The following is a 72089-nucleotide window of genomic DNA, read 5'->3' as shown; positions in this document are numbered from 1 at the left end:
CATACAAAAATTTTCCAATATCTCGCCTTAACACCCTCAAAAGTGGCTCCCAAAGTGTGTTATGGACCAAAATTTGAAACTTAAGGAAAATAGTCAAAATAAAGTCCTAGACCATGGACAAGCTTTAAAACGCCCAAAATTTCTTCAAACAAAAGTTATTACTCAAAAATTTGAATATAAGTCCTATTATATATATAAAGACTCCTTAAGCCTGCACACCTTGTTTTCTTTCCCGATTTGAACAAACACAAGGTTGCACTACATACACTTCCTCATGTAAATTACCATTCAAAACCGTAGACTAAAATTATGTCCCAACCTCAGGGAGGTCACTTGATAATTATGCGACTATCATGTGAGTGCATCAGAAGGGATTACTAAATTTTATTTTTTCTCACATTTTCACATACAGAAGGGAAATTGGGAAAAAAATACAAATTGAATAGGAAAAAGGTGTATTTTATTTGTCAATATTCACAGATAAGGAGTTTTAAAAAAAGTAATTGAACACACACGATATACACAATATATATATAGAGTGACACCCCCCCCCCCCCCCCCCTCTCGGTCCCAAATATTATGCGCTCTTAATATACCATCAAGCTTATGTTTAACTTGAAAAAGCACTTAGTATAATTAGCCTTTCTCCCAAGAGGCAAGTCACACAAAGACCATTCACCATTGTTCACAATACCATCATACTCAAACTGCATTGCATCCAACCAACTTTCTCGGTTTGTATTGTACACAACCAATTTTCTCAACTTGATATCTCGTTAAATGAAAAAGGTTCTTCCTCATCATACATGCTAGACGGAGCCAAAGAATAGCATTTTGATGCATAAGATGCATGATGAGTACATGAACAAGTATAACACGACAAAGGTGCTCCCGATTTACTATCTCGCAAGGTTTGCACCAATGTCTATCCTATTCATTTTCAAATCTATCTTAATCAATTGCATCTTGTAAATTTACATCAAAGTGGTTGATCTATAATATCACTTAAAGCTGCATAGGCTACAAATGTGCCTTATTAGGACTTCTATTTGTACTCCCATCATCAAACATAGGATCAATGTACTGTTGGTTGCTTGGTTGATGTATGCAGGGAGGCCAAATGTTTATCCTACATTTTGCTACTTGAGTGGCACTTTACATCTTGGATTGTTTTATCCCAAGGTGATCATTGCCGCCACATTTACATGACTTTGTAGACTTGGATTGGGATGGTAGCTATAACACATGAGTGTTAACTATTGGTTTATGATTCATGCTCAACAACTCGTACATATCTTGGTTGAGCAAGATGTAGCCATTAGTGTGGCCACCTCTTGTTGTTAGTCTGAATATACTGTAGCTTTCATAGCTACTATTGAGTGTGATTGACACGCACAAGTTTTGATTGTCTTGGGTGTCAGACAATAGTATGCCACCATGATCCTCACACTAACAATCAAAGTGCTTTGGCAATTGCAAAAACCCAATGATCCATGCTTGCACAAAGTACATCAAAGGTGCATTATGATTATGCTACATAGGACAACCCTGTTGATCTTTTCACAAACCTTTGGGCCTACTCCCCCATTGTAAATTGGTCCAATAGGGTATGAAACTTCCCTATACATGAGTGCCAGCTCATGTTCATTGCATCATTGCCAAGGGGACATTTATTAACATATTATGGTAGTAATGTGTGTGAACACACTAAGGATTGCTCGGACATTTTTTTCCCTCTTTAGAAGGTTTTTCCCCTTGGCTTGTATATATGTCGATCACCCTAGGGTAAGTTTTCCTTATCTTTGTATTAGCACTCAAAAATACTACTTCTTGTGTTGTGTGCTCTTAAGCTTCTCCTTCATCTTGTCCCATCTTTGTGTGCATTCCTACACCCATATTTCAATAGTGATTAGGAGTATATTCTTGAAAAATTGTTTTATGCGTAGTAACCAAAATGCGTGTAATCTAAAGAAGTATTTTGTAAAGTTCTTTTTCTCTTATACCCTGTTGCACTTTTTTCTCATGGTTCACCTTAAACAAGCCATAAGTGGTCATGGGATAAAACTAAATTGTTGCATAAAGTTATTGTCTATGCACCCAAGAACGTACGATTGTTAAAATCTCAAAATGATCTACCTTTTCATGTTTGTATTGCATGTACAAGTTGGCCTATGTTGTTTTCAACATAATCATAGGAGTCAAGAAAGCAAGCCCTTCAAAGAGATATGCTACTTAGAGAGCATGGGTGGCCATTAGCAGGGGAGAGAGTCAAAGAGCATTATTCTTGGGTAGAACATGTGCATGCTAAAGAGATAGGCACATATAACTTAGGTTAATCTGGCACTACAAGGTTTCTAAAAGCTCCAGCTAGTCAATGGGTTGGTTGAAGTTTGCAAAAGTCCAAGCAATTATCTTTTTCCTACAAAGGTCGGTCATCTTAGAGTGATAATGAAGAAAATTCTAAAAGATAGCCATTTTTTTGGAATTAATGCAATGTAATTGTGTTCATAATGTAGAGTATGTGTGAACTGTGTGCCAATTGATGCCATACATATCTTATAATTGGCATATCATATGTTATCTTTGACCAATGAAGACCATGAATGTTTGTGTATGTGTGTGTGTGTGTGTGTGTAGTTGTTTTAACATAAGTAATAAGACATAATTGAACTTTTACATTCAAAAGACAGTTGGCTCCAGAGAAAGGGAAATGATAAGTACAAAAACAACTTAGTCTTAGAATTATCTTTGTACAATGTTTATATGAATGAAGCCTCATTCGAGTATACATATATCCGAAGTACTTCCTTTGCAATAGGTGTATGTGTAACCATGTGCGGACAACTACTTAAGACCAAAGAAACCTTCCAAGATAAGATAGAGTCCTTACCTGCATCCATCCAAACAAGACAATAGATATGTTAGCCTTGGATGTGTTTTACAAGTATCAATGGACCATACCATTTGTTATCCATGTCCATCTTACAACTTTTTTTAACTTTCAAGCTTAGTCCAAAGTATTTATATTTAAAAGGTGTTTTATTATCCCAAAGTTTATTTTTTGGCATGAATACTATTCTGATTAGAAGGCCATAACCCCTTCTAATCCAAGTGACTCATCCCCCCATCATTTTATCAGTCTTTTTGTTCCTTTACCAGATCAATGAAGCTCCATATCCACTTGCTCTCTTTTAAAATAAAAAAAAAATAAGCCATAAAGTAAAGAAGCCTAAAAATATATATATATATTTCGTAGTTCAAGAGTATCAAATTAGCTTTTGTTTGTTTTTTAGGACAGATATAGTTTTCACCCATTAGGGTTTATGGAATCCAACCTTCCCAAGTTTGTATGTCACTTACCTTAATTATACATCTTTGAGCAAACCAAGTGGCAGAGAATCATCACTATAGACATGGTATCAAGCCAGAATGAATGCAAAATAATGGAGTAAAAAGAAATGGATGCCTTTATGGGCTTTTTACCAACTATATCCAATCAAGTGAATGCAAAAAATGTATAGTCTCACCTCATCAAAAAACAACCAGTAACAAACACGTCTAGCAACAGTATGCAGTCGTGCCATCCCCCAAAAAGATCCCCAAATAACTATAAGAAAAAAAAACAGTATGCAACTGGGCAAAAAACCCCAAATTTTCATTTAGCCAGTAATTCACGCGGCCATTGTTTTGTCAAGTTTATAGAACACGATTGAATAGTATGCACCTGCAGTTTGTCATATGATCATCCATAGATTTAACAGAGTATTGTACTGACAAGCCAGGCGGCAACAATTCCTTATAATGTTTCTCAAAACTCTGTAAACAAACCAATGAACAGTTAGCGCAGAGCAACCAAAAAACCAGTAGCAGGATCATAGCCTTGCCCCAAGAGTGTTTAAATCACTCAACCAATACCACCTAATGTCAAGCATAGCCAACACACATAGTAGGCCTTACCAGGCTAAGCGAGGAGGAACAACATTCCTTAGTAGTGTCACTTATTGTCAAGCAAAGTCAACCACACAGTGGTCCTTACCAACCGTCCGCCAATTTGTCATGTATTGCCAAGTATAGCCAACCCAAACATTGGGCCTTACCAAGCTTTAAGCGATAGTGATTACCATAGCTTTTACATTATCGCAAGCTAAAAAAGAAAGAAATGAAACCCTTAATATCAAGCTTAGTGGCCAACCTGTGTCAATTGAGTTTCAAGCTCCATGTTGGTGCAGCAGAGATGAAATACACAGTCCTCACACTTTACGCAAGTAGAGCACACACAAGGATAAGTGAGGGGCAGAATGCGCCCTCACCTCTTTAAATAGAAGAAGGAAGGCCACCATCACTCATCGCGTGTAGCCTGCAGAGAGTACTGAGTAGAGCGAGATCCTCCTGGGGACCCGAGAATGAGTAGCTGCCTGTGATGTGGTCCGGCATAGCATAGCCACTATAGCACTTCATGGCAGGGTTAGTGAGGCCAGTAAGTAAATTTTAACCACAATTTTTTGCCAGCTAAGGGTTTTGCAACCATCATAACTTTATAAGGGTTCTATCCCACAGTGGATACCCATTCATTGTAACTAGGAAAAGTGTAGGACTATATAAAGCCAGAATGTCAACATTTTATGGTTTAGTATAGCTTTTTTATACGCTGAAAACCTGAAGGCAAGTAACAAACTGTGTGTGTGTGTGTGTGTGTGTGTGTGTGTGTGTGTGTGTGTGTGTGTGTGTGTGAGAGAGAGAGAGAGAGAGAGAGAGAAAGAGAGGCCACCTTTTTAGTTTTAGTAGCATTTTAGGGCAACTAGTACGATAGCATCACCTTCCACAGCGACAGCGGCACCGCCTCCAGCAGTGCTATGTGAATTCTTATGCTCAGTACTGACATTCAATGACAATTAAATCCCAGAGGCCAAAAAGAAGATGTTCTCTCTCTCTCTCTCTCTCTCTCTCTCTCTCTCTCTCTCTCTCTCTCTCTCTCTCTCTCTCTCTCTCTCTCTCTCTCTCTCTCTCTCTCTGTGTGTGTGTGTGTGTGTGTGTGTGTGTGTGTGTGTGTGTGTGTGTGTGTGTGTGTGTGTGTGTGCGCGCGCGCATGGGGCTCATAGGCATCTGTGGCAGTTCAAAGCCTTGCACACAAAAAGCTGAAAAAAACAAAGTTGTCCATCCATCTCTCTCTCTCTCTCTCTCTCTCTATATATATATATATATAGAAGGAAAAAAGTTGCTTTGATAGGATTTGTATAGAGGTAGAAGTAAGGTAGACCTTCCTCGAGGGCGTTGCACTGGGAAGGGGAGAGGAGAGAGAAAGTGCATGCCCGCATCTCAAGGGTGCTGCAAATCCGAGAGAGAGAGAGAGAGAGAGATCCATGATGGCCAGAAGTGCAAGTGGAAATAGGGGGGGAAAGGCCATGGCTGCATTTCAAGCCACGTGGAGGACTAAATTTGTCTTTCTAATATCTATACTATGAATAATAGGGGGAGGAATTTCGGTCCCCCTTCCCTACCACACATCAAGAGCTCCTTCATCTGGTGCCTTTGGGCAGTGCTCACTGTGTGAACAGTCACACAGTGAGACAGCAGGGGGGAGAAAGAGAGAGAAACGCATCCATGAGCGACTTAGTTGCCTTGAGGGCCCAGCCTCAACATTATCACCGACACTCACTCTTGATTCTGAGAGAAGGAGAGATGCCTAGGATCCAACGATTCAGGCCTCTCGACTTTTGTGCAGCTCTAGAGAAGTGAGAGAGCATGCCTACGTCAAGTCTCATTGTGGAGAGAGAGAGAGAGAGAGAGAGAGAGAGATGTTCACGGTCTAGGACTTTGGGCTGTAATATCCTTGAGCAATATTTAACCAAAAATTAGAAGGGCCATTTGAAGGAGTTTTCAAACTCGTCCTTTTTCATGAAAGGTTGGTTATATCTTTCCCAGCTGTCTCTGAAGGGTAAATGTGCTTCCAAGAAGACTAAAAAGATGAGGGGGTGTTGATAGATGCAAAACTAGGAAGCCTCTCCGTAGGAAATCACCTAAATGTGCTTCCAAGAAGACTTAAAAAAAATGAGGGGGTGTTGATAGATGCAAAACTAGGAAGCCTCTCCATAGGAAATCACCTATGCTTAAGCCACGAAGGCATGCAAAATTACACACGATGTTGACCTTGGCAAAAAAAAAAATTCAGACAAGATCCTTGGTTAGGGATTGTTGACATATGCAAAAAGAGGGTGTCTCTCCATATGAAATCACCTATGCAATGACCATGAAGCCATGCGCGGTTACATTGGACATCGACATGGGCGCAAAAATCATGATCAGACTCTTAGTAAGTGTTGTTCACAGTGCAAAAGAGGGTATCTCTCCATATGAAGGCATGCATCATTACACACAACACCAACTTGGACAGAAAAATTTACGATGAGATCCTTAGTGAAGGGTTGTTGATAGTTCTTGGTAATGCAAAAAGAGGGCATCTCTCCATGTGAAATCCCCTATGCATGGGCCGTGAAAGCATACGGCATTATGCAAGACATCCGCCTGGGCAAAGATGAGATCATTGGTCAGGGGCTATTGATAGATGTGAAAAGAGGGCATCTCTCCATATGAAATCACCTATGCAACATTATGCATGATGTTGATCGGGCTGAAAAAAATCTCACGATGAGATCTCAAGTGAGGCGATGTTGATAGTGCTTGGCAATGCAAAAAAGAAGACACCTATGGATGGGTCGTGAAAGCGCACGCATGGAGCCCTTAGGGGGAGAGATCAACATTGGAGCCTCACCCCCCACCACCAATGTTCTCAAAATTCATTTTCCCAACCATACACAATTTGTTTTTAGAATATTTTTGGAAAAAATCTATACTATTATAAAAGAGGGAGGGATTACGGGCCCCCCTCCCTACCACCTGTCGACTTGTCCTCTCCGATAGTGTGCCTTGCAACTTGGCGACACAATAGACACAATGCGTAGAGAGAGGGGGCATCGGAGGATAAAATAGCCCACCATTGGATGCGACGTGGTGCGTGTGTGTGTGTGTGTGTGTGTGTGTGTGTGTGTGTGTGTGAGAGAGAGAGAGAGAGAGAGAGAGAGAGAGAGAGAGCGAGAGAGAGAGAGAGAGAGAGAGAAGCTTAGAGACTGCAGGCTAGAAGCTGGACAAGACTAGGTATAGTCAGTGCATGTGTGGGTGCACTATAGAGAGAGGCCCTCACCTCATCACTATCTGTGACTCATCAACTTACCTGCTTTTACCCAAAACTTTCACGTGTAGTGTGGTACACTTTATAGAATGAGTGACCTAATTGTGATATATGGGTTTAATGTCGGTGCCTTAGGTTGCAGGCTACACATGTCATAAGATGAGCTCTGGAGCAACGAGCTACTTGCACTCTTAAGTCTTGAGCCTTGAGCTTTGAAAGAAGTTGAAGCACTACTGGAGAGAGGACAGGAAAGCAGCAGGACATTTGGTAGAAGCTTGCAAGTCTCCAAAGTGAAAAGGTTGTCCATGTACACATCTTGTAAAAGATCAAGCACAGCTGTGCTCTTAGATTTCTATTATCTATCTATACTATAATAAAAGGGGAAAGGATACCCCCCCCCCCTTGCCCGCCTGGACACAGGTCATTAAATCCTTGCTCATGCAAGTGACCATGCAGCAACGTGCGAACGAGAGAGACTTTTTGGCCGGTGAGGCTCAGGCCCTGAGTGCGTAACCAGACATTAGGAAAAGTTTGGACTCAAAAATGGGCCTTGTAAGAATTGTTGATGTGGCATAGCTTTCAAAAAGTGGGGATCGGTAAATTTTTTGCAAATAAGATCCAAACTTTTCGGAGGTTGGATATTTAGAATCTACTCTTCAAATGCTATCTATTGATATATAGCATGCATGTATCGGACATTGCCTTCATGTAGATTTAGAAGAAGGTGATTTTAGATTATCGTAACGGTAACAAACCTGGCTGATTGAAAAAAAATTGCATAACTTTCATAGAAATCATCCAAACTTTTCGGACCTCGGCTCTTTAGAATCCATTTTTTAACAACTTTCCAATGATAGGTCATATCATGGGGTTCTAAGCAATATTTAGAGGGGTCTACCGGGTTGCTTTCTTTTGTACAACTTTGATGATGTGGCACTCTTAAAAGGCCCAAAAATGAGTTCAAAATTTTCCTAATGGAGAGAGAGAGAGAGAGAGAGAGAGAGCGAACAGCGAACCTCCGGATGCAAACGCAAAGAGAGAGAATGAGAGAGAGTCAATGGTGGCTATCCAAGCTTATGCCAGTTGTGTACGAACGCCAAGAGCCAGGGAGAGAAAACTTAAGAGAAGAACACGCACACACACACACACACAGAGATGTACAGGCCGAGACAATCGTGCAGCCTTAGGCCTCAGCAGTGTTCGAGAAAAATGTGTCTCGGCTTAATATCGTGCCGTTTTCAATTCCAAAAATGCATGTTGAGGACAAGGGGAAAAGGAAAAATTCCACCCAAAATAGTGCAAAAATTTGAGAAAATAACCTCTTTTTAAAAAAAAATCCTCTTCGCAAATTCAAGAAAGGGAATTTTGTATGTTTGGGAAAATGGTTTTTCACAAACACTGGGCCGAGCAAGGGGAAAAGGAGAAATTCCACCCCAAAATAGAGAAAAATAGTGTAAAAATTTAAGAAAATAACCTCGTATTTTAAAATTTCCTCTTTGCAAATTCAAGAAAGGGACTTTAAGAGACCTCATTGAGGTGATTATCATCATCCTTATAAGAGGAGGAGAGCTTCGCCAGCAAGACAATGAGCAATTTGAGCAGCGCAGACACTCGACTTGTAGAGAGAGAGAGAGAGAGAGAGAGAGAGAGAGAGAGAGAGAGATGATATTAAGGTTTGGGATGAGGAGAGCAAGGGGCGGGGGTAATAGTGGAGTAGCTGCTAGGATGGCAAAAGACATTATCGTGTCATCCTCATTAGTGGAGCACCAACTCCCAATACACACGAGGAATACAATACGCATACGTGTGTGTGTGTGTGTGTGTGTGTGTGTGTGTGTGTGTGTGTGTGTGTGTGCGCACGAGAGCGAGAGAGAGAGAGAGAGAGAGAGAGAGAGAGAGAGAGAGAGAGTAGAGAGAGCCCTTGAGAGAAGAGATTCACTTTTCTTGATCTTCTTTTATGAAATTTGTCAAGACTAAGGGGTTTGAGGTAAGAGGGACCATGCCCCCGCCGAAGGTAGCGCCATTTTATTAGTAGATATAAGATGCCTTATATTTAAGAGAATAATTAAAATTTCTACTTCAGTTGATTAAATGCTCTATTTCATAAAAATATTGTTTCAATACACTTATCACTTGGTCTTATAGCCTATGTATTTGACCTCTTCAATTTTACACTCTATATTTACAAAATGCCAAGTCTACATGTGTATTGCCTCTTCAAAAGGTGATGGTGGAGTGACAAAAGCATCTATACTATTATACACATGGCGCTCTTAGGTGCATCCGACAACTGCGAGAGAGAGAGAGAGAGAGAGAGAGAGAGAGAGAGAGAGAGAGAGAGAGATTTTCCGGGGAAGGGAGGGAGGGAGAGGTGAAATGACAGGCAGCCTTCAAAATTTATTTCACCTGCGTAGTTGGTCTTCAAAATTTATTTCACGTACGCAGTTCTTCAAGCCTCCCGCATGCTAGAGAGAGAACCAACATCTGCAGCCTACATCCCATGAGAGAGAGAGAGAGAGAGAATCACATTAGGAAAATTTGGAGGTCATTTAGAGGGCCATATGAAAGAGAGAGAAAATAGAGTGCGTCCAATGAGCTTCAGGTCTACGTTACGCAGGAAAATACGTGGAAAGACTCAAGAAATAGGAAAATAGTTTAAAAACTTTCACGAATCTAGGATTGTGGCATCGTAACTTCTTTGCTTTTACCGAGCTGTTAGGTGCATGTGCGGTCCCACTACTGATATTCTCTTATGGTCATTAACGTACTGGAGGGTGGCCATTAAGCCAGCACAAGATATTGGATTATAAAACACTTTCCCTCCATTAGGATACTTTCAAAGTGAATCTCCCTCCACTAAAGCTTTTCTCTCAGAGCTATGGCTTCCACGTCTTCCCGCCCAAGAAGCTCTAGGTGTTTATGGTCTCTCATACCAACTAGCAACACCTGCACTTTGCCTAGAAGGCCAAGTAGTAGCATATCATCGATTACAATATCAACTTCAATAAGTGCAGAGAACCAATGGGTTGGACAAAGGATAAACAAAGGTTCATGGGTCCTAATGCAACCAAGAAGAGCCAAGAGGTCTAGTGCTATCAATGTTTACCGCTCAGCATGGAAGGCCAGAGTGTTGGATTTCAAGGTTGAAATCGGCAAAAGATCTGTAAAGGAAGTTCTTGTTCAGCATGTATTTACCCATCTAGACGTGATAGCAAATGGTGAAAATGTGTCAGATATACATGAACCACGTTGCAATTGTAAGTATTCTTCACATCTCAACTGCATTTGATTTGTCGTTTCACTTCTTGATACTCTCAGTTTAACTTTTGTTATATATTTTGCAACGTTTATCCCTCTTCTTATGAGCAATGGCTCCATTCTTCACATCTCAACTACATTAGATTTGTCATTTTCACTTATTGATACTCTTAGTTTAACTCTTGTTATATATTTTGCATATGTTTATCCCTCTTCTTATGAGCAATTGGAGCCTATGGAGTGCATAATAGGCCTCTTCTTTGTCGCTCATGCCCACATTGGTTCTCTACAGTATTCAGGGAGAACCAGCAAAAGCCTGGTTGATGAAGGAATATTTTTCTTTGACCACTTCTACCAACCCTGCCCAAGGAATAAGAATGGCATGTTGGTGAAAGTGCCTCTACCAACCGACTAGAACACTGTGGACTGGCTAGTTCCTGACAGAACAATGGTGGAGGCAATGCGAAGTAAGCTCTACAAGGATATACAGAGGTCTCTATGTAGCTCTATTCCCACCAAACTGGTTAGAATTGCAAACTTTTGTCCTGCTGCACTGTTCATAGAGTTGTTTCATAACTACAATATACGTGTTATGAAAACTATGTTCATGTGCAAGTCATTTCAGCAGTCATCCTGTGACAAACTTCTTGACAAAGGATGGTATGCAAAGGAAGAGATTGGCATATGGTGTGAGGTCGCGCTTGACACTCTAGTTGTCAAGTACATGACTGCAAGCCAATCACTGTTATTCTCCTTTTGGTATATGCGATCACAAATGCTCAGAGGTAAGTACATTCCTATGGACCAGGTTTCTGCAGGTTTGGAAGATAATCCTATTGTGGATGTGGAAGTGTTTGATAAAGAGCATGGCCTAATGTTGGTGGTTACAATAAGGGAGCTATGCAGTCTTCTGCAGTTGCGGCACGGCATAATTGAAGAGTCAATGGACAGGGACCTTTCAGATTTTTCCTTTTTCCTAGCTAGCCGTAAGCTGATGCGGCGTAGGGAGAAAGATATTTTGTGCAAAGAGTTGGATGATCGGGTTGAAATAGTGTCAATGTAACAGAGATTCTTGTGAACCCAAGTGTATACAAGTGACTTTCAATACATGAAGTTTTTTTGAGCTCATTTGTCAATTGTGGTCTGTGAAAAATAAGTGTTCTTCTTTAGCCATTGCCACATCTCTCTCTCTCTCTCTCTCTCTCTCTCTCTCTCTCTCTCTCTCTCTCTCTCTCAATGTAAGGCAACACAAAGACATGATAGAAGAGTCATCTTAATTCATTTGAAAGTACAAAGTCGTCCATGAACAATGGACTGAGATACAATTTCTGTAAGTATGGAATCAAAATGTCTTCAAGGTACAAATCAAAGGTATGCCCTTTAAAAGAGGGTGGTGAGATAGTTGTACCTGGTGGATTTAGGTCTCCCTTTTCAGGAGTATCATCAATCAGTAGTGTATTTTTTGCATCAAAGGGTACATCGATTTGGCTAAACGGTTTGTACAAAAGATGTAAGTTGGGTTTTTTAGGGTGGTAGTGGCTCTCGATGGTAACGCATCTTGTCTGATCATACAAAAAGGCAAAATCTGTCGTATCAGCACCGGATACAATGCAAACTATTCTAACTAGTGGCAACAAGTTTTTCCTTTGCACTAAACACCATACGGCAACTCTGAAGCGCGGAAGAAGAAACTGAATAAATTATTTTGTTCCTGGACGAACCACAACTCGACAAGTACCCATCCAAAATGTATGCAAATCCTCGTAGATGTCTGTTATACCCAGAGGCATGTGCATCACTAGCAATCCATTGATGTCGAAGATAATCAACCTCTACAAAAGTTGACAAGTACATATAAGTAGTTAGAAGCTGAACATTTTGCCATACTAGAATAGAAATTACCGGAACAACCGTATCTATAGGTAGCAAGGGTTCATACTGGGTCTCTATAGTGTTGTTGTCGTTGTTGCTATCCTCTGCTTTTGCTTCATCATCGTAGTCATCATTCTCATCTTCATCAAGGGTCTCCCCCATGGCTCTTTGTGCCTCATCAATTTGCTTGTCTTCCATGGTTTCGTCCAAGGTCTTTTCCTCACCCTCCGTTGGCCAGCTTGCCTCATCCATATCCTTTTGGGGCTCCTCCATTGGCCAGATTGCCTCGTCCATAGGCCTGCTTTCCTCATCCATGCTTGCTTGCTTTTGGGGCTCCTCCTGAGACTGGCTTGTCTCATCCAGGGTTTCCTCCATGGGCTTTTTTGGCTCCTCCACTAGCCTACTTGCCTCTTTCATTGTCTCCTCCATAAGCCCCTCTGCTTGTACACTAGCACCTTGCATATCCTCGTTTGGCCTTTCTGCATCCTCAGCCCTTTCATCTTTGACTGGTATGACCTCCTCGACCCATTGTGGTTCCACTGTGTATGATGCAGGGGCTTGTGCTGGTGGCTCGTCACGTATTGTCATATCGATTGTGCGGTCGTCCAAGCAGCTATCTTCAGCTTCTCTGGGGTTCGACATAGTGAGCAGGTGTTGTATTAGAGTTGCCTGATATCTTTGCAAATAATCATATGTGTAGTTCTCCACAGCACTTTGCAAAATTGAAAGCCACATAGTGAGAAGTCTTGTATAAAGAAAACCAAAACTGAATGAATGCATTGCCAAATGGTTACCTTAGTCATGAAAGGTTGTAATGCAAAGTAGCTTTTCAGGACATATTCTGCATGGAGAAGACATCTCCAGCCGCAAGAAGTTGCATCGGTTTTATTTGGTACATGCACATCTTCGATTGGGGCCTTGTATAGTTCGTACCTTCCACATAGCTTGCCATAAGCAAGCAATAATCTCTTTACACAACTGCATAAAGGAGTATCAGGATGTTAGCTTGAGGCTTTCAAATTTACATGGATATCCATAAGAAACACTTTCTGATGCATAACATTTACAGCCTAATTTCAGGGTGGGTTCCTTTTATTAAATTGAACGCCCACACTGCTGGCTGGTCAACATCAAGGCATATGAGACTCCAGTGATGGCTGTTCTCATAAGGAAAGATGATGATGGTTACTTCCAGCATAGCACAGTGGAGAAACCAACTTTTGAATGTGCCAAATGGAGTGTTCTTCTGTCTAATAATCACAGACATTTGTGGATCAAGAAGAAACACCTCCGTGTGGGTGTGCGGTGGAAGTTGACTTTTGATCAAACTGCAAGGAGTGTACCTGATTTAGTACACCTATCATTTGAGTTTTCAAAGTTAGCAAAATATTAAAACTTACTTAAGAAAAATGTAGATAATTGTATCTGTTATCTGAGCATCTGGATCCAGCAATATATTAGCGTCCACTGTATCCAAAGCCAGCTTTCTGACTCCATCTATAAATGGTATCTCTGCAAGCAATTCATCCTTCATTGAAAGTAGAGTATCTTTGTTGTTGGCATCTATGGATCGGGTCACATTGCATTCTCTTTGCCTATGGGACTCCACTGCTGCTTTCGTTTTCTCCTTAAGTTCTACTTCCCTTATGTCTTCTATTTGGCGAGCAACCGTCTCTGCCCTTGCCCTTGTATTAACATCACGTGTGACATCTACAACTGTGACTTGTGGCAATAGTTCAGGGGGGTAGAAAAATTTCCCTCATTTTCTTATCCCTGCAATCATTGGGTACCAGAAGTTTGTCATACCTCCACCTTACTCTTTTTAGTGTCTCACTGTCTTTGTCCATTATAGTCACCTTGTGGGCATGGGCTGCTACAATGATCATGTCACTGAAGTATTCAAGCAAGAAGTCCTCTACTGCTTCCTGTAGAGCCATCAGTGCAACCACTTTCCACCTTTTAGTGCCCCAGGTCGCTTCCTCACAAATGGACCTCACCATCCTCTGGAAGGGCAGCTTTGGTATGCACAAATCAGCACATTTCTGCACCTTCCTTATTTCTCTGAAAAGTCCCATGCAGCTTTGTAACTTCTTCATCCTTGAACCTTTAAAAAACTTACTTGGTTCTCCAGGTCTCTTCTTTGGGGTTGCAGATCTGCTACTTGCCTTAGCTGCTAACCCTGGTCCCTTGCCCCCTTTCTTGCAGTGGCCTTTGTTCTAGCCATCCCACTATATACAAATAGAAGAGTCTCTCTCTCTCTCTCTCTCTCTCTCTCTCTCTCTCTCTCTCTCTCTCTCTCTCTCTCTCTCTCTCTCTCTCTCTCTCTCTCTCTCTCTCTCTCTTTCCTTTTCACTAACGGCGCGCGGAGGCGTATTTTATCGTCATAAAATTCTTTCACGTGCGCCGTTAGTGATGAGATAAGTTTTGGTGAGAGATAGAGAGAGAGAGAGAGAGAGAGAGAGAGAGAGAGAGAGAGAGGTTTCAACTTTTGCCGATGTTCCATTATGAGTCCTTGCACAAAGTTCCTGGAACGATTAGCCCAACAAAAAAACAAGGCCATATTCAGCCCATTGAACAAAAGCACAGCCGCCATGCGACACAACCTCAAGATCCACCAAAAAAACACAGCCATAATTATTGACAACCCAGAAAACCAGTAAAAACACAACCATAATCAGCTTTACCTCATTTTGGGAAACACCAATGTTCAATGTCATGGAAGCAAATCTATCAAAGGTGTCCACAATGTGCTCATTGTTGGGTTCATCACATTGGTGACCCTCAGTCTCGACCACTGGACGATCCAGGGGTGGTTATGGAGCGAGCTCAATAGAGCGAGCTTTTTTTATTCCCCCCCACCACCTCTACCTCCCATTCCCGCCCCTTACCGCCCATGACAACCAACACCCTAGTCCACCACCGGTGGTTGGTAATGTTAGCTCACTACCACCATTTGCCACTCCTCCTCCTACCACCACCGCCCATTGCCGCAGGTTCTCCTCCCACTCTTCCTTCTAGTGGGCTACTCAAGGACCTCCTCTCTCTCTCTCTCTCTCTCTCTCTCTCTCTCTCTCTCTCTCTCTCTCTCTCTCTCTATATATATATATATATATATTATATATATATATATATATATATATATATATATATATATATATATATATATATATATATATATATCAATCTATCTCGCTCTCTATTTTCTTGATTTTGTCTCTCTTTCTCTCTCACTTGTGTATCTCTACCCCCCCCCCCCTCCCTCTCTCTCTCTCTCTCTCTCTCTCTCTCTCTCTCTCCCCCCCCCTCTTGTCCCCTCCCTCTCTCTCTCCATCTCTCCATCTCTCTCTCTCTCTCTCTCTCTCTCTCTCTCTCTCTCTCTCTCTCTCTCTCTCTCTCTCTCTCTCTCTCTCTCTCATCACACATTCACTAATGGCATATCAAAAGACAACAATGATAGAATTCACTTTGTTGAAAACTCAAAACAAATATCATTGTTTGCACAACTCAAGGTAAATGTGATAGCACAACAAATGCTACATTATTACAATAGTCTTTTTGCACTCAGTAAAGTTTCGAGCTCGTTATCAGCCAGACTAGATTGATGAATGAACATGTTGTTGTTTATGTCCATTCCAAACACTCTCAAGTAGATATAATACAAGTGTTTGCAAGCCACATAGGTCATTCCTTCCCCTGACCTCCTTTGGAAGTCTCTGCAAGTACAACTAGGATTCCTAGCTACTGTGACTCGATATTTCTCACCACGTAATTTTGAGTTTGGTGTTACTGCAATGAAGACTTCATGCTTACCGATCTTTACCATTTCCACTTGTTCGATGACCATTTCTAGTCCTAAAGCACTATCGATCCTTTTCGATGCCTCTTCAAAAACACCTGTCCTATACCTGCCCACACGTCTTTGCCCTTGCACTTCCATAGTTTCTGTTGCGATATGAAACCCCGCTAGCTGCAAAGACTTTACTTCTAGCACTCTTAAGTTTGTGCCCTGTGCCACTGGCCACTCAAGCGGAGGTCTTGGAGGCCGCATCACAATATATGGACATACATCCCACACATGTTTGACATCATCACTACATAACCATACCCATGTCTCATTGTTACACCCCTCCCAGTTGCGTTTCCCCCAAAAACTTGGTGCCATTATTCCCTCTTTGCATAAATTCACCTTTTTCTTGCACTTTCCTCCTTTGATTTTTCCTTGGCAAGTGAACTTAGGCCCTGGTTTGCACCTGCGGAATGCCCACATGGTGTCATTTATGTCAACCTTGATGGGCCTAATTGTCACCCCGTCATTCTCCTCGTCCCTTACCTGTGATGCATCTCCAAATGACAACTTTCGAGCCTTTCTTTGTCGAGCAACATTTTGAGTGACATCCTCTGGCCTGTGTGAACTATTTGCCTCCTCGCCTATAACATTGCCGAATGTCTTGCGTCGCCTTGTCATTGTAACCCGGTCTCCAAAAAACTCTGGCACCTTTGGAAGATCAGTTCCTCCAATTGCATCGTTCACAAAATGGCTACTCTGTGATGGAGTAGGTGTGTGAAATTGTCGTGAAGATACCCTGTCTCTCATCTTGCTTATGCTTGGTCCGCTTCCTATATACTTACCCTCTGTATATCCCATTCTTTTGGATTGTTGAAGAAGAGTGTTCCCAATATCCGAAACTGTTGCATCGTACAAAGAAATTTTAGGCTTGGAGGGACGACCTCGATGCAATAGTCATCTAAAGCCTACAAAAAAAGAAATTAATATATTTCATTGATATCATGAAGGGTCTAATTAAATGGACATCCTACAACCTATTCTATAATAAACTTGAAAACTTACACCAACAATTTCCTTCCTCCAATGAGGGTACCTCACATGCCACCAACTCAACCAGCACTCCATTGGGCCTAGATTCCCATCTACCACCTTTCCTGCTGCCCACCAAGCTCGAATGAACCGATATTGGGTCTCTGCATCTTCACTTCTATGCGCAGACCGCCACATTTGACACAGTCGCTTGTGCTCGTCTTGAAATGCATTGAGAACATATTTTGTGGTGTGGATTCCTAGACTTTGTGCCCAATGGAAAAGGCATGATCTCTCCCTACCTTTCATCACCATATCCGGACCTCCATTGAAAATTGTGCGCACTGCATTCCAGTTTGCTTGGGCTTCATCTGCCATAAAGCCAGAGAAATCTGGTGGGGGCACCCCATTGCGCTCTAGCACGTTGATCATTTTTTGCCAAAATAACATATGTGTTGTAGTGTCCTCTTCTTTCATCTCACTATGGCAATTGTCGTTAATTCTTGGACATTGAACATCAATATGTGTCAGTATGTCAATATGTGTTTAGTAGAATTTGTTCTAGAATAGGTTGTAGGATGTATTGAACATAAAATTAAAATAATTAAATTAAAACTTTCCTTGGATTGTAAACATGTGCTGCCATGGTTGTCCATCCTTCTACCTGTCGAACGTGATCAAAGAAAACCCACGCTCTTTTTAGATCTCCATTTCCATTCCTTCGCATTCTATTGACAAGATCTATGCCTGAGCCAGGACCTGTTGTCGACATCTTGAATACAAAACATATCAATGACTCCTCTCCACGAGCACTCGACTCCCCACGAAATTTATGCACCCAATTCTTAATTCTACGGAGAAGATCATGAAAGTTTAGAAATATATAAGACTTTAAGTTTATAAAGTATATTAAAATGCATTTCCCATACCTTTGGCTTTTAACAAGAGGAAATATTTCTTGAAGTAGAACTGACAACTCTACTTGTCCAAGCGACGTGCATTCACCTAATGAAGGTTGAAGGACACATTGGGAAATAAGATTTTTTTAAAGGAGTCTGTTCATACCACGTTAAAACTCTCTCTCTCTCTCACACACACACACACACACTTTTCTTTTTTGTTAATCTCTCTTTCTCACACACATACATACACATACTGAATGTACGATATCTTGTTGATGCAACCTTCCCTCATCTTGCAATCTTGCTGGGTTGTAGCTTCCATTAAACATGTCAAAACTCTGGAAGGATTGCACGCTCGTTGATGCTGCACATTGATGTTGCTCCAAGGTTGTGGTGGTACTATTGCAGGACATGGAGCTTTTTGAGTCCAGCTGCAATGGGTAAGAACCTACGTTCCCTAAAGGATGGTCAAAGATGGTAAAAATTGTAGGTTTTCATAAGAAGGCAGAATGTCTATCAATACAAGATGATAAAACTAGAAAATGAGTTGAGTAGGGAGGTACGGTTGGGATTTATTCCAAAATAGGAAGTATCTGTTTAGATGCTTGCAATCGCAAAGGTCATATAAGGTGCAGCTCGATGTTTACACTCCTCATGTTCCTTCCATTTTTAGGAAAAGTGCGCCGCCATGCATGAAGAGAAGTGGCATAGCACACCTCTCTCCCTCTCCTCTCCCTCTGCACGTTCTTTTGCAGCAAAGAGCAAGGATCTAGATATCTCTCTCTATATATATCTATCTCTCTCTCTATATATCTCTCACTCCTGGTCACGAGCCCATCCTATTCTCTCTCATGCGTAGGCCCATGACCATTCTCTCTCTGTCTCTTGTACATCGCATAAGAGAGAGGAAGATGGGGGAGGGGGGCTTGCAAATCTGGCGCATAATTATGTAGTTGAAAAATGTTGATGGGAGCGACAAACGTCAGAAGAAGCCGCAAGGTGTTGGCGGAGGAGGTATGGAATAGAGAGCATGGTGAGATAGGGGTATGCACAGGCGAGGGAGGGGGAGGGATGCGCAAAGCGGGGGAATCTTTCATAGTAATGATTTTTTTTAATAGTCTTCCAGTATGTACTGTATGATTATGTAGGCTTTGAAGATGAATTGCTTCATTAATTATAGACATGATTTACTTTTTGTGCGGTAATTTAACTACAAGCTAAGCTCTCAAAATCCGATATTAATTGTCAAAAGGGAATAACGGCTACGAAAATCTTGAACTTTTGGCTTTTTTTAAATAAAAAATAATGAAATTTTTTGGCCTTTTTTAAAGTAAAAAATAAATGGAGCAATAGCGATATCGCTATTGCTCGTGTTTTTAAAAGGTTTTTGTACCTACGCAGGTCATCAAGCCCAAGTAAGCTCTCTCTCTCTCTCTCTCTCTCTCTCTCTCTCTCTCTCTCTCTCTCTCTCTCTCTCTCTCTCTCTCTCTCTCTCTCTCTCTCTCTCTCTCTCTCTCTCTCTCTCTCTCTCTCTCTCTCTCTCTCTCTCTCTCTCTCGCGAACCGGCAAGTGGTCAACTAAGGTGAATGACCCCCTCTCGATTACTGTAAAAGAGTTGTAGCAACAGCGTGACAAGGAGGTCCTCCGGCAGGCCCGCAACAGCGTGACAAGAAGGTCTAAGAGCTGCAGCAACAACGTGATGAGGAGGTCCTCCACCAGGGTCTAATGTGGTCAAGGAAGGTTGTTCACACTGGTGCGAAGCTGAGCCGGTTGTGTCGAAGAAGGAAGGGGCTGATGATGAAAGCAAAGCAGACCTTCTCGTCACAGTCTTGTTCACTATCGCCTTGAGGTTGGATGGTGTTGGGATCGCCCTAATGAGCTTTTGGTCTGGTGGCTCTCTCTCTCTCTCTCTCTCTCTCTCTCTCTCTCTCTCTCTCTCTCTCTCTCTCTCTCTCTCTCTCTCTCTCTCTCTCTCTCTCTCTCTCACGTACGTACATACTAAGAGAGCTGGCATATGAGCAGAGATGGAGATAATTTATTTTGCAGTGGTTTTTTATCGGATTTTGTGTTGAACTCTTTGCAAGTGTTGAGACTGTGAGTATCTGAATATATGTTGGTCCATCGCATCAGTCTTAGCAAGGAGTGGAGTCCTTTGTGGAGTTTGAAGTATGGTTAACACAACAAAGTGCCCGTTGGTGTTACACAACCTACCTACATGTGTATATTCGGAAACGTGACAGAGGAGTCTTCTTCTTTGTGGGTGGACTATCTGGAGTGTTTGATTGTGGGGTCTTGCCTATGGGGTACCCTCTTTTTAGGGAGGCGTTTGTTCCTATTACTTGATGCATTTCCCTTCCTCATATTTTGAGTTAAGGGTTGGTGATCGTTATGGGGATGTGCATCATGTCATCATGTGCAAGATGGATCCTCGGGGAGCAGGTAACTCCACGGGCAGCGTGGTCTTGATTGCTAAGACTATAAGGGCCTTAATAGAATTACAATTAAGCATCAGTATCGGCTACCGTGGATGGATGGCCCCATAGATAGACTCACAAGTGCAAGGTATTTATCAACCAAAATTGATATGAGGTCAATACGACCACATTCTTGGGATGTCTTGAAGCTTTTGTCGTGTACTTGGTATGGGTATTACCAATTCTTTGTCCTACCTATTGGGTTTACAACCTCCACTTTCTAGAAGCAAATGATAAATGACTTGTTTAGTCCGTACGTAGGAAAGTGGATATTGGTGCTTCTAGATTGCATTCTCAGATAAGCTACCTTGTTAGAGGACCATTTTTGCAACATCTTGGTCTCTTTTGCATATTGTGGTGAGAGGTGGTGTATTGAAAGTTACTGAGTACAAGTTTTTTTTTTGCTGTTGTTTGAATTTGCAGCAAAGCATGTTCGCCTTTATTGTGTCTGTGTGTGTGTTTTATATGTGTGTCTCTCTCTTTCCCTTCCTACAGTATAAAAAGATGTGTAAAGATTGAGAGGACCATTTTATGTTGTTGCTCCAGACAAGTACGGTCCTCCCTTATTTCCTCCTCCCCCCTCTCTACCACCTCATCCCATCCTCCTACCTCTCTCCCCCCTTCCTTCTCACCATCTCCTCCCCTCTTAGCTATCCTCTCTCTATCCCTCATCCTCTCCATCTCTCTCCTCTTCCCTCCTCCTGTATCCCTCCCACCAATTTTCTTTCTTCCTCTTGTTGTCCCTCATCTATCCTACTAGTCCTCTATCTCCATCCTTGTCCTCTCCATTGGCCATCCTCCTTTTCTCTCTGCCTCTCTCCATCCCCGTCCTCTCCGTCGGCCATCCTCTCTCTCTCTCTCTCTCTCTCTCTCTCTCTCTCTCTCTCTCTCTCTCTCTCTCTCTCTCTCTCTCTCTCTCTCTCTCTCTCTCTCTCTCTCTCTCTCTCTCTCTCTCTCTCTCTCTCTCTCTCTCTCTCTCTCTCTCTCTATGTTGATGTAAGACTAAACAAAACCGACGTTACTTCGTTGAAGGTGTTGCAGTATTGGAGAAAACAAAATCTAGAGAACATTCAACCACATTCAGCTGTACAGGTCAGTCCTTTGAACAAATGCCAAAGCATTCTATTTTTTTTTAGATTCATTGTTCACATGCAATCTAGTATAGTTAATATACAGCTTACCATTCTCATAGCATTTGTGCATTGATGACAATTGATGTGAATATCAAGAAGAACATCACAACCTGAGGGAAGTACTGTGTAATAGTATTGATATTTATAGATTTCATTTCAATTTATTGCGGAAAACAGATGGCTACGAAAAAATTGTCTTTTAGCAAGAATGAGCACGTGGTGCTATTAAGCAAGGGCAAGGAAGTTGGGAAAGGAATTATGATACAGTCTCTACCCCACGAAAAGCTACATGGAAGAGAGTTGCCTAGAGGTACGTTGGGAGTAGCTGTCCAATCGGCATCAGCTCCCGGTCTCATGTTTCCACATGTTCCACCCATTGGAGATGATGTGTGCACCTTAGGTGCAGTAGTGGGTACAGTTGTGGCGTGGCCAATAAGAGAATTGGTAATGAGACGTCTTAATTTTATTCAGTCTTACATGCTCTCTTTTGCAACCAACATCGAACATTTTGTGTCGAGGCAAAAGGACAACGAACTGTATCCTCTGGAGGCAAAGGTTCAGTACCTTTCGCACCAAAAGCCACTAGCATAGCATCGAGTTCTATGCCCAAACCAAGTGTTTCAAAGCCTCCTCCAAAGACTCTTGCTGTAGAGGTAAGCCACTGGAGTTTATTGCACTATTTAATCATGAAATTAATTGTTGTTTGCCAGTAACCTAAGCTAATTATTATTTGCCTATGGCCAAGTAGTCAACGTGTGTCAAGAAAAGAAGTGCAGATCAAGCAAGTGAAGTCGTTGAAAGCAAGCGGGTCGCACGAGCACAGAAAGAAGAGGACCCTAGCTAGGAGCCCCCAAAGAAAAAGGGTAGAATTCCTTTGAAAAAGGAAGGTGCTAGCACAAAGAAAGAAGTCACCAAAGCGAAAGTAGTGCAAAAGCCAATGAAAGCCAATGCAGAGGGCACTACACAATCCGAGGTACCAGCGCCATCAAAGGACTAGGTCCCTATTGCGAAGTACTCAAGTGAAGAAGATGACGAAAGAGAGGATGCGGGGGATGAAGATCGCGGTCTTTTTACTATTACCGAGAAATCCATGCTGAAATGGGATTTGCTCGACGACACTTTGCACCGCCTTCATGTTGGTAATTTCTAAAATGGTATGCTCCTCTAACATTTCCTGTTTCAAACTACAAGATCAAAAGCTATTCAAGTACGGTTATACAGGATACTCGCAAAGTACCACTGCCACCAGTGCCATTGTGCCGCTTGTTACCAGATCCAGCGGTACGGCCAGTGCAAGATCATGTGCACAATCTAGCTTTGGAGTTCTCTAGAAATGGATATGTTCCACATCGTGCCAGGTTCATGCTTTCAATAAGGACTCCAGATCTAGATTCATTAGAAGTTAGTCATGCTATTCGAAAAACCTGGGATCCAATTTGGATGCAACTTAATGAGGATTTTGAGAAACAATTACATAAATCCGGGTGGGGGGACGTGAAAGGAAAAATGTTGTACACATGGGATGGGAATCACCGTCTTCGGGCATGGAATGCACAAATTGATACAGGTAGATTACTTTATACACTTCTGTTCTGACTCAATATCAAGATGAGAAGAATTTTGTGAAACTATGCAAGATAATTTTGCTATGTAGTTCACAAAGAGGAGCCTAAGTACCATTGATGTGTGGAAGCTTTCATGGTTAAGGTCACTAAAGAGAACGAGGGAGAAGTTCTCACTATGGTGGCACGCTTGAATCGGTAATCTTAGCTATAACATAATTAACGCATCCTAGTCGAATCGATAAGCTTAGCCATAGCATGAGTGTTGCTTTCTAGACAATTTGATAAGCTTAGCTATAGCATGGTTATCGCTTCCTAGTCTTTTAATGGTTTAATTTTTGTTGCCACAACATTAATGACAAAGGCTACGTAAAAACTTCCTTCATAGATATGCTATGTATGGTAAGAGCAATGGGCACAGCCAACATGGATACATTGCTTAAGGGTTTGGAGGACGATGTTCCAGGATGGTTGCAACGAGAATTAGATGCTGAAATGAATAAGCGTGGGGGATTTCGAAGACGCTAGTACAAGGTCCCTCTTATCGTGCTATCCCAACTTCTATATCCGGTAAGTTTCATTGTCATTTACGTTATTCTCACCATGACAATGTAGTGGATCAAACAAAGAATGAAATAATGTCACGATTCACGCAAAGTATACAAAGGCTTTGCAATCTGTGAGTAATAAGCGAAATGAGCTCTCAACGGAGGAGTTCACTACCCATTATCGTAACGCATTCTATATGGCTGACAAAAAAGCCCGAAAAAATACGCAACGGGCATTCGCAATTGCGGATCCTAACTTAGGAGAGGAGTGGTGGAGGTAAGATTAATAGGGGTTTCTTTCAAAGGGAGTTAAGTTTACATTCACGTGCTGCTTAAAAAATTTTAACATTTGTTTCTAGATTGCTTATGGACATAGATTGGAGTAGGAGATCAAAGTGGTTGACAGATGATCGAATATACAGTTTTGTATGCGCCGATCTACCAGTCGATCATCGTAGCAATGTGCTAAGGGCCTTGGTTAGCGATGATCCAACCACATTATATCCAAGCCTAAAATCAATGCTAAGTAAGGTCATTTTTCGATAAATGTTTCAAATAAAAAGAGTATAGTAAACAATAACGTAGTAGTGTAATAATGTAGACGAGCACTCCGTATTTCGCACTTGGTTACATTGAGAGACATGGTGGAATCGACTTGTGAACGAGGCTACGAGACAGTATGCATTGCTGAAGAAATCGTACCGCCTCCCTGAAACGACACCCTAGTGACAACTATAAGGGAATGGCAATCGAGGTACAGTGGCACATTGTATGAATTGGAGTGCGAGAGATTGAAAGGTGGACTCAAAGCTAATAAGCAAAAACAGAAGGAGGGTACTGAAGGAGTACGAGCGGAAGTGCGACGCGAGAGAGAGTGTGCGAGAAGAAGAGCACGACGATATGGTGAACTCGCTCTTCTGTAATGTGTAGAGCATAGTGAGTTCTTATTAGGTTTTTACAAAAGAATATGTGTACATACCTGGCAGCCCGCCCACTTACCTGGGCGACCACATTGGGCTTTATACCCCAACAACCTCCGACTTAAAGTCCAATGTGGTACTTTAAGTGTGAGAGAAGCTACTATACAAGCTAATATACAAGAGATGTAGAGAAGTGATGTACTACCCTACACCTAACTGCTTGCGAAAATGTGCAAAGCTCTCTGAGGGAAGTCCTTTTGTAAGTAGATCAGCAGAATTTTCTGTGGTGTGAACTTTGACAAGCTGAAGTTGCTTATCCTCGAGCATTTCCCTGATGAAATGATACTTCACATCCACATGCTTTGTCTTTGAGTGATAAACTGGATTGCGAGCCAATTGTATAGCACTTTGACTATCACAATATAACACAGGCATCTCTTCTTTGATTCCCAAATCTGTTACTAGTCGATTAAGCCAAATTGATTCTTTGCATGCCTCTGATGCTGCAACATATTCAGCACCTGTAGTAGACTGAGTAACACAATCTTGTAATCTAGAACGCCATGATACTGCTCCACCAGCCAATGTAAAGACATACCCTGACGTAGACCTTCGGTTGTCTAAGTCACCTGCATAATCTGAGTCTGTAAAACCCTTTACACTTAGCTCCTGACTCCCATAGCATATACGCATACTCTTTGTAGCTTTCATGTATCTCAATATTCCTTTCACTGCCTCCCAATGTTTCTTGCCTAGGTTTTACATGTATCGACTTACTACTCCCACTGCAAATGCAATGTCTGGGTGAGTAGCAATCATTGCATACATCAAACTACCCACTGCAGACGCATATGGAATCTTATCCATTTCAGCCTGTTCTTCCTCAGACACAGGAAAATCTTGTTTGCTAAGTTTCACATATGGTGGCAATGTAACACTCAGTGCCTTTCCCTTCTCCATATTGAAACGTTGCAAAACCTTGTCAATATACTCTGTTTGAGATAACCAAATCAACTTCTTTGATCTGTCTCTCTCAATGAGCATACCAAGTATATGACTTGCCTCACCCATGTCTTTCATGTCAAACGATTTTGCCATCTTTGACTTCAAAGCTGAAATTTCTTCCAAGTGCTTGCCAGCAATCAACATGTCATCCACATACAAAATAAGGATCAGCCAACTACCATCCTTAGCCTTCTTTGTATATAGACAGTGATCGAACTCACTACGTTTGTAGCCTTGAGAAAGCATAAACTTGTGGAATTTATGGTATCATGCCCTCGGTGATTGTTTTAAGCCATAAAGACTCTTTAACAACTGGCATACCCAATCTTCCTTGCCTTTCTCAACAAACCCTTCTGGCTGCTGCATCTAAATTTCCACATCTAAATCACCATGCAAGAACGTTGTCTTGACATCCATTTGGTGCAACACCAAATCTAATATGGCAACCAATGCAAGAAAGCATCTCAATGTAGTCATCTTGACCACCGGAGAGAAGACTTCATCAAAGTCAATGCCTTGTTCTTGCTTAAAGCCCTTGGCAACAAGCCTTGCTTTGTACTTTGGCTGACTATCATGAGCGGTGATCTTATACCTGTAAACCCATTTACAAGGTAGAGCCTTTTTGCCCTGTGGTAATTTAACTAGCTTCCATGTCTTGTTTTTATGCAGAGCTGTCATCTCTGACTGCATGGCCAATTGCCAATTCCCGGAGTCCTTCATTTGCACTGCTTCCTTGTAACATGAAGGCTCATTGCAATCAGTCAACATGACATAGTTCATAGATGGAACAAACCTATCAGGAGGTCGCGTGACACGTCCAGATCTACACACAATAGGTGGCTCAGGCTCAGCCACAACCTGTGGTTCCACTCTATCCTGTCCTTGCTCCTCTTGAGCCCTGACATTTTGTCTGGCACGTGCAGGTCCATCTTCTTGGAAGACAACTCTTCTAATCTCCTCAACCCTCTCTGGTTTAGAATGATATTTGGATTCATTAAAGTGAACATCATTGCTGCGGACAACCTTCCTGGATTCGGGATCCCAAAGTCTGTACCCCATCTCACTAGAATTACCATAGCCTAGAAAGATGCACTTTCTACTCTTTGGCTCAAGTTTGTTCCTAAATTCCTTTGGAACGTGAGTATATGCCTCACAGCCAAAGACTCTGAGATGCTTGTATGAGGGAATTTTGCCTGACCATACCATCTCTGGCACTGAATCCTTCTGCAAAACCTTGCTAGGAGATCTAATTACAAGATGAACAGCTTTTGATACAGCTTCAGCCCAAAACCCATTTGGCAGCTGTGCATTAGACAACATACTTCTGACCTTCTCTTGTATGGTCCTATTCATCCTCTCAACAACACCATTTTGAGGAGGATTGTAAGGAGCAGTAAGTTCACGTTTTATACCTTTTGAATCACAAAAGTCCTGAAAGGCCTTTGAAACATACTCTCCACCATTGTCAGTGCGTAAGCATTTAAGCTTCTTGCCACTCTGATTCTCCACAAGTGTCACAAACGTTTTGAAAACACTAAACGCTTCATCCTTGTGCTTGAGAAAGTAAACCCATACTTTCCTCTAGTAATCATCTATAAATGTCATAAAGTAAGAAGCTCCCCCTAGAGATAGGTTAGGCATAGGTCCACACAAATCACTATGAACAAGTGCCAACTGTGTATCTCTTCTACTGCTTCTATGCTTATGTGGCTGCTGTGTTTTCTTACCATACAGACAATGTTCATAGAATTCAAAATCATTAAATGAAAAGCCAGGCAAATAACCAGAACGAGACAAGATTTCCATTCCCTTCTTGGACATATGTCCTAACCGGATATGCCACAAAGAAACGTTCGGCTGCTCGGTTACATTGATTATATTTTTAGAGACATTTGATACATAAATCATGTAAATTCCTCCAGACTTTACTCCATGTGCCACTGTCATAGAACCCTTGGATATCTTCCACATGTTCTGTCCAAAAGTGGTGACGTAGCCAGCATCATCAAGTAAACCTGTGCTGATCAAGCTCTTTGTAATTGCGGGAACATGTCTCACATTCTTCAGCGTGAAAGAAGAGCCATTTTGAAACTTCAATTGAACATCACCAACACCTAAGATCTCACATGTCTGCCCATTGCCTAGCCGAACATGATCTTTAGTGGTCACATAAGAGGTAAACCAGTCCTTGTTTGGAGACACATGAAGTGATGCCCCTGAGTCTATAATCCAGTCACTCAGTGCATTTCCATCAGATGCTGTAAGAACAGCTGAGTCCATTGTATTCTTCAAGAAGTAGATGTCTCCTAACACTAGACTGTCATTCTCTGGAACAGTGTTTGTCACATTTATTTCTTGAATCTTCACTGAGGACTTGTTCTTCTCACCATGGTCTTCAGCTTTCTCTTTGCCTTTTTCTGCTTTCCATTCTCTGCAGTCTCTTTTCATGTGACCCTTTTTGCCACAATGGTAGCATTCTATGTCACTCTTGCCTTTAGTACTGCGGGACTTGCTACGAGACTGATTCCTCTTTCCACCTTTGTACTTTTCTTTGGTCCTTCCCCTGACAACTAAGGCTGTTCCTTTGCCTTTGTCCATTGTCTTTCTATTGGTTTCTTCAGTAAGCAGACTTCCTTCTACACCTGCTATGTTCAAACCATCTGGAGGTGCAGAATTACTCAAAGCTGTGTGAAAAGTGTCCCAACTTTTCGGCAATGTAATCAACAACTTGACACCTTGAGCTGACAACTGACTGTAGATTGTGTTGAATTCATTCAGATGATTGGACATAGGTGTCCCTTCTTTCATCTTCAAGTCAACAAGCTTCTTAAGCCAGTATACCTGTGAAGCTGCACTCTGCTTCTCATAGAGATCACTCAGCTTTAACCATGCTTGATAAGCCGACATCTCGTCTGCTACATTGAAGTAAACGCTTTCTGCCAAACTCAGCATAATGGTAGAAAGTGACAATTCATCCATTTTGCTCCATTCATCTTCGTCCATATCTTCTAGTTTTATCCCCTTGAGCTTTATAGGTTTTATCTTCTTCTTTTGTACCAACACGTGTCAAATCTACTTCTTCCACAATGGGAAATTGGTTCCATCCAGCTTCTTGATATTGTAAAGAGCAGTGTCATGTGATCCAGCCATAGCTACGCTTCACAGTGGTTTACTTTCCTGGGAAAAATTCGGCAGAGTTTCCCCTGTAAACTGACCTCTGAACCAATATCAACCTGATGAACTAGTGGATGTCGCCTATAGTCTGTGTGTAGATGCGCCCGTGTCGTATGTGACACGCCTCCAAGAACTGTGAGCCGTCCTTCGATGTGTAGACAACCACAAATCAACACTCTAGGAGTGTTGATATCCTCAGCACCTGCAGTCATAGGCCGAAAACCCCAAATTTGCAGAGTCGGATCTGCAACCGCCGAGACCACGTAGTCCAAAAGGGCCTGCGCAGACCTTTGTCGAAGCCGAACGGTGGCCGAGATGACCTCAGAATGAAATTCTGAGAACACCAAGTCCTTCGAGCTCTCCCACTGGATTTGGGGCCGTGTCTTCGCCTGTCAAATTTCACTCCAATCTGAGCTGGTGACTCTAGTCTCCTGCAGTGCTGCCCCGAGCCTCGATCTGAGCTCTGATACCAGTTGAAGGAGTACGAGCGGAAGTGCGACGTGAGAGAGAGTGTGCGAGAAGAAGAGCACGACGATATGGTGAACTCGCTCTACTGTAATGTGTAGAGCATAGTGAGTTCTTATTAGGTTTTTACAAAAGAATGTGTACATACCTGGCGGCCCGCCCACTTACCTGGGCGACCACATTGGGCTTTATACCCCAACAGGTACTAACATGGCCGCCAAACGGGATTTTATAGGTATGTAATCTTGTCCTACTTGCTTTCTAAATCTTAAAAAAATTTAGTGGATGACAATAAGTATATTTTGGCAAACATATACCAGATGGGTGCGGATCATGGATTGGACAGAAAAAGGTCCAGTTACAAAAGAGTGGCTCAATGTGAAGCACACTGCATGCATGTACACGGAAGAAAAACGTGCAGCATTGTGACCCAAAAAAGTTTATGTTGAGTGTCCTCTTTTCATTGACTTTGTGAAGGACACATTTCCCCCCAACGAGCGGGAGCAGTTCAAGGAGGCAGAGACCGGTAGATTTAAAAGACAGCAAGAAGAGGTAAAAGCATACAAAACCATAGTTAAACTATTTTCAAGTCATGTGAGGATTTAACTGCAACACGTGAAATTAATTTTACTAGGGTAAGAACCTACGTTCCCTAAAAGGAAAAGATGTTGTGACTGAGGAGACACATAACGAAGAAGAGGTGGAGGAGGATCGTGAACCAAGGCGCAGTGACGGTGAATGTCCTTTGAAGTTTGAGGATGAAGAAGACTAAAGTGATGTGCCGCCTTCTCCAATTGCTAAACCTACAAGAGCCCCACAAACTACCCAGGCAAGTTTTCGCACACCCTTGTTGTTGCTTAAATGGAAAGGTTGAACTAATAGTACTCGTGTGATTTATATGCTCTCGACAGGGGAGTAGCGTGAAGAAGGGTAAAGGTCAAGTAATGGACAGAGATACTCCAATGCCTCTAAACAAGGTAAGTACATCAAGTCCGAAAGCACGTCAAGAGGGAGACACACAATCAATGGGAGAGAACCTATTAACATCGAGAAGCCTAAAAAACCAAGCCTCATGTTCTTCCTTCGCATGACGAAGCACATGAGCAGGCACAACGACAGTGCATAGAGATTGGAATTAATATAAAGCCTGCTCATTTACACCGCTAGGCGACCACTGAAAGTGAAGGATTGCAGGATGCCATACGCTCTAATGAAATGGCAACAATTATCGGTCTACCTCGTAAGTATGGAATGATTGATTGTGGTATGTGTTGTGCAATAATCAATGTATTTATTGTAGTGGGTGGATGCAGATGATGCGAACGTCACAATAACTGAAGTTTCAACAGGATTGTCTACTGTAGCAGAGACTGGTCACCGCGGGGAGCCTGCTCTTCTTGTTGGAGGTGAGCAAGTGTGTGGCAACAAAGAGAAGATATCTTTAAGTATTTAAAATACAGTCACTTACCTGCTTGTTATATCTAGATGTCATGGTGCAATGCAACACTCCACCTCATGATGAAGCACAGAATTCAATGGCACATAGCTATGGTATGCTAACAACCTGAGGTACTCCTGGTATTATTGTCTCACCTTACTAACTGGATATTCATTTCTTTAAAATCAGATTGTGTGGTTTAGCTATTGATCCTATGGGAGCAGCTGACGAGACGGGCAAGGGAGATGTAGGTGCCCTACTCACAAAAATTGCTATAGTAGCTAGGTGAAGCTTTCGGGTGCGAGGCGGGACAACAAATGTAGGTTGCGATGCAATATTTTTTCATCTACCAACCAACACAAGCGTTGTCGGGATAACATCACCCAATATCCCCAAATGGAACCATTTCGAAATCAATCAAATCCAAAAGGTTTTTGGTATTGCCAGGGAGTATCTTGATGAGAAGGGAAATCTAGTGTTGATATGTCGTCGAGAACATGCATGGGTATTATCGAACCTAGCAAATCGAAATGGGTACTATCTTGACCATACAACTATCGTCCTGTGTGCTACTCCATTCAGCCTCCATGGTGGTGTTACGATAGGTAAAACTACTTGCTTGCTTTGGAAAATTAGTGTGTGATAGATTGTGTCCTCATTATGAGTCTTAAGTCCCACACATGCGATGCTTGGAAATCGTTGTATTCCGCAAAATTGGTGCCTACAGATTGAATCGAAAGCCTGATTCAGACATTATCTTTGATTACTACAATGCCAGTCACATTGGCAACTCAAAACGGATGGTTGTCCTTGGTGAGCTATGCAGTGAGTTTTCAAAAAGTTCACCTCCATTGTATTTGCTTATCTAAATTTCCAGACATACATTTAGAATGATGATATCTCTTCAAGGGGCATGGAGAGAAGTCCAACTTTACATGAGAAGCTAATCTCTTTCTATACAAAGGAGGGTAATGTAGTATTACAAATGTATGCTGGTTGCGGTCTTCTGGCACGTCCGGGGCTGCGGATGGGTCGACATGTACTATTGCTAGATCTACAAGAGTCAATGGAAGAATTGCAACATCTATGTAATGGTAAGTGTCTTTCTTCCTCGATTACTGTGAAAGACTGAATTATGTATCCCTCCTAATATGATGCTAAGTAAGACTCATTTGGTAATTGATCGTCGTGAAGGCACAGGCACACTTCCTTCTTGCCATGCGAAAAGGAAACTCATAGTGTTCGATGTTAACGGTGTCCTGTTGAAACGGTGGCAGTGGGAAAGTGCTCCTTCCCACGCTACAAATATTCTAAATGTAGGGCGAATGGGTGTGTCATTGCGACCAGGGATATTGCTATTGCTGAGAGTGGTGTTTGAGCTATTCGATGTAGGGCTTTGGAGCTCCCTGCAAGAGCAAAATCTGACCCCATAATCAATTTAATTAAGAGTAAATACAAAGAGGCTGGGTATGGTGAGACATTTTTCAAGTTTTGTCTGCATTCAGGACATTGTGAAGAGAGGCACTGCGAAGGCAAGCATCCAAAATTCAATTTGTTGTTTGTGAAGAACTTTAGATCTGAATTGGTAGCCTCATACATCAAGGAGCCTCTGGACACCATTCTAGTAGATGAAAATCCTGAGAAGGCAATTGAAAACCCACCACATACGCTTGTCACAGTAAGGAGTTACAATGGAGCGAGCAACGACAATGTGCTCCTCATAAATTTACTCCCGTATCTAGAAGGTCTTCATGCATATCCTAGGTTAGCAACGGATTATATCAAGAATACGCCTTTCAAACAGGGTACGCAATGTGTGTCATAGGATTCATTTAATAGGTGATTGGTTTCAAATACTGTCTTCTACGGCTTCTTAGTTAACTTTTAGTATTAATGTAGTTTTTGCTAAGAGCATTGTCCCTAACCAAAATTTGATTGTAGTTTCTACAGCGCATGGTGGGGAAGTTGAGCACACAATGGATGCAACATTTGGTCTTGGAGAAGATGCGGTCATGGCACATCCTAAAATGTGATGAGGGAACCAAGAACATTGTGTACACAGCAATGTTTAGCTGCTATATTGTAACTGAACGTCATTAAATAAATAAAAATATTTGGGTCATTTTTTAGTCTCCTCTTTTTGTCTTTGTTTTAATCTATTTGGATTTAGATATGTACATGTGATGAGGAACCAAGACAATTATGGACACAGCATTGTTTAGCTGTTAACGTCATCAAATAAATACAGTTATTTGGGTCACTTATTACTATCCACTCTCTATCTTTGTTTTAATCTATTTGGTTTTAGATATGTACATAAGAGAGAGAGTAGAGAGAGAGAGAGAGAGAGATACATGGGAGGAAAGGAGGGTAGAGAGAGAGAGAGAGAATGCAAATATTGTAGCCTAAATGATTTTAGCATGTGATAGCGTGAACATGCACCCAAGTCAGAGTAATTGTTTTCTTTTTTGGTAAATTGCATAAAAAAAACCACATGGCAATGTGAGGGGAGGGGTCGGGATTGGTGGGGTAGAGGAGAATAGAGAGGGTAGTAGCAGATGGAGAGATTGAGAGAGAGAGAGAGAGGGGGGGGGGGTGTATATGGGTTAGAAAAACATATTGCAATGTGGGGAGGCGGTATGCAAGATAGTGTGGAAAAAGAGAAGAGAGAAGGTCTGAGGAGGAGCAGAGAGAGAGAGAGAGAGAGAGAGAGAGAGAGAGAGAGAGAGTGAATAATGTAGCCTAAATGATTTTAGCATGCGATAGCGTGAACATGCACCCAAGTCAGAGTAAATGTTTTCTTTTTGGTTGAATTGATAAAACACATTTTGCAATGTGGGGGGCGGTATGCGGAATAGTGTGAAAAAGGAGAAGAGTGAAGGTCTAAGGAGGGGAGAGAGAGAGAGAGAGAGAGAGAGAGAGAGAGAGAGAGAGAGAGAGAGAGAGAGAGAGAGAGAGAGAGAGTGCAAATATTGTAGCCTAAATGATTTTAGCATGCGATAGCGTGAACATGCACCCAAGTCAGATTAATTGTTTTCTTTTTGGTTCAATTAGATATGTGGAATAGTGTGAAAAAGGAGAAGAGTGAAGGTCTGAGGAGGTCTGAGGAGGAGAGAGAGAGAGAGAGAGAGAGAGAGAGAGAGAGAGAGAGAGAGAGAGGGGGGGGGGGGGGGGGGGGGGGACAAGAGGGGGGGGGGGGAGAGAGAGAGAGAGAGAGAGAGAGAGAGAGAAAAGAGAGAGGGAGGAATGAGGTAGAAGAGATGGATGAGTAAGGAGGAAGAGGATGGCGGCTAGAGGCGGTGATGGAGGAAGAAGGTGGAGGGGAGGGAGGATGTTGGAAGAGGAGGCTGAGGAGGAGAAGCAAGTGGAGGGGAGGAGGCACATGGCTGGCAAGAGGAGGAAGGAGGAGGAAGTAGAGCTAAGGAGGCGGCAAAAAAAAAAATCTCGCTCCTAAGCTTGCTCCATTGAGCTCGCTCAAAGACCTAACTCGGAAGATCATTGGCATCATCATGGGGCGGCCTCTCTCACACACAAAAACTCTCTCTCTCTCTCTCTCTCTCTCTCTCTCTCTCTCTCTCTCTCTCTCTGCTGGCAAATTGTTCTTCTAATTATCACCAGGAGGGGTTGTTTGCATGCAGGTGGATGGAACATGTTTTGCCTTCTATTCTTAAGAAGGTTTGCTTTGTTGATGCTTTATGGTACACAATGTCTGGCCACCTTCTCGAGAAATTTCTCTCAACACAGTTTGCTAGCCTTGACTTGTCGGAAATGGTATTATGTTTTTGGCCAATAATTTGCAGGTATTGATCACATCCAAGAAAGACACCATGCATGGCCTCTAGAATAAATACCCTTACTCACAGTTGTGATCTTCTTGTTTTAGGCACCATTGGTCATTATTTGTTCTTTATGTTAATAGAGGTGCAAAGCTCCTTCGCTTGCTCGGAAAGAAGCACTATTTGTTGTATTTTGACTCCTTACATCTCACGAGTCCGTTTGAGTGCCTTGACGCTATGGACATGTCAGTATTCTTGATACCTATGTATGAACATTCCTTTCTTCTACATGACCTCAAGCAACTAACCCATTTAGTGCCATGAATGTTTTGTAGTGGCCTTCGGAGCCTTGCTCAAGTGGTAGATGATACAGCCCTTCAACGTGCCTTGGGTGATGAGTCACAGCTTGAGCTCAAGTTTGTGGATGCCCCGCAATAGCCAAATAGCATTGATTGTGGATTTTATGTCATGAAATACATCAAGTGCCTGACTAGCCAAGGCACACATCAAGTGTACTTTATGTGTATCTCTTGGAAGGTTTACAAACAATTGGGTTGTTTTGCAGGGAGCTTATTGTGGGAGGATCGGAGGAGAGGCCCAAGTCAGAGTAATTGTTTTCTTTTTGGTTCAATTAGATATGCGGAATAGTGTGAAAAAGGAGAAGAGTGAAGGTCTGAGGAGGTCGGAGGAGGAGGAGGAGGAGAGAGAGAGAGAGAGAGAGAGAGAGAGAGAGAGAGAGAGAGAGATAGTTAGTTAGTTCTATTATCGTCCTGGGAGGTCAAATATGACCTATGGGACCAAATGAACATGTCACGTGGTGTGAGTGGAGTTCATAAGTGACTTTCGATGCTCAAAAATGGCTAAAATGAGCGTCGCAATAGAGAGTCCACATCGTGGTTGGGAGAGGAAGGTACGTAGGGAGAGCTCATGGCTGAATATATGGGGAAAAGAGGACCTAATGTGGTCAAAAGCTGAGAACTCAAGTAGTGTGTGGTACTCACTCTCTCGCACTTGACGAGGGCATAAGGTGCAAAGTCGATGACACTCCTCGCCAATGCCCCAACGTCCTGTCTCGCAGCGTAGAGAATGGGAGCTAAGACGAATGGAGGCAATGGTGCGGATCGCACTCAACGGGATGGGCTCAAGGATGTAGGAATGGATTCGGTTACCTCGTTCCGAGAAGAAGAGAGATTTGTAGTTTGGGGCAACGTGTGTGGTGTAATGGCTGAAGCGAGAACCTCCGGATTTCTCCCAAGTCATGATACATTGGCGTTGTAAGAAGGCCTCATTAACTTGAGAGTCGATCGATGCATCCTTGACCAAGTGACATGCATCCCATCTTCCAAACCATTTCTTGATATCAAGCATCCACCCCGAACTTAGTATTTTTCTCTTGCATGTCTTTTGAACCTTTTGACTTGCTTCATATGCGATTCTAGGAAGTCGATGCAAAGGGCTACGTTGTGTCTTACGCATGTACTCCACAACCCTTTCCATGCCCAAGACCTCAATGGGAAGCGATCCGGACTCAAGAAGTAAGAGCATGTAGGGTGTTTGTGTCTTGACTTGGAGAAAGTTGGTGAGAAAACGCTTTTGGACATTCTCAAACTCTTTCCAAGTAGACTTCACGATGCTTCCACCCCACACCTCCACTCCATAAAGAAGCACCGGTGTCACCAATGTGTCAAAGAGGTACTTTTTGAGAGCCCAACACTTGATCTCTCTTGCATTGCACATGTTCTCAAATGCAATGTAAAAAGCTTTCTTGAAATCCACAAAGCAACAATACAACTTTTTTCCTTTCAATCGAGACGCTTCCATAAGAACTCGAAGAGTGACAAGGTGATCAATAGTGCTATGATGCTTTCAAAAACCTGCTTGGCCAAGCGCACGTTTGCCATTCTTTTCAGCCCATTCACTTATCTTCATCTCCATGATACATCCAAATAACTTTGCCATCAAAGAACCAACCATTATAGTGCGATAGTTGTTCACATTGTTTACATCTCCTCCTTTGTGCAAAGGTTTGATCCAATTTGCACTCCAATCATGAGGCATGCCATACTGAAGTGCAAGGTTAAACATATCGCATATCCAATATCGTGTTTTCTTGCTTGTCCATTTAATCATTTCAGCCTTGACACCTTGAAGGTCACCTGCCTTGCGAGTAGCAAGTTTCTCAAGCGCGCGGCATACATCTTCAATGGTAAAGAAGCGAGACATAAATGGAAGGGAGCTACAACCCTCCATCTTATCAACATTGGGTTGCTCATAGAGGTTCTTACAATGCATATACATATCCTCAAGAGTCAAGTCACCAAAGCTCTCAACGCGCTTGCCTTTTAGATTTTGCCAAAACTTGCCACATGCATGTGCTTTCTCTTGTGCTAAAAGAAGTTGTTTTTCGACTTCCCACCTTCTCCTCTTCTTTTGAACAAGTGCTTTGTATGTGTGTGAACATTCCAAGTAAACTTCCTTGTCTTTGATTGCATCCAATCTTAGCAAGTGTTTTCGGGCTTGACTACATTCCATGTCAAACCATTTCTTCTTGGTGCTACCCTTCTTAGACCTTTTGCAAGACATGTGTTTCGCCGAAAAGCATTCCTTCGCACAAGAGAAAATTACTTCTTTGAAAACTTTCCACTTGCATTCTAATGTTGGGCTCCCTTGATGCTCTATCATGCTTAACATTTGGTCCACCATATCAGCATATATAAGTGCTCGTTTGAAGTCTAGACGTAGGTACAAATGATTCACATCATGATTGGAGGCTACATGCTCGGGCCGTTTACCACACTTGAGGTCAATACATAACATCCTATGATCCGATTCCGGATTCCATTCACCAAGTGTAAAGCTTTGTATGCATTCTAGAGTGGCTTCTGAGAACAACATATAGTCAATCACGCTAGCACCATTGTGCTTTCTACATGTAAAGTCATTGGTGCCTTGCCATAGAGATACACCATTTGCAATGAGCATTCCGATACTATTGCACATATGTAGAAGTGACTTTCCATAGTGATCCACTTCTTTTGCATCATTAGAACTTCGATTATACATATATGAGTCATCCACTCTTCTTGATACATGCGGCATGTCGACTTGTTGTGTGTCGTGTTGTAACATATTTGTGCGAGCATTCATGTCTCCAAAAACAATGACTTCACCTTGATCCTTGTAATGAGCAATGTCTTCCTCTAGTTCAACAAAGGGCTGATCTCTATCCATATTCAAGTGAGCATAAAAGTTGGAGTCATAGTGAGGAATGTAGCAGCCGGCCACAAACATGACTTGACCATTTGGTGGGCTGATTTTCAGCCATAAGTAGCGTTTATACTTATCTTCTTTGACAATGGAAACATCTTTCAAACCCTTTTTGGTCATACATGCTACGCCTCCTTGGCCTCTTCGTTGCTTTGCATTTTTGGCCCACATCAAAGAATGCACATCGTATTTGTCAAATCCAAGAATTCGTTGCGCATCATGCTCCCATGTTTCGACAAGAAGTATCACATCGGAGTCATTGGTAAGCTCATCAATGCCAATTCCCGCATTCCATGGATACCCATTACAATTCCAAAAGCTTATTCGCAAGCGTGAGTTGGTCTCATAGATCAAGTGTCCCTATTTGTTGGGTGGACTTGCATCCTCCTCAAGTGCCTTTTCTTCTTGAGATGATACCTTAACCTTCTTGCTTCTTTCCTCGTATGCTTTGCGACATACATTTTGTTGCATAAGAGTGCGATCCTCATATACATTACAACCCGTTCCTTTGAGGTAGATCCAACCATTGTCAAGGATGATCTTTCTCTTTACCTCATCAGCCATGGTACATACAATAGGTCTTTCTCCCGAGCGAGGGACTCCTTGCTTTCCAACTCGATGTGCACCATAAGCCATGATTCCTGACATGCCAAAGTGTGTAGCAAAAAACTCTTCAATAGCAACCGCAAGAGATTGGGGTGTTTCCATGCTTTCCTCCTTGATTCCACGAATGACGATGTTCTTTGAGCGTTCTTGTCGTTCTTGTAATTCTTGAGTGTCCACATTCTCTACATTCTTTGCTTGGACAACGGCTTGCGTGATAGGAGATGTAGAAACCACATTTTCCTTACATATATCAGCCCATGATTTGGATGCATTTCTCATCTCATGTACATCATGTCGTATTGTATCTATCGTTTCCTCTTTCAATACATGATCACTCTCAACTTTGCTCAAGCGCTCTTTCACTACATTCATGTCAACAAGAGAGCGTTTACATTCTTGAACTTCATTCTCAAGATGCATCAAGCGTGTTGTTTGCATTTCAAGAACCTTCTTGAGGTGCTCATTCTCCACAACGAGAACTCTTAAAGTACCATTCTCCATTGCAAGTGCGCGTAACTCTTCACCTTGCTTGTTGACGGTTTCTTGTAACGAGATCAAGTAAGCCATGATCATTGCTTCCGTTGTTGTAGACGATGTGGTTGGATTAGCATCCAAATTCCTTGGAGATTTTGCATCATTCTCCATGGCGAGTGTGGCTTTTTCACCCTTGCGAGTTTTGTCTGACATTGCCTTCAAGTCGGCAACAAAAACGCAAAGTTTTGACAGTTTTTTTAGTTCTGAGATGCTATTACAGCAAAGCCTTCCATTACACAGAAAAATTCTGTCTTTACATCAATGCGTAGACGGCTTCGTGCTCTTCGATTGAGGCTATAGATCACCTAAATCGGAGTTCGGATGAGCAAGTTATGGTCAAAAGAGTGAACTACTGTCTACTAGGTCAAAAAACGGTTGTGAGAGAGAGAGAGAGAGAGAGAGAGAGAGAGATAGTTAGTTAGCGTGAACATGCACCCAAGTCAGAGTAATTGTTTTCTTTTTGGTTCAATTAGATATGCGGAATAGTGTGAAAAAGGAGAAGAGTGAAGGTCTGAGGAGGTCTGAGGAGGAGAGAGAGAGAGAGAGAGAGAGAGAGAGTGAAAGGAAAGAGGAAAGTGAGGAGAGAGAGAGAGAGAGAGAGAGAAAAGAGAGAGGGAGGAATGAGGTAGAAGAGATGGATGAGTAAGGAGGAAGAGGATGGCGGCTAGAGGCGGTGATGGAGGAAGAAGGTGGAGGGGAGGGAGGATGTTGGAAGAGGAGGCTGAGGAGGAGAAGCAAGTGGAGGGGAGGAGGCACATGGCTGGCAAGAGGAGGAAGTAGAGCTAAGGAGGCGGCAAAAAAAAAAATCTCGCTCCTAAGCTTGCTCCATTGAGCTCGCTCAAAGACCTAACTCGGAAGATCATTGGCATCATCATGGGGCGGCCTCTCTCACACACAAAAACTCTCTCTCTCTCTCTCTCTCTCTCTCTCTCTCTCTCTCTCTCTCTCTCTCTCTCTGTCTTTGCTGGCAAATTGTTCTTCTAATTATCACCAGGAGGGGTTGTTTGCCTGCAGGTGGATGGAACATGTTTTGCCTTCTATTCTTAAGAAGGTTTGCTTTGTTGATGCTTTATGGTACACAATGTCTGGCCACCTTCTCGAGAAATTTCTCTCAACACAGTTTGCTAGCCTTGACTTGTCGGAAATGGTATTATGTTTTTGGCCAATAATTTGCAGGTATTGATCACATCCAAGAAAGACACCATGCATGGCCTCTAGAATAAATACCCTTACTCACAGTTGTGATCTTCTTGTTTAAGGCACCATTGGTCATTATTTGTTCTTTATGTTAATAGAGGTGCAAAGCTCCTTCGCTTGCTCGGAAAGAAGCACTATTTGTTGTATTTTGACTCCTTACATCTCACGAGTCCGTTTGAGTGCCTTGACGCTATGGACATGTCAGTATTCTTGATACCTATGTATGAACATTCCTTTCTTCTACATGACCTCAAGCAACTAACCCATTTAGTGCCATGAATGTTTTGTAGTGGCCTTCGGAGCCTTGCTCATGTGGTGGATGATACAGCCCTTCAACGTGCCTTGGGTGATGAGTCACAGCTTGAGCTCAAGTTTGTGGATGCCCCGCAATAGCCAAATAGCATTGATTGTGGATTTTATGTCATGAAATACATCAAGTACCTGACTAGCCAAGGCACACATCAAGTGTACTTTATGTGTATCTCTTGGAAGGTTTACAAACAATTGGGTTGTTTTGCAGGGAGCTTATTGTGGGAGGATCGGAGGAGAGGCCGCGAAGGAACTGGCTGACACGGAACTGGTTTCAACACGACGAAGTATGCAACATGAAGTAGCAACTCCGTGATTGGTGTATGGAGTGCTTGTCCTCAATATAGGGTTATTGTGTCCCAGGTCTAATTAGGCTTAACAACATCAATGACTACGACAACTTGTATAAGCGACATAATATATGATTTGCTTTACATCTTGTGATTTTGGGTTTTTGGCTGTAATAGAAGCTTTGTGACTATGGCTACATGTATTTTTTTCTGAATCGATGCTTTACTTGCTGGTCTTTTACTAGTGTACTCGTTATCTCGCAAAGGTTTCACTCTAAAAATGCTATGGTTTAATGCTGGGATGTCATCCCAGATCATGTCTCGGTTGGGGGTTTTATGGTTTAGGTTGCCTTCTCCCGGGCTTGTCAGTTATATGCATTATGTTTGGAATATGGTCGTCGATTGAAAAGTGAAATTGAAATGTGTTGAAAAGTGAAATTGAAATGTGTTCTCAACAAGTTCTCATTTGTGTTGTCTCTAGCATTATGTCTCGAATATGGCCAGCGATTACGTGAACTGTGCATTGACCAAGACCATTGCCTGTGGTTGCAAACTTTTTATTTCAATTCACATTGCCCGGCTTTGTTGGTTATGGTTATGCTTTGAAGGTTATGGTTTGCGAATGCAGTCCGTAAATGTGACATTGAAATGTGTTGAAGTCCTGGCCTTTGAATCTGTTGGTTATGGCATGCGCTTGTGTTCTCCGCAAGTGAGGTTCCGACCATCGCCATATTTGAACTCACAAGTTATGGCCATTGTCGCCTCATTGTGAGCCCATTTAAATTTTCTAGTTATATGCTGGTTGTTAGGAAATAAGACGTAGCTAAATAGATTTTTGAGTAGATTACTTAATGGAGAGAGATAGATTTCACACACAAGAGTTTATAGAGTAGAGAGAGAGAGAGAGTACACACGATATACGTGGTTCACCCAATGTGGGCTACGTCCACCGGAAAGCAGCCACTCAATGGCTTTAGCACTTCAAAAGAAGAAGTAGTTTACAAAGGGATTAAACCCTTGATAGAGCTCCCGCCTTGCTTCACTCTCACCACCTCACACTCACCTTGTTGCATCAACTTCACACTATGAAATGTGTGTAGAAATGGCCTCTTTTTATAGGCCAAAAGGGTTGCCCTCTTATGAGAGACAACCATGTGTAGCCGTCCTTGTGCGAATAAGTCCAAATCGGACCCTCCAATCCGCCCATGTGGGGCCGCCCTTGAGAAGACAAGTCCGCTTTTGAATTCGGCCACCGGCCATTGAATTCGGCCACTGGCCACCGGCCATTGACTTCCGACCACCGGCCACCGGCCATTGACTTCCGACCATCGGCCATCGGCCATTGACTACCGGCCACTGGCCACTGGCCACCGGCCAACCGATCGGTTGTATTTCGACCACTTTCCGGCCATAATATTCCGGCGAAAAGGAATATTCCGGTAAAAATTTAGGTTTCCGGTGAGTGATTTTCCTTCACGCACGATGGCTTCTCCTCATAATGGAGGCCTTAGAAATGTGCGCTTTTACCACAGAAAATTACAAGGGTAAATCAGGCTCCATACTTAACAATCTCCCACTTGGAGACCATCTCCAAACCAAACCTGTGACTGCTTTCCATTCTGGCTTCTTATCCTTGAATGCCGATTGAAGATGAGCAAAAGCTCAACTTCTCCTTGTTGACCACCTTTGTAAACATGTCTGCAGGTTTTCACTTGTATGCACCTTTCCTAGCTTTAGCTGTCCCTCTTCCAAAAGATTGCATATGAAGTGATATCTCACCTCAATGTGCTTTGTCCTTGAATGAAAGGCTAAGTTCTTCGCAAGATGGATAGCGCTTTGGCTATCACTGTACAAGACACAATTGTCTTGTTTGAATCCAAGCTCTTCTAAGAATCTGTGAAGCCACAGAATTTCTTTGCTTGCCTCCGTCATTGCTACATACTCTGCTTTCGTGGTAGAAAGTGAAACCACTTTCTACAGCTTTGAAGCCCAGCTTACTGCTATGCCTCCAACCGTGAACACATAGCCAGTAGTGCTCCTTCGAGTATCTTTGTCACCTGCCATATCTGCATCAGCATACCCTTCTAGAAAAATATCAGTTCCTCCAAAATACAAAGCATTTTTTGTTGTCCCTTTTAGATACCTAAGTATCCACTTCACAGCTTGCCAATGCTCTTTACCTGGGTTGTCCATGAACCTACTCACAACTCCCACTGCATGTGCAATGTCTGGCCTTGTCCAGACCATAGCATACATTAGAGAACCTACCGCTGCAGCATATGGAACTTTAGACATATAGGCTATCTCCTCTTGTGTCTTTGGACACATATCCTTCGTTAGTTTAAAATGACCAGCCAAAGGTGTAGAAACTGGTTTTGCATTTTGCATTGCAAACCTTTCTAGTACCTTCTTGATGTAATCTTCTTGAGATAGCTTTATTGTCTTCTTTGTCCTGTCCCTTGATATTTTCATACCAAGTATCCTCTTTGCAGCACCTAAATCTTTCATTGAAAAAGATTTGGACAGCTCCTCTTTTAGGTCTTTGATGTCCTGCATGTTAGCACTTGCAATCAACATGTCATCAACATACAACATTAGGATGATGAATTTCCCATCTCCCAAATTCTTCGTGTAGACGCAATGATCCGAGTTGCATCTTGTGAATCCATGATCCAACATCCATCGATCAAACTTCAAGTACCATTGTCTTGATGCAAGCTCTTCTTTAATCTACAAAAAATTTTCTCCTTACCTTTTACTTCATACCCCTTTGGTTGAAGCATGTAGATTTCCTCCTCTAAGTCATCGTGAGGGAATGCCGTATTTACATCCATTTGCTCGAGATTTAGATCATGAGCAGCCACAAGGCTTAAGCCAAGCCTAATTGAGTTCATTTTTACAACAGGAGAAAATATTTCATTGAAGTCAATACCTTTCTTTTGAGAAAAACCTTTTACCACAAGCCTAGACTTGTACCTTTTCTTCCCATCTTCTTCTTCCTTCAGCTTGTACACCCATTTGTTTTGAAGTGCCCGCTTATCTTTAGGCAACTCAACCAACTCCCATGTTTGGTTGCGATGTAGTGAGTCCATCTCCACTTGCATGCTCTTCGTCCATTCTTCTTTGGATTCATGTTGCATAGCTTCTTCGTATGATTCCGGCTCTCCAGAATCTGAGATCAAGAGATGGTTGAAGGAAGGAACAAACCTTTCTGGAGGTCTACTTGATCTTGTAGATCTTCGAGGAATAGGTTGAGGCTCCTCATTTGGTTGACGTTGTTGCACATTGTCACCGTTTGCAGTCCTTGAGTCTTCACCGTCCTCAAGCTCCATGTACTCATCACCTGTTTCTTTTGTTTGTTTTCTTTCCAAGTAATCTTTGTACATATTTTGTTCGTTAAAAATTACATCCCTACTCCTTAAGATTTTACCATCTTCAGGATTCCATAGGCGATACCCAAAGTCTCCTTCTCCATAGCCAATGAAGAAACACTTTTTGGACTTTGCATCTAGCTTTGATCTTAGGCTTCTATCTATGTGCATGAAAGCCTCACACCCAAACACTTTGAGAAATGCATAATTCACCGGTTTACCTGTCCATGCCTCTTCTGGAACTCCCCCATCCAATGATGTTGAGGGTGACCAATTGATTAAGTACACAGACGTACTTACAGCTTCCGCCCAAATCTCAAGCGGTAGGCCTGCATGTAGCCGCATGCTTCGAGCTCATTCCATGATTGTCCTGTTCATCCTTTCCGAAATCCCATTTTGTTGAGGTGTCCTTGGGGTTGTCCTTTGCCTCCGAATGCCATTGCTAACACAAAAGCTTTCAAAAAGCTTGGCTGCAATATTCGCCTCCATTGTCGGATCTGAGGAATTTAACCTTGGTACCTGTTTCATTCTCCACAAAGGCTTTCCACCTTTGAAATATGGAAAATACATTGGATTTATTCTTCATGACATAAACCTATGTTTTTCTAGTCGCATCATCTATGAATGTTACATAGTACAATGAGCCACCAAGTGATGGTGTACTTGCAGGACCCCAGACATCAGAATGAACCAACTCAAGTTTTTTATTTTTTCTTTCATTTCTTGATTTTTGAAATTTTACCCTCTTTTGTTTACCATAAACACAATCTTCACAGAACTCTAAGTCCACTTCTTTCAAACCTGGTAGAAGCTTCTTTGTTTGAAGGATTTGCATTCCTTTGGCACTCATATGCCCAAGTCGGTAGTGCCACACCGCACTGTCAACTTCTGTAGTTGCTGCACAAGCTGAAGGTTGCATGCTAACAGTACACAAGTAAAGTGTACCGACTTTTTCTCCCTTGGCAACCACCAAAGATCCCTTTGAGATCTTCCACCGTTTGTTTCCGAATGCAATGTTGTGACCTTCATCGTCCAATTGTCCTGTAGAGATCAAATTTTGCGAAGAGAAGGAACATGCCTAACATCTTTAAGCTTCCATTCATTTCCGTTAGTAGTTTTGACAGAAACTGTATCTTTGCCGACAATCTCACAAGCTTCCGTTAGCATTTGTGTTGTCTCTAGCATTATGTCTCGAATATGGTCAGCGATTACGCGATTGTGCATTGACCAAGGTCATTGCCTGTGGTTTTAAACTTTTTATTTCAATTCGCAGTGCCCGTCTTTGTTGGTTATGGTTATGCTTTGAAGGTTATGGTTTGCGAATGCAGTCCGTAAATGTAAAATTGAAATGTGTTGAAGTCCTAGCCTTTGAATCTGTTGGTTATGGCATGCGGTTGTGTTCTCCGCAAGTGAGGTTGCAACCGTCTCCATATTCAAACTCATAAGTTATGGCCATTGTCGCCTCATTGTGCGCCCATTTAAATTTTCTAGTTATATGATGGTTATGGTCATTTGTGTTGTCTCTAGCATTATGTCTTGAATATGGTCAGCGATTACGCGAACTGTGCATTGACCAAGGTCATTGCTTGTGGTTTTAAACTTTTTATTTCAATTCGTAGTGCCCGGCTTTGTTGGTTATGGTTATGCTTTGAAGGTTATGTTTTGTGAATGCATTCTGTAAAGGTGAAACTGAAATGTCTTGAAGTCCTGGCCATTGAATCTGTTGGTTAGGGCTTGGTATGCAACAAGGTTATAGCATGCGGTTGTGTTCTCAGCAAGTGAAGTTGCGACCATCGCCATCTTCGAGCACATTTGATTTTTCTAGTTAAGGTTGCTAAGTCTCAATATGTCGGTTATGATCATCATTTCTCTAGTCACTGGTTATGGTTTTCGCATTCTTTATTTCAAGTCTTAAGTCTCTTATGCAAGTATTCTCAATAGATAGAGTTAGGGCTTTGGTCACTCTCCACGTTTATAGGTTATAATCATTACAGCCAGCATGGCGTCAGCCCTTGTCATTGGCTATGGTCACCGGAACTTGACCATGGTGGATTCGAACTTGTTTACGGCTATTGTCACCAACATAACCTTGACTCCTCAATGCATGAGACATTGAGACATGATGGATCGATTTGACACAACACTACTCACTTGCCCAACGGTTTGGTACAGCCTCCGAGGCTAAGAGATGTCGTTCTAAAAATTGATGCAATACGTGACCAAGCATGGTACGCACACCTTGAAATCTACAGATATCGATGCAATAAGAGAACTGGCATTAAAAGCTACAAATAACAACCCAAAAATCGATGCAAAAATTAATGTTCAACCTCCAAAACCATCCCCACTTCTTCAGCCTTGGAAACAACTCTACATTCATTTCCCCAAAAGTTCAGCCTTAGACACAACACTATTCATTTCCCCAAAAGCTTGGTACATAAGCATGCATTGAAAGCTACAAATATCAACCCAGAAAAATATGCAATAATTGCAATTTGCCATCAACCTCCAAACCCATCTCCACTACTTCAGCCTTAGACACAATACTATTTATTTTCCCAAAAGTTTAGTATGTAAGCGGGCCTTAAAAGCTATAGATATCAATCCAAAAATCGATGCAATAAGTGACCGGGCATTGAAAGCTACAAATATCAACCCGCCACTACTTCAACCTTAGACCCAACACTGCTCATTTGCCCAAAAGTTTGGTATGTAAGAATGCCTCCAAAGTTATAGATATCGATGCAAACATCAATGCCATAAACGACCAGGCATTAAAAGCTCCAAATATTGATCCAAAAATTACTGCATTGTTAGTTGTCCACCAATTTGGTATGTAAGCAATCCTTGCATGTCCGAAGAAAAGGGAAGACAAAAACTGTCAACATCCAGCAAGACTGCCTAGCAATGATTATTTAAGACAGCACTACATCACTAAAACTCCCAGTCAAAGTAGTATTAATACAAACACGCATTATGAAGAGCCACTTACAATCTTGGCTCGGTAGCGTAAACCACCGCATGTACTGCTTTGTTATCCAATAGCAATATTTTCAAAGGGCAAAGAGCGGTAGCAGCCTCGTTTATCATGTTATGAGAACCATTCGTTGTTGGGATGCAAGGACCCCATCAAGTATTGATCCGTCCCCACATCGAATCATAAACCTCCTCTCCTCTGTACAAAGATCTCCATGTACACATCTAACCACTTGCCCCCTCTGAATGAAATCATTGAAGAGAGTAACATGTCGGTTTAGAAGAGAAGACTCTGAACCAGCTGGGGCTTGCTCAAGTGTCAAGGGTAAGAGAGCATGGCATGTATGGCATGAGTGTCTTTCTCTTGGATCAAGCAAAAGACTTTTGCTACAACAGTGGAAGCAGAACACTTTACGTCTCTTTTCGAAGCGTACTCGGCTCCTCCCTCGCTGATGTTTGTGTCTTAAAACGCCAGTAGTCCTGGCCTTTGGAGGGACAACTGAGACCAGCCCAGCTTCAGCTCCACATCCATCGACTTCTCGTGCCACACCATGATCAAGCCGAGTTTGTGTTACATGTGCTTGGATCTGTCTAATTGAGCCTGTTGTTGGAAAGTTGATCCGCTTTGGGACAATCAGAGTGGAGAGGCAATCCCTTGAGTTGCACAACTGATTAAAGAGGATCAGTTTTAGGTCACTATCACACTGTCCCAACTGTTCTTCAAAGCTTTGTAAAAGTCCTTTCAAGTCTGAGATGCATCCAAGAATCTGGTTATTAATAATGGATACACTTTCCTCGACCATGGTGGGTACCTGGCTTGACATATGTTGAGCCGGCAGAGGATCACACCCACATTTTTGCTCACACTCATCATTTTGTAACCATTGATTGTAATAAATGTCTTTCCGACATTAATTTTGATTTGAGCCATTCATTAAGTAACGGGACTCAATTGATTTTCCAGCTTGTAATTCCGAAGTAATTTCACTTGCTGATGTAATTAGTTAGAGATGTTCTCACCTCCAAGGTTGAGGTATATAAGCCAAAGTTTTTGTAACCTAAGGGATTCAGATTATTAATCAAAGTGAGTTTTTGAGCGCCGTGACTGTGTCTGAAAGAGAGTGAGAGAGAGAGAGTCTTATCTACTTGCTACGCGAGCTACGGAGCCGCCATTGGAGAAGCGACACCGCCATTGTGTTAGCAACGGCGAGAGCTACGCACAGATACCAAGAGTGCGCGCTATCGGCTTCTATGTGTGGTAAGTTCCTACGAGATTCGGTGTGAGTTTTCTTCCAACTCGTGTGTCGGAATTGAGCGTGCAGCACATCTATAGAACCACAACGAGTAGAGCTACACATTGGTACCATCGGGGTCAAGTTTCGATCACCTGTATTTTTCGGCCTGTCTTCATACGCGTTTACCGCACGGAGTGGTTATAGGTTGATTTTGCAGTTCAAGTCTTTAGGGTGTTGTTCTTGCTTAGTGAATAGACTTCCTCTTGAGTTTGAGATCGATTCAATGATTCTAGATCCTGTTTCGGATAGCATTCGTTCGTAGTACAGATTTCAGTCACTTGCGTATTTTAGAACTTAGATTTGATTTCCTTAGTAGTGATTGTCATTAGAAGGTCGAGTAGGTGATTTGACACCCACCTAGTTGTTTCCATGCGCCTGCGGGTCAAGCTCCATCCTCGTCTGACAAATTTTGTTGTTGGTTGAGTTCTCGCTATTTAGCTTCCGCTAGCGGCGTAACCACCTTAACATTTGGCGCCGCTGCCGGGGACGAGAGCCCTAAGTAGGTGACCTTAGACTAATCCTACGAGGTGAGTCGTATAAACTACTTTGTATACTTTAGTTAGAAAAGATCTAGGAGTGGTGGACTCCGAAGATCTCGAGAGATACTAGGAAGTGGGGTATTCCTGGGTCTTCCGTGTTGACAGTATTTTTAGTTTAGCTTAGATTTGTTTGTTGTTTTGTTGGTGTTGAGTAGTTGTTGATAGAAGAAGAATTTGCTAGTCCGTGAGTGGCAGTGGATCTCTTTAAAATCACAACTACCAAACCCATTTTATGATTAGGAATAGCTTAGGTAGGACTTCATTTGATCCTGATCTAGAGCTAGCAATCATTGGAGTATTTGCTTGATATGGTTGATTGCATGTTAGATCACTAAACCGTCGAGTTAGTAGTGAAACTTGCAATAAACAAAAGTCAGATAAATTTTCTGTGTATCTGGGAGTTGCTGAGCACTAGAGAAAGCTTTAGGAAGGATTCTGTGCCAAAAAACTGGAAATCTGCAACTTTAGACATCATACGCGTATGATGTCTAAATGACCAAACAGAGACCAAAAGAAAAATTTTGACTTTACCAGAGTGTTCAAAAGGGTGGTTATACCCTAATTTCAACTTAAAACAAGAGCATTAACACTCAAAGAAACCCAAAAAGACAAGTCGGAGTCCAAGAAACGCAAAGAATAGGAAATTTTGGATTCAGATCTTGTTTTTACATTCAAACCTGACAAAAACACTTGAAACTCAATTGTAAACATTGGAGAAGGCTTAAAACCAAGAATAGTCAAAATCTGGGACAAAAGACATCATACGCGTATAATGTCTTTTAGCACATCCACTGCTTATTTTTTATATCTGACCTGACAAGATTGTTAGAAAGACTGTAGAAAGCCTAAATATCAAGTCTTGACCCAAATTGATGAAAAAGACATCATACGCGTATGATGTCTTTGACCTAATTTTGGACATATTTTGATACTTCGCCAACACATATCCATTGTAATAGCTGTCTAGTGGTTATATTTCAAGTTTCATCCCACTTGGATCACAATTGACCCAAAACAAGTCAAAAGCGAAAAATTGCCAAGAAAAGCCTAAATTAGCCATAACTTGCTCAAACAAAGTTCAAACAGAATTTTGTGAGTGGACAGAGCATAAGGGGGCTACTGAGAGTGAGCATAACCAAAATAGTCTAAATATGTGAAAAAAAGACATCATACGCGTATAATGTCTTTTTCAGCATAACTGCAACAAAATTCTCACTTGATGAAACAGAAGTTGTCCAACTGACAAGATTAAACAATTGACCAAGTATCAATCAATTGTCCAACTGAAAACAAAATTGCCGAGACGGAAAAGTTAAAGTCCTTTAGGGGAATTGATGAATTTGAGATCGGGTAGGAATCTCCAGAATAACCAACCAAAACAAGGGGAACAAGCAAGCGTCATATCAATCGAGGGAAGTGTAAACCAAAGTTGGGTGCAACCATTAGAGCCGATCTTTGAAGGAAGTGTTTCTGATACTTCTTCGGAGAGATCTTACGAGATTTTCACCGAACACTTGGAACACTTGAACCTGAACAATAGAGAAAATATGGCAGCAGGATCATCAAACCCTTCCGCCACAATGAAGCTATTGCTCATAAAATACCAGTACGACAATGAGCAAGGTGCCAAGATCTACAAAGATGGAATGGACCGCTATTGTGTAAAGATAGAAGAGAGACCTAGTGAGTTCAAGGACTTAGTGCCTGTGAGCTATAGCGGAGATAGATATCTAGATGACGAGGGCACCATGTACTTGGTAGTCCTAAACCCTAACATTGTGGACAAGTGGGGATTGATGGGCACCAAAGCCAAAGTAGATGAAGAACTCGAGGAGAAAGCACCAATAATGAACTTCCCTGATGCGAGGTTAAGAAGAGAGAATGAAACTACAAGGATCAACACTGATAACATCTATGTGGGGCTATACAAATATAATAATGGGGAGCAAGATCTCTATTATAGATGTGAAGAACCCTACACCGGAGAGTTGACAGACCAAAAAAGACTTTATGTCTTTACCTACACAGAGGGATCGGAAGTGAAAATTGCCGCTTACGACAAGTATGGGAGGCAATACTCAACAATGGGCAAGAAAGAATTAGAAGGATATACATACTTTGGGGGACCACTACATCAGTATTATGTTACTTCTAGCTCACAAAGACCAGCACCAACAAATGGAGTGCAAAACCCAATGACGACAGGAGGACAAAGAACTCAGGCTGCTGACTCTTTCAGTCAACCTCAGTACTCGAAGCCCGGACCAATGGGATCATTACATTCCAGAGAGTCAATGGATACGAATCGAGGTAGTGCAGTTCCAATCCCCACATATACCACTCCAGGTCCAAGGTTCGAAGCGGAACCATCACATTTACCTCCTAGTAGTAGATTCAGGGCAGGGGAACCGACAAGGGTAACCCATGAAGTCCATGATGCTAGAGAAAGCTTTAGCCGGGACACAGGAGCAATGAGATTGGTAGCAGACCATAGACGTATGAGACCATCTCAAGTAGCGAAGTGTATGCCAAAGAAGTATGGTGGTTCAGGAGATCCGTATGCACATGTGTCACTCTTTAAGCAAGTCTTAAGAGCTGAGCAGATAACAGATTTCCATACACAATACGAGGGATTTGGTCTTACTCTAGAAGGTACGCATTGACATGGTTTCAACCACTGAACATAGGGGGATTCCATGACATTGACCATTTGCTAAGAGAGTTTGCTGAGGAATTCTCAAAACGAGGGATTAAGCACAATACGGTCTCACAAATATATGCTTTTAAACAGAGAGAACACGAAAAAGTGAAGGAAGCTTCACTTCGCTTCAAACAATACATTGAGAGATGTCCAGTACGTGAACGACCACAAGATGACAGACTATCTGTTCTCTTTATTGAGGGATTGAGAAACGACACTCTCAAGAAGGACTTGCACTTGAAAGCTTGTACAAGTTTCGAGCAAGTAACGAGAGAAGCATTGTACTTAGTGGATAACTGTACGGTTTATGGAGAGGTGTCAGCGGATACAGATTTTGCATCCAGTAGCTCTTCCTCCGTAGCGAGCGAGACTACCACTAAAAAGAATGTTCAAACAACAACCATGCCAAATGTAGAGCAAATGATAGAAGATGCTCTAAAAAGGATGGCACCATACCAAAAACCATTGCCAAAACACTGAAATGGTGTGCTATTGAACAAAAATGGACAAACCATCCAACAGAGGAGTGCTATTACAACAAAGGGTATGTAAGGGAGCGTCAGTATGCACCTCCTGCTCAATTAGCACCACCTCAAGTACATCCAGTACCTCGATACCCAACGGGAAATGTACCAGGACCTATGGGGATAGAAAGACCGCAACCGGTATTGGGACAACAACCACCTTTACCAGGAGCAAGACCAGTGGGCATTAGATATGCACCAACCTTAGAGAATCAGGAAGAACAAGCCTTAGTGCCTGTTCAAGCCTATTATGAAGAATCTGGTGCACACATGTCTCCAACTGTGTATTACCCACCAGAAGAACCCAAACAACCAGAACCATGGGGCATGATTGGGAATGTTGGAATACCAACAGTTACAAGTGCTTCTGATGAAGAGAGATACAATTTGGACGCAAGAACATTGATGTTCATAGCTCATGGAGGGTTAACAGGACAAAGACCATCCTATCCACAAAGGACGAATCAAATGGGACCAAGACCAGCACTAGGACCCTGTTACAAGTGTGGAGGTGACCATCTGATGAATGTTTTCCACATACGGAAATCATTAGAATTAACGCTTATTGCACTGAGTGTGGGGTTACTCACTTCATTGAGGATTGTTCAAAGAATCCAAACAAAGTGCAAAAGACGACATTGAATATGCTAGAAACTATTCCTACCAGCAGTGGGTCTGAAAATGAAACTCTGATACCAACGCAAGTTGTTACTAGAGCTCAAGCTAAGAAAACCACTAGAGAACCTGAGAATGGAAAGTTAGCGACTGAAGTGGTTAGTCAAGGACCGCGGAGTCAGAGAAACACATGGAAAGCTAGAAAAGCACGCATGAAGTTGAGAAAAGAACGTGAAGACGCTATTCTAGCTGAGGAACTAAAGCAAACTAAAGATAGATTAGAAAAACTTGAGAGTCAAAACGGGAAACGAGAGATGAGCCGGAAAGAACGAAACAAAAGAGTATCAAAGAAACAACGAGCTTAAGCTCAGGGGGATCAGTGCTAGTCGACAAAGTACACGAACCATTGGACGCACTGATGAGAGCTTACGAAGCTAGGTTAAAGAACAACCAAACACAAGAACAGAGGTGGATGACATACCCAAACGCGGAATTGGAAAAGCAGAGACTTGAAATGTGCCAGAGAATGATCGAGACTGCACAAGCCTTATTAGAACCACCAAAAGAAACAATGAATTGTGGAACGGAAAACCCAATTCAGCAAGAGACTATCGTTTCACGGGTAGCTGAAAAGACTCCCAGTGCACAAAAGCCTGAAAATACACACAAGGATGACCGCATAGTATTGAACACAACCGATCAGGAGATAGAGAGTTTTCATCCAGTCATACAGAGGTCTTACGGAAGAGATGAGGATTACAATGAATTTTGGAAACAAGTGAGAGAGGCAAACTTTGCAAACGAGCTAAGTTGCCAAGCTAATCAGACAAATTGGGAAAAGGACATCAGGAATCCTCCCATAGTGGAATTTGAGGCAGGATCTCAAGTGGACTTGGATCTGCAATCTTACTGGGGAGATGGGGGCTCTGTTAGAACAATGGAGAGCAAACCTCACTCACTGAATACCTTACCTTCATACTTAGGAGAGTATGAAGCAAAATCCGAGATTAGAGCACTTCCCTCACGAAGAATCTCATCAGAAAAAGTCATGGACTCGCAAGGATTGATAGAGATCTTGTCAACACCAGTGACATGCACTATCACTCTAGCTGAGCTTTTGAGGCTAAGACCACATATGTGGACCACTGTAGGAAAATGCTTGGAGAAATTTGGGATAAAAGACCCAACATCGAGACTGCAAGAGGGTATACAAGAGCTGAGTAAACCACAAAAGAACGCTAAGTCTGTACCCTTAAACAAGGTCGGAGAGTATTGCGAAGGTGAAGAGGGGAATACAACCTTACCAGTTGAATTCCAAGGAGTGAACACGATGGCAATACTAGACAGCGGAGCTGGGGTAGCCATTGCTACAAAAGAAATCTGGAAAAAATGGGGGAAACCAGCAATAAGGAAGACTAGGTTGAAACTCCAATTAGCAGATGGACACATGGAGAAACCTATGGGGTTATTAGAGAAATTCGTAGTGACTTCTTGCGGCATTGAATACGAACATACTTTTGCTATTGTCGATTTTGGCAAGGAGAATAACTATGATATCATACTGGGAAGACCATTCATGAGACAGTTGAAAATGGTCCAGGATTGGGGCTACGATCACATATACCTGAGAAATATGGAAACCACTACACGTGTGAACCTGAAAGACCATAGCTACAAAGATGTGAACCGAACACCGGTAGAGGAGTTTGATTCAGCTACTTTGGCGGGATCCGAATTTCCAGCTTGGTTAGGTAAGCCCAAGGAGTTATGGATGTGTGGAGCCTCGAAATGTGGAAGTCTGAGGCGAGAAGAATGTGTTTTAGAAAGGGCTATCGAAGACGAAACTTATATAGGAGAACCCTTTCCAGAGGACACGCTTGAACCATTAGAATGGACACACATTCTAGCAACCCTAGATGTTTGTGCAATTCCGGATGGTCCCACAACAAAATTTTGCGACAAGGACGGGTACGACGTGGTTCCGTACTTCATGTTGAGAACTGTACTCGAAACTGAAAAGAACGATACACTGGAAAAGGAAGATGAAGAAGAGGTGTTTCACGACATTCCCGATCATCCAGAGTGGGGAAATGAAGCAGACAACGAGTCAACGGACAATTCAAGCGGAAACGAAGAAACTATAACGGATGTCCGATTTTATGATTTTCCGAACCAAACTAAACAACGCCAGAAACGCTATAGAGCAAAGAGAAAAACAAAGGGGGTTAGAACCAATCCGATGCCTAGAATAAGAGGAAAAAATCAATTCCTAATGCTAGTAAAGGCGGAAGATTGTGTTAAGGACAAGATTTCTGGAAGAATGAGAGGCAATGATCAAAAGAGCTTACGAAAAGACAAAAGAGGCTCAAGAAATCAAGTTCAAAGGAATGGAACGAAAACTGAAACAGAAAAATCAGAAAAGAACAAGCGCAACAGAGAACACACGGAGTCCAAGTTAGAACGTAGAAACAAGTACAGAGAGCTCAAGAAAACTCTGAAAGAAGTTTGGACGACAGAAATTGAGAGTGGAGAGGACGAAAACGCCAAAATCAAGGAAAACATGGATGTTCCCTCTCACTATAGGAAATTCACAATAGAGGATAGGAAGGTGGTATTAACCCAACCTATTCGAGAGAGAAGGGAGAACGAATCTTATGACGGACCGGAGGATGCAAAAAAAGTTGATTTAGCAGCTCCAGGTGAGACACCTAGACCGGTGTACATAGCCACAGATTTGTCTCCAGGCGAGGAAGAGAGACTTTTGAGTCTTCTCAGAGAGTACAGGGATGTGTTTGCATGGTCTTATAAGGACTTAAAGGGAGTTGACCCATCGATATGCCAACACACAATCCCACTAAAACAAGACGCAAAGCCTAGCAGACAGAGACCATACACATATAATGATATTTGCTAAGCGAATCAAAGAAGAGATAGATAAGCTAATGGAAGCTGAATTCATATACGAGATTGAACACACCGATTGGGTATCTCCGATTGTGGTAGTACCCAAGAAGAACGGAAAACTCCGAGTGTGTGTCAACTTAAAGAAAGTGAATGCTGCAACAATCAGGGACAATTATCCCCTGCCGATAACTGATCATGTTCTAGAGCGTGTATCAGGGAAAACAGCATACTCTTTTCTTGATGGTTTTTCAGGATATAACCAGCTAGCCATAGCACTGGAAGATCAACATAAAACAGCTTTTGCAACGGAGTGGGGAATTTATGCTTATCGGGTTATGCCTTTTGGTCTAACCAATGCTCCCGCAACCTTCCAGAGGCTGATGACGCATGCTTTCAAAGAATACTTAAGGTTGTTTCTAGAAATATACATGGATGACTTATGTGTACATTCTCTTCTGAGAGATGAGCATCTAGAACACCTAAGAAAAGTATTTGAGAAATGTAGGACATATCGCATTTGTCTCAATCCTGAGAAATGTGTGTTTATGGTCCGACAGGGCAGAATTCTGGGACATATTGTCTCACAAAACGGAATATCCACGGATTTAGAGAAGATAAAAGTTATAGTGGATATGCCTAGACCAACCAATGCGAAACAAGTACAGAGCTTTATGGGACATTGCGGATATTATAGACGATTCATTTACATGTACGCTATAATAGGCCAACCACTTTACAGGCTAATAGTGAACTTTGAATGGACAGAGGAGTGTGAGGAATCATTCAAGAAATTGAAAGAGGCACTCATTACTGCTCCAGTCTTGAAATCACCAGATTGGGAGAAGATATTCCATGTGCATATAGATGCTTCGGCATATGCAATAGGATGCATTCTGGCTCAGCCAGAAGAAGGAAACATGGATTTTCCTATCTGTTACGCCAGTCGACAGCTCAACAATGCAGAGAAGAATTACACCACAACAGAGCGAGAAGGATTAGGAATGATATATGCTGTGAAGAAATTTCGGCATTATCTTCTAGCCAACAAGTTTGTGTTTTTTACGGATCACCAAGCCTTGCTCTACCTAGTGAATAAACCATGCAATACCGGGAGAATAGTGAGATGGTTCATTATCTTACTGGAATTCGACTTCACGGTAGTAGTAAAGAAAGGAAAAACACATCTTAGAGCTGATCATCTTTCGCGATTGACGAATGGAGAAGACCCTATAGGAGTAGATGACGACATGCCAGACGCGTACTTGTTCAACATAGAAATGATACCGAAGTGGTCTCAAAATGTCGTTAACCTATTAACCTATGGAGGAGAGTTCGATAGAAGAGAATACAACCAGAAACATATTGCTATTCAGCAATCCAAGAATCTTCAATTGGTTGCAGGAAGGTTGTATCAATTGGGAAATGATCATGTTTTACGACTATGCATCAATCCTGAGGAATATAATATATATCTGCGCGAAGCACATGTTCAGGAATGTGCATTTCATTGTTCAAGAAGGAACACATATAGGAATTTGTTACAATTGGGAGTCTATTGGCCAGGAATGAAAGAAAGCGTACATGAATATGTCACTGTATGTATTGTATGTTCATCAAAACCGCCAGCAGAGTATTCGACATTATATCAGATAATGATCGCTCCGGAATGGAGTCAGTATATTGTTGAATATCTCACAAATAGAACTTTCCCAGAAGGAACGTCAAAAGCTCGTCAGAAATCTGTAGAGACAGAAGCTAGAGATTACGCTTTAATAGGAGATCAACTCTATAAGAGAGGTAAAGACAACCAGCTTAGGATTTGCGCATCAGAGTCTGAGTATGTGATAATCCTAGAGCAAGCTCATGGAGGAGTAGGTGGAGGCCATTTCTCAGGTGATAAGACAGCAAAACTTGTCTTAGCCGCAGGAATATGGTGGCCAACATTACATATGGACGCTGAGGAATACGTTAAACGGTGTGATGACTGTCAGCGGACCAAAGTACCACTTAAAAGAGATGATATGCCGCTTAGACCAATGATGGGGGCAAGAGCTTTTGCAAAATGGGGGATTGATTATGTCGGACCCATTTCACCTCCTGCATATAAGACTCATGCACAATACATCGTTGTGGCTACAGACTATCTAACAAAGTGGGTCGAAGCAAAGGCAACTCAAAAAGCAGATGCCAGGACCACGGCACAATTTCTATATGAATACGTCTTTGTACGATATGGATTGCCAATAGAAATTGTGAGTGATCGAGGCACACATTTTATAAATGAAGTGATAGAGATCCTTCTAGATGAATTCATGGTAATCCATAGGAAATCAGCCCCGTATCATCCACAAGCAAACGGACAAGCTGAAGCAACAAACAAAACCATATGCACGGTCCTCACGAAGATTGTATCTGAGTCGAGAACTGACTGGGACCAGAAGTTGCATTCAACATTATGGGCATATAGGGTAGCATATAAAACATCAATAGGAACGACCCCATATAACATGGTTTTTGGGCTAAATGCTATCTTACCAATAGAATTCTTGATTTCAACCTTAAGGGTGGCTAAGGATCTAGAGTGGACAGGGCACGAGCTTTCTGATAGAATAGATGACCTGGAAAAGCTAGACGAGCTTCGCCTAAAAGCAGTAGCTTCTATCTACGCTCAAAAAAGGCGACAAAAAGAATTTTTTGATAAGCATGTGCGGACTAAAGAGTTTAAGGTTGGGGACTATGTCCTAGTTTACACTCTGAAACAGCATGCTAAGAAGCTTAAAAAGCGAGGGATGGGACCTCTGGTGATTAAAGATCTATCACCAAGTGGAGCCGTCAAGCTTGCTACATTAGACGGAGAAGAAATGCCCAATTGGATTAGTGGATGCAGAGTGAAAAAGTATCTTTTGCCGCTAACACAAGACATGCTTCTCAAAATACATCAAGAAAAGCTGCGTGTCCAGAAAAAGAAAAAGATTGTGGAGGAAGCGCAAGCCGAGGCGAAGGAAAGAATGGAGAAAAGAAGACTACTACGTCAGAAACAGCGCAATGAAGGAGCAATACGAATAAACGCAGTCAGTATAACAGAAATGGATAATGACAAAGAAGAACCCATCATTGAATGCAAAGTAGGAACCAACCAAATCAAAGCCAGAGCACTATTGGATTCAGGAGCTCAAACTAACCTACTTTCACTCAGTTTGTATAGACAATTGACAAATGACACTAAACTACAAACTGCCAAGCAAGAGTTAAAGAGTTACTCTGAGAATTCAATCAAAACTGTCGGATGCACAGTTTTACATATACAGATTAACCAGTATGTGTATCCTCATATGTTTTACGTGGTTGAAGACCAAGCTACACAACATCCATTATTGCTAGGACAACCATGGCAGAAGCAATACAATGCAATGATTGACTGGAGTTCTAAATCAGTGCTTATCAAATACGAAGGTGAAAGTCAATCAGTTAAGTTCACCAAAGGAGAAGAGCCAACTCCAAAGGACGAATCCAAAGACAAAGGTAAACAACAACCAGAGAAAAAGAAGAAGCAATGGCAACCAAAAGTTTCTATACAACCGGATTACTCTTCGACGAGGAATTCTCAACAGTGGATAAGGAAGACAAGCAATAATATAACAGCTCAACCTTGGGAAAAAACGGAGTCAAAGTTGGTATGGAGACCAAAAAAGGTTGTGCCAGAGAACACAAAGGTGGAAAACAGAGTCTTCAATACCAGACAACAGAGTGATTCCAGACAATCAAGGACAGTGAAACAGATCTGGATTCCAAAGAAGTTCATGACGGCACAAAGCTATAGCAAGCAAATTTGGATCCCAAAGATTTGTAAACAGGAACTCCCTTCAGTACAATCAACGGAAACTCCTAGGTATTTCAAGTCGAGGAAATCAACACAAAGAACAAAGCAGGTTTGGGTCGCAAAGAGTTTGTGGCAAGCACAAGTGAAGCGGAAGCAGATTTGGATTGTAAAAAAAAACAACAAAGTAAAGAAGAATCCATCCACTGATTCGACTACCGAAGTGCCAAAACCAACCCAAAACCCGACCACCAATCCTTCAATCAAACAAAGAGCAGCTTTATTGGAAAGACTGTTGTATCATCGCTCTACAATTGCATTGGGAACTTATGACCAAAACAACTACAATGCTTCGCCCACAGACACTTCATAATCGTCCGGAGGACTCAGACTAGGAGGGGGGGAGGTATACAGGTATACAGGAGTTACAAAGCAGCACAAGCGCCAAAAACAAAGAAAAACAAAAATTATATTACAAGGGCAGTGTCTTACATGATTTTGCAATTTTTATGTTTGATTGCGGATATTGATAATATTTATGCCCTTATATACCTTGTTTTGCAACAAGAAGAGATCAAATGATGAATTTGGGTCTCTAGACGTGTAAATATCACTAAATAAGAGTGTTTTTGGAGCTAAAAAGTGGAAAAAAGTGGTAATGCACGTCCAGAAATCACAAATAAGTGTATATTCATATACACAGGGTTACCAGCTATTTATCGTGTATGTTTGGAATTTTTTGGCTTCAATTTTCTATTTTCCTTTATTTTTTATGATTTTCTTGATAAAAGTAAAAGAAAAATAAAAAAGCAGGTGAAACGAGATCAGAAAAAAGAAAAGAATAGATGGTGATGATCCTAATGACAAGAGAAACCCATGGTAAAAATTGAGTACAATTCGGGAAAAGTTGCGGAAAGCCCGAAATGACAGAATTTTGGCAAAGTGGACAGATTTCTCAAAAACAGGTCAAACGGAGTCCAAATTGAGAAATTTCAAATCCTAAAGTGCATTTCACGACGAGATAGGAGCACATGTCAAATTTGGTAACAAGTGATCCGGGAAGTCCGAAGTTAAGTATTTTTCACTTCACTTTCAAGCTCATTTCCACTATTACCTTCTTGGAAGGGAGCAAAGAGCACACAGGAGCATCCAACCTTCTAAAGCCTTCTACGACTGCTACGAGAGCTCAGAGGACACCAGACATGAGAGGTAGACTCGTTGCCATAAGCTTTTGATGCTTATCATTAACTTTTGTCGCGAAAACTGACCAAAACCAAGAAACAAGAGCAGACGGGGAATGCGGTAGAATGCTAGGTAGTGGCACAACCGCCTAATCAAACCTTGCAAGAACTTATAGGTGGGTTACCCTAGTATAGAAGATGGGTTTCTAACACTCAAAGCTCGAGAAAGAACGACTGGAAAAACCCTAGGTCAAAAGAGCCTGCAAGAGGCAAATAGGAAAAAGTTGTCGAAACGACACAAAACTTCTCAGGAAGCTTAACAACATCGAGGGCAATGCAACCATGGAGTATCTCCAGGTTTGGACCACCAAAAGTGGGTCAAAACAACCGATTCGACGACAGACACACAAAGAGTCATTTTGGCATAACGGCTGAAATTGACGACCGAATGAAATGAAACTTCACAAGCAGCTTCAAATATACATGGATGACTTATGTTTGCAAGCAAAACCCAAAAGAAAGCTGATTCACTTACCGATGGTGAAAAAGACGCTTTCGGGCAACCAAAAGGAGAAAGATGGAGAACGTGAAGCCAAAGTCAAGTTCAACCAAATAGATGGCTTCACAACATATCCAATGAGTTGGAAATGCAACTCTCGAGAAGAAAAGTTGAAGAAATTCAACTCCAAGGCAAAAAGATGACTTCGAAGACTGAAATGTCTATAAGGGGGATTTTTAGCTAAACTAATGACTTTTTAAGTTGAAAACTAGCTAGCAGGGCTTAGGGCACTAGCACAAAGCATTCTTTGCACAAAAAGACCAACATTTCAAGAAAAGACATCATACGCGTATGATGTCTCACAGCATGAATTTCACATCCATTTCAACATTTGAGTGCATAGCTTCATTCCACATGTTAATCACATCCTATGAACCAAGTATCATGAGAATTGGAGTTAGAAAACCCAAGGAAAACCAAAAAGACGCAAAGTAGGCCATAAAATTGATTTTTGGTCCTAATTTTGTCAAAATAACTCCAAACTCATTGAAACTTTGTAGGATTGTTGATTAACACATCTACAAGCTATCTGGAACCAAAAAGAACCATTTTGACACAAAAGACATCATACGCGTATGATGTCTATTTGCACTTACAGAGCCAAAACTGCTCATTTGTCATCATACATCCATTATATATATCTAATACATGCTACATATGAAATTTGGAACCATTTGGTCAAGAGGATCACCCCATTAGCCCAATTGAGGGAAAATCCTTCACCTAAAGCCTATTTTTGGCCCAAATCCAACATACTCAAGTCCAAACCAAGATTTGAGTAGATATAGTCCTTCACTAGTACATGGGGAGTCCACAAAACCAATCCCATGCAAAATTGATGAAAAAGACATCATACGCGTATGATGTCTCCAGAGCCATTTTTAGCCCAAAATCTATCCAAACTTCATAAATCCACTGAATAAGCCTATCTAAAGCATAATCCAAGCTTATAGAGAAATTTGGTCCAAAAATACACTAAAAGACATCATACGCGTATGATGTCTCCAGCATGATTTTGAGCCCATTTTGCATATTTTTTCACCTACCTTGCATCCTTAGGCCCTGAATAGCTCATGTTTCAATTTTCAAGTCATTTGGATAGTTAAAAGCTTCATTTCGGCTTTCGGTACTAAAAAGACGCTAACTTCTGAAATTGGAGTTACAGGATCCATGGATTCCGCCAAGTTATCGGCAACGAAGAGAAAAAGACCGACAATCAAAGATGCTCTTGCAGAAGCGGAACCCTTTGACATTCCAGCAGAAACCCTCAAGCCAACCAAAACTTGGGTGGAGGAAGCAGTATTGGAGAAAGAGGAAATAAAGATCTACCAGGGGACTTTCAGAGATCCTCAAGGGCAAGCGGTGGATGTACCGATGATCCCACAAGAATTGGTAGATTATAGCAGGTCAGAAGACATCAGCAGGTACCTGGAAAGGGCAGACTTGCACAGTTTCTTCACCTCGAGACCATCAGGTGTGGATACAAGAAGAGTGTACGAGTTGGAAACATCCATTCAGAAGGATGGGAAAGCCACATTGACAGCCATGGATGGAGAGAAAGTAGAAGTACAGATCACTCCACAGCTCATTGCAGACGCATTGAAGCTGCACAACAAAGGGAGCTCTGTCAGGGAAAGAAGGGAGGCCATAGAGGTCTATGGATCCAAGAAACAGAATGCAACCTATGGAGATATGGCGGACCAAAGAGCGGCAACCCTTTGCCAACTGTACAACCAGTTTCTCCATGTTTGCAGTAAAAGATCGCAAAAGTATACGACACCGCCCCATGCGATTGCGACCACCATCACATGGGCATTAAAGAGCAATATGCCAAAAGAGGTGAATTACGCTCAACACATCCACGAGCAAGTAATTGCCCTGCACAACGAGAAGCCAAAGTACATAGGAGGAGCGGAAATTCTGACAAGAATAGCTTATGAAGCTGTTGGAGCTAGAGATCAGTGGCCAAAGGTTCCCTCCCAGAATGAGTGGCTTAGAGAAGCCGACGAGGAGGAAGAACAGCCCGAAGTATCCAAGAGGGCGTCCACAAGAGCACGCCGGAAACTAGAAATAGTTTCAGAACCTGAAGAGGAGGTGGACGAGCCGCTTATGAAGAAAGTAAAGAAGAAGGTTGCTCCCAAACAAACCAAAAGTCAGAAAGTGGCAAGAATGGAGAGACTAGTGGAGCAGTTTAGAGCAGAAAGAGCTCTAAAGGGTGACTTTGAAGAAAAGTGGGTGCCAGACCCCACCAAAGTCGGAACTAGCTCAGCCAGGCCACATGTTGATCAATACGATCAATATATTAAAGCTTATGAGGAGTCAGAGGCTATACTGGAGCAGCAACCTGTCGAGCCATACACTGAAGAGGAGGTACAGCTTTTAAAAGCTGAGCTGAAAAAGGAGGACAAGGGGAAAGGGAAAGTAGATGAGTCTACTAAATCTCAAGAGAAAGACGGGCAAGCCGACAAGGGGAAAGCCAAGGAAGCTGAGGACAGATATCCCTCTATGACTGATGTACCAAGCCCGAAGAAGACTGAAAAAATTGTGGAAGAGACCACAGTAGAGGTGGACACAGATGTTTTGGAAAAGCCGAAGGCCGAGACCAAAGAAAAGGAGATAGATCCAGTTCAGCAAAAGAGAAATGATTATGAGGATCTGGTAGCGATAGGATACACTGAAGCAGAGGCCCTTGAGGCAGTTTATGGGATCACCCTACAAAAACAAGATGATCGGAGAGGGACGGAGGAAAAAACAAAGAGTACAAAAGAAAGTGAAGAGAAACTGGACGAACAGAACGTACTAGAAGAGCCGAAGCCAGTGGAGGTGGTGGCAGAAAGAGCTTTAGAGTTGACAGATGAAGATGAAAAAGACATGCACATGGTGCATGAACTGCTAGGCAAGATCAAAGAAAGATCCAGGGCAAAGGAAGTAGAAATTGAGACAGCCAAACAAAGGGAAGCAGAGTTGCAGAGGAAATTAGAGAATGCTATGACTGAATCTGAAAGTCATAAAGCATCACTCTATGACGCGGAAAACGAGAGAGACGGCTTGATACTCCAGCTAGCCGAGGCTTCAAGAGAGGTAACAAGAGCACAGGAAGCAAAGGAGCGGATAGAAGATGAGTTGGAGGCAGCCAAGGATGAGCTCATTGAGCTAAGGGAAAGAGTCGAGCTCCAAGAAAGAACAATCACTAGACTTAGGACTACCCCTAGAGCTAGCAGAGCAGGAACCGAACAAGAAGGAACTCTCGTACCAGCTTTAGAAGACCAGATCCGAAGCTTACAAAGAGAGCTAAGATTAGAGCAAGTGCAAAGGTTGCACATTGCAGAGGGATCATTGGCTGCAGAGGAGAGGCTCACATTAGAAAATCAAACACTATGGACAGAGAATGAGGCCCTCCGCAAACAGCTCAAGATCTACAAGAGCAACAAAGAAGAGAGACACCACAAGAAGAATCAGGTGGAGCAGCCATAGAGCTACCAAAAACTGGAGAGGCAACCACAATTGAAGATCCAGCCCCAGCTCACGAGGTGGACTCGACATCAGGAATCTCTGAAGAGGAAGAACAAAGGCTCCATGACCAAATAGAAAAGTCAGCAAAGGAGAGTGCCAAGGCGCAAATGGAATGGGAGAGGAGACTCCTCATCTCCATTAGACTTCACGGATTAGACACAAAAGTGCTCCATGAAGAGTGGATGCAACCCAGCCTGCCTTTCCCTTTGATGAAATTTGAAGTGTTAAAGACGAAAAAGAGAATAGAAGAGGAGCAGTATGTCTCTCTTTACGAAGGCGACATCACAAAGGAGGAACAGTCAAAGAAGATAGTAGATTCACAACCTAGATGGAGGAAAGGTTGGCTGAACAAATACCCAGCCTACCTCATCTACTTGGTGGAGGCACCAAAGGAGATTCGGGAGAATGCAACCTTCTGCCCGGTGCCAAGAGTCAGAAACTGGAAAGAGCATGGCAAGATTGCAGAAAAGAAGCCAAATTGGCTTCATTATCCCAGGATGCCAGGACCAAAGGCAGGAGAGAGAATAGGTAAAGCCTACATGGTGAAAACCCTAACGGGCACCATCAAGCTCTTTACTGGTTCTCCTGACCTTTCATGTCAGATGCTCAAGAAAATCTGTAGGACTCTCTTAGCTTGTATTGAAGTGTTCGCGCCAGATAAAGCCACGACCTCGAGGCTACTATCGACGGCCGACACGGTGACTGATATGATGTACGATCTTTCATTGCACCATTCTCCAAAAGTGTTACACCTCCTATACCAAAGGATTATGTTTTTGCCTAGCTTCCACATGCAAACATTCGAAGAAGCTTTCTACACCGGCTTTTTCACCCACGAAAGCAAAATATTCGGCCCAACCTTGACCATCGGCAACCTACGATACGAATCACATTTGCAGATGCTCAAGACGACAGGACTTTATTGACCAAGCATAAAAGTCATGTCAGGGACGACATGAACGCGGAGGGGGGGAGTGTTGAGCCAGCAGAGGATCACACCCACATTTTTGCTCACACTCATCATTTTGTAACCATTGATTGTAATAAATGTCTTTCCGACATTAATTTTGATTTGAGCCATTCATTAAGTAACGGGACTCAATTGAGTTTCCAGCTTGTAATTCCGAAGTAATTTCACTTGCTGATGTAATTAGTTAGAGATGTTCTCACCTCCAAGGCTGAGGTATATAAGCCAAAGTTTTTGTAACATAAGGGATTCAGATTATTAATCAAAGTGAGTTTTTGAGCGCCGTGACTGTGTCTGAAAGAGAGTGAGAGAGAGAGAGTCTTATCTACTTGCTACGCGAGCTACGGAGCCGCCATTGGAGAAGCGACACCGCCATTGTGTTAGCAACGGCGAGAGCTACGCACAGATACCAAGAGTGCGCGCTATCGGCTTCTATGTGTGGTAAGTTCCTACGAGCTTTGGTGTGAGTTTTCTTCCAACTCGTGTGTCGGAATTGAGCGTGCAGCACATCTATAGAACCACAACGAGTAGAGCTACACATTGGTACCATCGGGGTCAAGTTTCGATCACCTGTATTTTTCGGCCTGTCTTCATACGCGTTTACCGCACGGAGTGGTTATAGGTTGATTTTGCAGTTCAAGTCTTTAGGGTGTTGTTCTTGCTTAGTGAATAGACTTTCCCTTGAGTTTGAGATCGATTCAATGATTCTAGATCCTGTTTCGTATAGCATTCGTTCGTAGTACGGATTTCAGTCACTTGCGTATTTTAGAACTTAGATTTGATTTCCTTAGTAGTGATTGTCATTAGAAGGTCGAGTAGGTGATTTGACACCCACCTAGTTGTTTCCATGCGCCTGCGGGTCAAGCTCCGTCCTCGTCTGACAAATTCTGTTGTTGGTTGAGTTCTCGCTATTTAGCTTCCGCTAGCGGCGTAACCGCCTTAACAACATATCTTGGTCCCCCATCATTGCATCTTGCTCCCTTGCTTGAGCATTGGCCTCCCGAACCACACGATTGAAGGCATGTATGCTATCAAGAACTGGAAAAATACATAGAAGTTGAGGAAAGTGATTTTGAACTATTAGTCCGATTCCGTATTGATGCTTGCATTCTGAACCCCAGGCAGGACAATCACAATAGCTGGATTGTACGCTCACATGATACCATTGGGAAGGATATGACATGCTAAGAATTTTGAACAGCAAAGTGCTTTCCTCTATCACTTGAAGGGTGGTAGGATCAGCCTCAAACCTTTTCAGAATCGCCTCACCACTTGCTAATCTGGATGTGTGCTGCTTGCTTGACCCAACTCAATTAAAACGCCCGGAATCAGCTGCCACAAGTTTAAACACAAGAAGTTAGGAGTTGGCATATACAATAGAATACGATACTAGTTACAAACTCCAAAACCAATTGACTCTTACCAATATCTTGCTTTTGCTTAAAGAACTCAAGCAAGGTTCCTCCCATGTAGGTTCCATGCAATGAATCACCCACAAGTGCATGCAAAAGGACAAGTACCGATCTATTTATCTTCGCATCAAGTAAAGTATACTTGATATATTGCCATGATCGTTCAACCAGGTTTGTCGTGTCCACATTCCCATGTACAAATAGACGCCCAAAATTTGGCCACCTTGTTCGCCACATGCATGTGTTGCCACACCAACCGTTTGTCAGGTAACGTCGGATATTTTCATGCATTGAATATGTATCCAGCAACTGTCTATATCCCAGATTAAAAATCTCCTCAGTTGGTGCTTGCATTAGATTTGATAAGTGATTATAGACATCAGCTCGCTTGTCCTTAGGGACCTATGAAATGATTTCAACAAGTTGGTTATTAATATTGATAACAGCCCTTGACACACCAAAGGAGCGGAACGCTATTCAACAACTGCATACATGCGGCAATAAGTTCTCCACCCATGCCTTCTTGACATGGAACCAGCATAGTAACACATGGCATGCAACTTGTTTTGGGTTGTCGGCTTCATCTTCTCTCCAGCAATGAGGATCCACATTGACCACCTTAAGAATTGCTTCCAGCTCTTGCTGATTCTTGTCAATGACAATAGCTGTAGGACGAATTTTGCCTAGCCTTGCAAAGACCAGCTTGATGGTCAACTCCAAAGCCATCTTTTCGTGATTAGTGCCCACATCGCTCGTGCATAACATCAGCCATATTGGCATCCCTACACCAATTTGGTTGGGCAAGACTGCAACATAAAGCGGTAACCCAAAGACATTTGTTTTGAATGTGCTATCCACTGCCCAAGAGTTATGACGAGAGAAACGAATAGCAATTTCAAGCATATCCTCATCTTGAATGACAAGAATAAATGGTCTCTTGCATTCATCATCTTCCCTCAGGTTGTATGGTTGGACAAATATAACCTACAAGCAAGCGCATGCCCATGAACAAAAAAGCATGCAAAATGTGACCAAAAGTTGAGCTCTCAATGGTACCTTCTTCAAATCTTGCAAGCGTAGAGCTTCCGTAAGCATTGCAGTCCAATCATGCTCTGCATATTCTCCTACAATAAGGCCAAGAGATACAACATAATATAGATCTGCAAAGAATTACTTGTAAAACGATACGATTCAACCCTTGAGATGCTTTGGGAGAGAGTGAAATACCTTGTGTGCGCATCCGGTGTAGCAACATTCGCCCTTCTTTTGGTATCATGAAGAACCGATAGATCACACGGTCAAGTGTAGATGCATGATCCATGTGAAGGTGTTCCTTTGACTTTGATATTTTTGCAACATGCCGGCAAGTGCCTATATCAAACATGTCCTTTGTGCAACATGTAATTACAAATGGATGCATTGGCAGGTGATAAAGGTCTGCACGAGAGCCAGGTACATGTCCCTCATGAGTACCTTGGACTTTAATAATCACCTTATCAAATTCTTCAAAGTGTTGGACCACCACCTTGAATCCACATCCGCACCTTTTGGATTTTCGCTCTCGTCGCTTGTGTGCACCTTTTCGTTGAATGCTACCCTATCGATGACACATGTATTCTTGCACCCACTTGCTTAATCCATGCTTCTTTGTTGATCTGACCAAGACAAGCCTTGTATGATGCTTTATCATGATGTTTGCCAATTGTGGCTCCACTTGGGATAGTGTTGTCTCAATCGATGTGCTCAAAGTAGTAGTAGACCAGCTACAAGCAGGCCAAGAGGAGACATCATGGGAAATAGCTTTCTCTTCCAACAAACAACCACACGCAATTACCGAATCTCTTATGTAGTCATGAGATATCCCATGTTTTCTCATGTCAATGCACCATTCGGTCTTGATTGCGCTAATAGTGGCAACCACTCCAAGTGTTTTTCATGCCTTGAGGGAAAATGGGTTGCATGTACAATGCGCGCCCAATCTTCCATGTATGCGATTTTTAGGCCTGATGATTTCAGCTGCAAGTAGAGTTGTTGTGAGGTGGCAATTGGGCAAAGGGAGAGATCATCTCTCATTCTATTCCACCTCTTTAGATTCATCATCCCTCTCACATCATGTGCTTTTAGAATTGAGAGCGACATTGTGACTGTCACAGCCAAATTATTCACAATTAAGGAGTACATCTTCTCAAATGAGAAGAATGTGTTTGATAAGTATTGAAATGCATCTAAGGAATCCCCCAGGTCCTCAACATCAGGCAATGAATCCATACAAACGTCCATCTCATCCCAAAGAGAATGGTGTTCGAAAAAGCCATATTGATCGAGATCATCATCGCTTGATTTGCCCTCTGTAGTGGTCGCAAAACCAAGGTAATCTTTAAATGAAAGATTGGCTGCATTGTTGGCTTCATGCACCCGCAGGAGCATAACAATGCAAGCCTGACGATTTCAACCCCTTGCAGGCAACCGAACTAACCCAACTTGCTGATATTAAACATGCAAAAATTAGTGAGACTTTGGTAGACAAAGAGACATGCAAAATAGTGGAGACATTAGATGCTTATTGCAATGCACACACAAGGGAGAGACATTTGTAGAGAAAAAGATCAAAATAGAACCTAGTTGACATACCCATCGGACTCCGTTGCGTGTAGCCTGTCAAAGGCAGTTTTTTATGTTCTTTCTCAAACCCTAAACAAGCACCAGATGGTGCCCCTCCCAAGCCCTAAAACTTAATGGCTATTTTTGAGGAGCATCCGCAGCCTTACTGGACAGCCCTCTCTTTGACAGGCACAGCTTGCATCCAGCCCCATATTCTACAACAAGCAAGGAGGGTGGTCCTGCACCAGAAGCAGGAGTGCACAGGATGCCTGATCTGCAACAAGCAAGGGTGGCCCTGCACCAGAAGCAAGCGCGCATAGCATTCCGTTAGTGTCCGCAATTTAAAAAATACGCCTCGCGTCCACCGCAAATCCAATTTTTTTGTCCAGCTCAGCCCCGCCACGCCACCAGCCATGCCACATCAGCAGGCTTGTCCGCATTTTCAAATTTTGTCCTTGTTTACTTTTTTACGCTGACGTGGAGCGTCGAGATCCCCTCTCCCTTCGCGCCCGGCTTCCCTGCCTTCGATCCCACGGCTCGCCCTTCACTTAAGACCCCATGTAAGTTAGTCCTGAGGAAAGTGGCCGTCTCCTTGAAAACATTTTGTTTCAAAATTCAAAATTTAAAACTATAAACTGGCATGTGTGATGTGGATGTGTGGGTGGGATCTCTCATATCATATGTGACAAGATGTATGCACATGCTCAAACAAAATGCAGGCATTGCAGGGGTTTGGATATGGTCCGTTATGTGGAAATTTGTTGCTCAAATGTGAATTTTTTTCTTTTTCAGAGTGGCTATTATGGAGGTTTATCGAATAATTATTCGAGTTGCACATAGAATCAAGCAGGGTTGATCTTTGACGACCATATTGACTGTCACATTTCGCAGGGTTTATGTTTTTCGCAGTTATTTAGTGTGATTTTTTGTAGGGTAGCTCACATTTGATCTTGACTAGCATCCTTGCCCATCAGATTTTGCAGAGTTTATGTTTTTCACGGTTATGTAGTGCGATTTTTGCAGGAGAGGTCACATTTTCAGTCGTAAAAAACGGGCAATATACCCAAAAACCAATAAAATACCTTGCAAAAAGCATATAGATGTACACACATATATAGATATACAGATATATAATTTTGATGGTTGTGAGGTCAACTTTCAAAGTTTGGAGTCCAACTTGGCAACTTTAATGGGTCTGATCAGGGCTAATGTGCATAGTAGAAGGTCCTTTTTATTACCATCGAGCGCAAGGAAGGTGGTAGGGAGGAACTCTATACACATCGATGTATATACAACTAGACAATGTTGTGCATTACGCCCTCGAGGGGCCAATAGTGGGAACAATTTTCCAGATGGGGGAGGAGGAGACACCCAAGAGAATGGAGCCGTGAGCCTCCAACCCTCAGACTTGAGGTTCCATCACGAAGGTCTTACCAGCTCAGCTATGCTTCTTGGGTATGGTAGAAGGTCCTTGTTTCTCAATCCTTTTGATTTCATCATATCATGAGGAGATTGATGTATCTATATCTATATTATTAATAAAACAAGGAGGATTTTTGGATTGATGCATCTATACTACTATAAAAGGGGGAGGGATTCCGGCCCCCTTCCCCGGACACGTGTTGATGCCTCCTCAGTCTGGTCAATGTGCTCTGCACCTAGCACGCTTAACATGAGAGAAAAAACTAGAGAGAGAGAGAGAGAGAGGCGAAGGCCGCCGACAATACTAGTATACATAATAAGCCTAGGCTTACAAGCTACAAGACTTGTAAGATGTGAACCCCCTTTCTCGTGTATAAGTGACATGGGTCACACCGGAGGAATCAATGGTGGGCGTTTGATTGCTAGGGCATGAGGAATTTGGGCCCTCATATCTCCGCAGGAAAAGGGGGGGGGGGGGAAGGGGATTCACCATGGAAAACTTACCGCACCACGTAAGTGTAAGGGAGGGGGATTTTTTACAAGTTACATAAGCGTATAGATTATGGACAGGCTCCCAATAATTTATCTCTCAAGTTTGAAAAATAAGGGAGGGGGGTATCATATTTATGGGAGGGCGAGAGACCGAACTTGTGTTGATTACTTGTAACGATCGGTCACCTGTGTGCACTAGAACGCGGATGAATTTGGGGAAAGGTTTTCATCAGGTTACACATCAAATTATGCATCAATCTGGTCATAGATAAGGGCTGATTTAGAGCAGGTCAAGAGTTGATTTACACAAGCTTTGGATGGGTCAGAATTGGATGAGTAGCCAGAGTACAAGCTGATAAGACACAAAGTTTGAAAATCAAACTAAGACACATTGAAGGTACATCTAGTTATCAAAAGAAGTGGTTCCTTAGTACGTTTCCATTCATTATGCTATACACTCTTTGACTA

General features: G+C 42.3%; 1 protein-coding gene and 2 pseudogenes across 1 annotated transcript; 1 reads left to right on the top strand and 2 right to left on the bottom strand.

The window, feature by feature from the left end:
• The first annotated feature begins 21995 nt into the window (after positions 1–21995).
• Positions 21996–32786, top strand: LOC147444650 (uncharacterized; annotated as a pseudogene).
• Positions 32787–47189: 14403 nt separating this feature from the next.
• On the bottom strand, positions 47190–66877 carry LOC147444649 (uncharacterized). Its single transcript, XM_086528130.1, has 2 exons — positions 66646–66877; positions 47190–47905 (listed from the first exon to the last, which is right to left on the bottom strand). Exons 1-2 carry the CDS (start codon positions 66875–66877, stop codon positions 47190–47192), a joined length of 948 nt encoding a protein of 315 aa, XP_086384256.1.
• A 1011-nt stretch (positions 66878–67888) lies between these two features.
• LOC147444648 (uncharacterized) lies at positions 67889–69533 on the bottom strand (annotated as a pseudogene).
• Positions 69534–72089: the final 2556 nt, after the last annotated feature.

This window comes from Adiantum capillus-veneris, chromosome 13 (assembly GCF_014529385.1).
Source record: "Adiantum capillus-veneris isolate H3 chromosome 13, ASM1452938v2, whole genome shotgun sequence".
NCBI classification, from domain to species: Eukaryota; Viridiplantae; Streptophyta; class Polypodiopsida; order Polypodiales; family Pteridaceae; genus Adiantum; species Adiantum capillus-veneris.
This window is presented reverse-complemented; position numbering and strand designations above follow the sequence as displayed.

Bases quoted from the DNA above. Each gene is read 5' to 3' on its own strand.
- LOC147444649 (XM_086528130.1), bottom strand. From the start codon at position 66,877: ATGTCATATCCTTCCCAATGGTATCATGTGAGCGTACAATCCAGCTAT. The intron at 47,906-66,645 runs ATATGTTGTTAA...TGCCGGCTCAAC, and splicing joins TGCAATGATGGGGGACCAAG to ATATGTCAAGCCAGGTACCC.